General features: G+C 40.1%; 3 protein-coding genes and 2 long non-coding RNA genes across 6 annotated transcripts; all 5 read right to left on the bottom strand.

The window, feature by feature from the left end:
- Positions 1-1541: 1541 nt before the first annotated feature.
- LOC311297881 (uncharacterized protein) lies at positions 1542-10060 on the bottom strand (the record flags this gene model as incomplete). Its single annotated transcript, XM_084420356.1, has 5 exons — positions 1542-1654; positions 1858-1958; positions 2169-2233; positions 2598-2770; positions 9937-10060. 5 exons carry the CDS (start codon positions 10058-10060, stop codon positions 1542-1544), a joined length of 576 nt encoding a protein of 191 aa, XP_084276482.1.
- A 163-nt stretch (positions 10061-10223) lies between these two features.
- Positions 10224-10887, bottom strand: LOC311298706. Of its 2 annotated transcripts, none has more exons than XR_014628983.1 (4): positions 10828-10887; positions 10646-10733; positions 10422-10511; positions 10224-10305 (listed from the first exon to the last, which is right to left on the bottom strand). It is a non-coding gene; the product is annotated as an uncharacterized lncRNA (long non-coding RNA). The 2 variants fall into 2 exon arrangements; XR_014628984.1 differs by having other exon boundaries at positions 10646-10699; positions 10828-10882.
- Positions 10888-10890: 3 nt separating this feature from the next.
- LOC311298707 lies at positions 10891-11519 on the bottom strand. Its single transcript, XR_014628985.1, has 3 exons — positions 11432-11519; positions 11147-11326; positions 10891-10969 (listed from the first exon to the last, which is right to left on the bottom strand). It is a non-coding gene; the product is annotated as an uncharacterized lncRNA (long non-coding RNA).
- Positions 11518-27570, bottom strand: LOC311297880 (uncharacterized protein; the record flags this gene model as incomplete). The annotated part of the gene is made up of 14 exons (XM_084420355.1): positions 11518-11531; positions 11627-11810; positions 12034-12084; positions 12234-12328; positions 12506-12826; positions 13180-13347; positions 13539-13616; positions 15786-15887; positions 16818-16865; positions 23639-23972; positions 25267-25401; positions 25649-25716; positions 27127-27288; positions 27408-27570. The coding sequence occupies 14 exons, from the start codon at positions 27568-27570 to the stop codon at positions 11518-11520; spliced, it is 1923 nt and encodes a 640-aa protein (XP_084276481.1).
- A 4200-nt stretch (positions 27571-31770) lies between these two features.
- Positions 31771-40680, bottom strand: LOC311298703 (uncharacterized protein). The gene is made up of 9 exons (XM_084421840.1): positions 40632-40680; positions 40450-40503; positions 40226-40315; positions 40029-40109; positions 39742-39825; positions 32922-33094; positions 32523-32587; positions 32216-32309; positions 31771-32013 (listed from the first exon to the last, which is right to left on the bottom strand). Exons 3-9 carry the CDS (start codon positions 40302-40304, stop codon positions 32005-32007), a joined length of 585 nt encoding a protein of 194 aa, XP_084277966.1. The 5' UTR covers positions 40305-40315; positions 40450-40503; positions 40632-40680; the 3' UTR covers positions 31771-32004.
- Between the last annotated feature and the right edge of the window lie 20268 nt (positions 40681-60948).

Genomic DNA, 60948 nt, shown 5'->3' with positions numbered 1-60948 from the left:
ACCTACAGTTTATACAAACATTATGGTCATCGACCAGTGGTTGATGTCTCAAACATAATAATAGTGCGTTGAATAATACGATCGCACTATGATTCATTAAATAAATAGAACTGAATGGCAGGGCTTTACTGAGTCATATGTAAACATAGTATGAATATTGAAACCTGTAAATTCATCTGAAACTCATGCGTCATCTTTGTAGGGACACTTTGTTGAAACTAAATATAAAAAAGTGTATAAAAGTGAAACTCCTCCAATGCCAATCTGTGTGTGGGCACGAGTAGCCAGTTGTGTAACTCTTATTTTTATTAATATGATTCTTATTCTTGCTGTACCATGACTTGAATAACTGCACTAATGACTTGAAAGATAATAGTTAATTATGTGATATAATAGTGTTGTCCAGTTATGTCCTCTTCAGTGTCTGTTTAGCACCAAAAACACGAGAGTCCTTTCCTGATTTCTTCTCCTCTCTGTTCCATCATTACACCAGTAGATGGCGATGAGTGAGTGAGTGAGTGAGTGAGGATGGACAAATAAACCATCATAAATAGCGTTTAACAAATGTCACAATATACATAAATGTCAGACATGTAAACAGTGTGAAAGATGTGCCATTTTTCTGCCTGTGATATTGTTTTCATTTAATTTGTATCTATTTTGTCTATTATTGTTTGTTACTGTTTTGTATTTGTTATTGTTGCATAATAATAAATCCATATTAATAATAAAAAAATACATCCACATTAATAAAGGATCCCAAAACAAGTCCTAACGAAAAAGCCCATTTACGATTTTCTTTAACGTTTATTACAAATATACATGCAACATGTATTCAATTCAAGAGATACAAATGTTAAATAAAATATAAACACGTTAAACAAAATAAACACGTTCTTGCTCAGACGTGGACAGGCTCTGAGTTTCTGTCAGGTTGGTGTTGGACTTCTGGCTTCGGGTCAAGTCTCGAGCTCGGAGCTCTCAGCAAGTATGTTATTTCCTATCCAAAACAAAGAGTATATGAACAAGTCAACTCATGAATGTTTTTTTTAGAGCTAGAACAGAACTGAATTCTGTTTGGTTTACTGATTCTGTTATTTTCCTGTTTACTACAGCTTTAAAACAATCTGTATAGTATCAAGCGCTATATAAATGAAGGTGATTTGACTATAACAAGAACATTCCCAGCTAGCAAAAAGTCGTCTATTAGACGTTGAATAGACGTAAATCTTCGACGTCTAATTACGGTCCACTGAAGGTTGAAAATGAACATTTAAAAGACGTCAAATTTGTCGTAAAATAGACGTAAATCTTCAACGTTTACTCGATGCCTATTGACAATTGTCAATTCTCAAGTCCCAACACAACATGCCAAATAACATTTTAGATTAACATATGGATGAAACAAAGCTTTAAAGAGAGAATAGCTTTATTATACTTAAAACAGCACATTTTACATAAAATATAGTGCAATAAAACACAGATTTCACATTCCAAGAGTCAACACAAAACACAACTCAGAAAATGTACAGTACAAATGTTCACACTTTGGGACCTCCACCTCCAGCTCTCCCGGGAGCATGTTTAAGTGTCTCAGCCATAGCAGCCCTGATTTCAACTTCTGTGGCAGTTTTACTCCACTTCATTACTGCAGCTGCAAAAGAAAATATATTAGATGGTGCATGAATAAACCACGTCTTACATCATTAAGGCTCCCACTACACATTGTATTTACATTTAATCAATTAACAATTGCATGGATTTGCATACCTTCCCAAAAGAAATACAATTGGTAAGCTAAATTATATATATATATATATATATATATATATATATAAACATGAAAAATGCAGTTACCTTTTACCACAGAGTAAGAAATGGTATCCTGGAAGGCTTTTTTCTCACTGCTACCCCGGCCCTTCATGCTGAAAGAAGCCATTAGGCTGTTGGTGAAAAGCCTGAGAATACATGCACAAAATCATAGGGTGAGGTCCACGCCTACATTCTACAAATATTCCTTTATGCTTGCATTATTCCTAATGAATCATCTCTTTCCGCATTTTTGATTTTCTATGTGCTAAGAGGAGGGCAAACAGAGCAGGCAATGAGTAAAAATGTAACTGCATAATTACATTCTATATTCTGAGCATGTGACAGTTGTTTAATACCTGTCCATCACTTTATGGATGCAGTCTTTATCGTTCCTCCCGCCCACCTTTGAGAGCTGGGACACCTGTACATAACACATGAAAAGCCACTCAATACATTATGAATAAACCCATGGTGTCGGTAATATACTGATTGTTGCCAGATTGAGCTTAAATGGGAACTGGTCATGTTGACTCATCCATACATGTTGAGTCCATGCCAAATATTATGGGACAGTAGTACACCTCTAATACAAAGGCATGAAAATACGCCTTCAAAAAATCCGAGCACTGTGTGTCCCTCAATTACACATTCTATAAAGCTGTGCATGTTAACAGATGCACTAGAAAAGAATATTTTTGTACAATATAGATGATTTAGACTTTTTGGAGACTTGGGGGGTCTAGTCTAATTGCCATAGTTTAGTCCAATTTCTGTATAAATCTGACCCTTTGTTCCCAGAGGTTGCGGTCCTTGAGATGCGCCTCTTGTTGAGCAAACTCTTCTAAGGTTTCTAGCCTAGCAACATGGACGGCAGAATTCAGGGGCTCATAGTGCCTCCCGACTCTTTTTATCTCATCTGGAATTTCAACTAGCTTTCCAAGCACTGACTTCTGGTATTCTGTGGAAGAAAATACATTCATTTATTTTTGTCAAGTGTTACGGTCCCACAAAATATGAGTCTAGGATTCAGGGACACATAACATAAGAGATCAACAACGAAGTACGTAATCCAAAAATATATATTTATTATAACTCAAACAACTCACAAATTAACCAAAAAATGAGAGACGGGGAGCTCAGCAACAAAGGGAAAGGAAATACAACCCACAGCTGAAACTCCCCGCTCCTAACTCAAGTTCAAAACGGTAACCAATGGCGAAACGGCGTTGAACAGCTTCCTCTCCCAAGGCCACCTCCTTCCGTTTTATCTCCGGTCCTTCCCCAGCACCACCAATCAAAGCTAAGGAAAACGGAAACAAGACAACATTAACATAATTAACATAAACCTTAATAAGAGGACTCCAGGCCAGGCGTTCGCGATACACTCGTAACACCCCCACCCCCAGATGGTGAATGGTGGGAAAAAAACAAAACAACCCACCAATCACCATATAACACAAGTCTGCCAACACATTATTCTTCCCGGCTACATGTTTTATCTCCAAATTAAATGACTGGACAAACAAAGCCCACCTCATTAAACGCTGATTCGAGTTGCGCATTTTATTAATAAACACGAGAGGGTTGTGATCCGTGTAAACCGTAACCGGACATGAAGAAGAGCCGATATAAACCTCAAAATTATTAAGGGCCAGAATTAAGGCAAGCGCTTCTTTTTCAATTGTTGAATATGACTTTTGATGTTGTAATGAATATTTTTGATTTTCATTGATTGCAGTATGAATCTCCATTTGCAGTAAGACTTTGAAATAATATTATAGCTGACTTGTGTTTCTGAACTAATGTGAACACTGTGAGACAAAGGGGGAGACAGCTGAAAAGGGAACCTCTGACCCCTTGGGAACTTCTGAGTTTGTAGGAATAAACTCAGAAGAATTAGATCACTAGAAAACCTGTCCTTCTATAGATAAGAGCCGGCCTGTAAGAGACCTTGGAAAAGATATAAAGGCTCTGTTTCTTCCTCCCTCGTTGTCGCACTTGTTCCACAGACTGTACTTGTGACTAGAGCTGAAGATCTTTGCCCAAACCCGACGGGACCCGACGGGTTTGGTTGGGTTCGGTCTTAATTTCTATTATTTTACACGGGCTCGGGCTCGCGCTTCGGGTTGCGTGGTAAATGAGCGGTCAGGTGATGTGTTTAGATTAGCGTGAAAATGGATCTTGAGGAGGTGAAATAGAGGCTGGTCTCTGGAGGACTTATTTTATTTCTTTGTTCCAACTTCCAAGTGGCCTCTAGCCTCCGTTAGTCATGAATAAATGATGTTAAAAAATTTATAAATTACTCCTTTTTTTACGAAAGACAAAGGTGCTGTGTGCGTGCGGCGCAGTCTCGTTTTTTCTTTCTCTCCCTTTTCCACCGAGTGGTGCGTGTGCCGGCTCGCGGTGTGAAGCGCGTGTCCGCGCTATTCTCCGACACTCTTATCACTGCTGATAGACGGCCTTTTGGACAGTCAACGGGTTCGGGCTTTTAAAAAGCTGTCAATCAAAATGTACTTGTCGGGCTCGGGCCAAACTCTGTCGGGCTCGGGCCTTTTCGGGCCGAACTTTTAAGGCCCGATTACAGCTCTACTTGTGACTTCTGTGTGGCAACTGGGCCTTCTTGCAAGAAAAAAATACTTTTTAATGATCATTTGATTTCAGAGTGTCTCTTACGCAGTGATGATTGTTTAATGAGAATTTTTGCCACAACAATGTTTTTGATTTTTTTTTGAAAAGTAGCACACCGGATGTTCAATGCCATCAATCCCCTCCTGCAACAAAACAGCACCTGCTCCCGCATCACTGGCATCCACAGCCAGTTTAAATACACGATCGTACGCTGGAGCAGCGAGAACAGGTGCCTGCATCAGGAGAGTTTTAAGGGACTCAAAAGCATACTGACATTCCGGTGACCATTTAAAATTTATTTTTGGACTCAGCAAGTCAGTAAGTGGGGCAGCTACAGCAGAAAAGTTTTTACAAAAACTGCGGTAATACCCCGCCATTCCTAAAAACCGTTGTAGTTCACGACGAGTAGAAGGAACTGGAAATAATGTAATGGCCTCAGTTTTGGCATTTACCGGTTTTACCTTGCCACCACCCACAATTTTCCCTAGATAGGTTACGGTTGCTTTCGCAAATTCACATTTTTGTTAACCTTCCTAAAGTCTGTACAAAAACGGTCAGATCCATCAGACGTAATAGCGAGAATGCAGGGTGAACTCCATGAGCTGGCACTACGTTCTGCAATGCCATGCAACAGCATATAGTCAACCTGATTTTGTAAACGCCGACGTTTCTCAGGATTGACACGATACGGGTGCTGTTTAATCGGCATGTTGTCACCCACATCGATGTCATGCTGTAATATGTGTGTTTGGGACGGCACATCTGAAAAGAGTAAAAAATAACGATTAATTAGATTTACAACATCTGTACGCTGTGAACAGGGTAGATGCAAAAAACAGGAATCAAGGTTAGCAAGCATTTCAGAGTTGTTTAACCGGCCCTGAACTGTAGCCAGAAAAGGGCTCTCAATACCACAATCAACTTCAGAACCGGACAGCAACTCCCAGGCCTCAGGGACAGTTTCAGCTCCAGATGTTACCTCAGAGAAATCAGGTACCTGAAAAGCACTACAGACAGGAGAACACACAGTTTGAGGCTGTTCAGCATTGAACAAAGCCAGAACCGACTTTACCTCCCCCAAATTGGATTTGTCCAACTGCTCGCGATCATAATAAGGTTTGATCATATTGACATGGCACAGTCTGCTTCGACGGGCACGGTCAGGAGTAGCTACAATATAGTCCCTGTCACTAACCTTCTTCTCTATGACATAAGGGCCACTATAGCGTGCTTGAAGACTAGAACCAAGGATAGGTAAAAATACCAACATTTTATCCCCAGCCTTAAATTGTCTAATCTTGGCTTTTTTGTCAAACCGACCTTTCATTTTGGACTGAGTAGCAATCAGATTTTTGCTAGCCAACTCACAAGCCCTGTGTAACTTGTAATGAAAAGAGCTGACATAATCAAGCAAATTTTCTTGTTTGAACTCACTCAACCAATTCTCCTGCAGTAACTTTAAAGGGCCACGCACATTATGAGCAAACACTAAATCTGCTGGACTAAAACCCGTAGACTCTTGCACAACTTCTCGAACGGCAAACATCAAGAGATGTACCCCATCATCCCACTCCTTTTCAAATTCAAGACAATAAGCACGGGGCATTGATTTAAGGGTTTGATGAAACCTCTCCAGTGCACCTTGACTCTCCGGATGGAAAGCACTTGAGAAGCGGTTGGGTGATGTTCAGCTGATCGGCCACCTGTGCAAAAACACGAGACATAAAGTTTGCCCCCTGGTCAGTTTGAATTACCCTAGGGAGTCCAAACAATGAAAATAACTTAATTAGTGCCTTTACAACAGCGGGCGCAGTGATTTTACGCATAGGTATAGCTTCAGGAAAACGCATTGAGGCACACATAATGGTCAGTAAAAATTGGTTACCGGATTTAGTACGGGGCAATGGACCCACACAATCGACGACAACATGATCAAATGGCGCATCTACAGCTGGAATAGGATATAAAGGATATGGCGGTATGGGCGGATTTGACTTCCCAGAGATTTGACAAGTATGACATGTTTTACAGTGTAGCTTCACATCCCGTTTTAACCCTGGCCAAAAAAACTGTCTCAAGATACGGTCATACGTTTTATTAACCCCTAGATGACCAGCTAAGGGATTATCATGTGCCAAGCTAAGTATTTCACCACAAAACCGACTTGGTACAACAATCTGTGTGACAATGCTCCAATCATCCTGTGCAGAAGCGTACGATGGTGTCCATTTTCGCAGCAGGACATCATTTCTAATAAAATAACTCGCAGCCATATCTGCCAGCTTTTCCTCAGAAACAACCAATTCAAACAAAGAATTTAGTGACTGATCACATTTTTGTTCAGAAATCAGATGCTTTCGAGACATATGCTCACCCCAACTCCCCCCAATGGCTTCTGCAGCTCTAGTGAACTGTGCACACTTCCTTCATCTGACGCTGTGGAATCGACATCAATAAGTGTAGAACGTGCGATAGTGGTAGAGCTACTGTCAAATGACAACTCAGACTCTCTATCTAGATCTAACATAATGCCATCCTCTACATTTAAGACATCACACTCCTTAGTTTTAGCCATAGCACGTGTCACAGCACACACCGGAAACACGGTAGGGTATTTCTTCTGTAACTCATCCGGGCCTTCAGCAACCAGAGGAACAGCAGTGACCTCAGGGTTTACCAGAATTTTTCCGCCAGCCAAATAATTTCCTAAAAGGAAATCTACTCCCTTAATGGGAAAGGTGTCGCACGCAGCCACCGCGACTAGACCGGACACCAAATCCGACTCGAGCTTAAAGGGACACTTCACCCATTTGCATTAAGCTTTGTATTGTTAGAAACCCAGTCATATATTATAATAAACGTGGATTTTTCGTTCATTTTTCCCTGAGATGGGAGAAATAAGGATTTAAGTGTTTTACTTCCTGCTTATTATGACGTAAAAATCATCATTTTGCGTCATAATAAGCAGGAAGTCACATTTCATTGAAAAGTGTAGAGACTACAAACACTAGCTCCTCATTATTCCAGGGGGCGGGACCCGCTCACGCTACAGGCCTATTACAGATCAGTGGGTGGGACTTCACTTTCTGAAACTAAAAGCAATATCCTCCATCTTGTTTGGAAGCTAAGCTAACAGGCACTGTGGAGCAAGCTGTGAAGATATGACAATAGCGGAGGGTAACGTTACTCAATATGATGTAGAAGAAGAGGATTTCGGAAGTCTGATGCTCGAATCAGGTGTTTGTGGCTACCTTTACAAGCCGCATAGCGAAGAGCAGCCGAGGCAGAAGACCTGCCTGTCGCGGACGAGAAGCCCAGACTGGCTCGAGCTGGGGGCGGACTGGTGGCGCCGGTGATCTCACTATGCAACTACGAACCGCTACGAACACAGAGATAGAGTCCGTCTGCTGCAAAGAATTTAAACGATGACAATTTCTCCTGGACGAAATCTCTGAATCAGACGAGGACACGGACGTTTGTGTTGTGAACCATCCTAGTTTCGCACCGCATCTGACTGAACATCCCGGTAACGTAACCATGCAATAATTCACCACTTCGAAAGAAATACAAATGAGGAGTAATTCATTAATGAGTTCGCCAACTAACTAACGTTAGACATTTTGTGTGAAATGAATTTCAAGCTCCGGTGGTAGCTAGCCTTATGGACGGATGAGTGATTCATATGCTGTTCTGGATTAGTGGGAGTGGCTTGCGCAGCTGTGCAATGTGGTGCATTGTGGGAGTTGTTGTCTTTCATACAAATGCGTCCTGAAGTTACTTTCTTTCTTTCCTCGGTCAAGAAGGCACCAAATTCAAAATTTATTTTACATTTCGACTACATATATGACCCACTTTCAATAAAGATCAATGTTCCCATGGGTGAAATGCTCCTTTAACCGAGTGCATGGGCAAATGAACAAACTTCATTCCAAAGCCCTGCACTAACTCACTACAGTTTAATGAAGTTTCATTTGAAAGAGGCAACACACTTTGAAGAATAATAGACCTAGAAGCCGCTGTATCACGTAAAATAGTTACTGGAACTTTTACGCCGCTATTAGTCAATGAAACGACACCCTTCATAATAAAAGGAGAATAAATGTCCAAATCTGCACATTCGGACTGAAAAGGGCGTGACCCTGAAGGGGTTTCGATCAACATGACAGGTTTGGGTTTCCTTTTATTCAGCAAAAAACAATTGTTGATCAAATGCCCACGCTTTTCACAATAAGCGCACACAGGCGTCTCACCTTAGCTGCAGTATCTTTAAAATTGTCCTGCTCGCTAGAGTACACTTGCGTGACAGGACCACGCTGTGATGGAGAGAAAAAAGATTTCTCAAAACTTTCTCTGTGCGCCAGAACATATTCATCTGCTAATATAGCAGCAGCAGACACCTTAGTCACTTTTTGTTCATTCAAGTATGTTGCAATTTTGTCCGGTAGATAATTTTTTAATTCCTCCATAAGAACCAAATCGCGAAGCTGATCAAAATTTGTCACGTCTTGTGCAGAACACCAACGATCAAAAAGTGCAATTTTCTCACGACCAAACTCAACATCACTCTGGCCCTCAATTTTCTTATAGCTACGGAATTTCTGCCTATAAGCCTCAGGAACCAGCTCATAAGACCTTAAAACTGCAACTTTCACCTGATCATAATTTAAACTTACTTCAGGTGAAAGAGAAGCATACGCCTCCTGGGCTTTACCCGTAAACACACACTGCAGCAGGAGAGGCCAAATTTCTTTTGGCCACTTTAAGGTCGTCGCTACTCTCTCAAATAACACAAAGTATTTATCAACATCTCTCTCAGAAAAGGGCGGAATTAAACGAATGCATTTATTAACATCATAATCCATCTCCGCCATGCCAACTTCACCGCCCACTGGTCTAGCTCCTCTGAGACGGACCGACTCACGTCTTCCTGTCTCCTCTATTTCCAATTTACGCAGCTCAAAATCATGCTTAAGCTCTTTTTCCCTGAGCTCTAAACGCCGCATTTCTACATGTAGCTCTAATTTACGCAGCTCAGGATCTGGATGCGCAACCGCACGGGAAAAGACAGAGCTCACGGGAGGGAGCAGTTCTTTTTCAGCTAATTCAGTGTGCACTTGAGATTTGATATTTTGTTTCTTTTCTTGTTTTGAGATAGGTATTTTAAAATGAGTAGCAATAGAGAGCAAATTATTCTTAGTACATTGTTCAAATTTTGAGTAAATCAAAATCCATAATGAGACCGAAAAACACACAGTCAAAAAAAAAAAAAAAAAAAAAACGCCTCAAGCCGCTCAAGCCGCCTCTCTCGGACTGTGATGGCCTTCGAACTCCACGCTGAGGTGTGAGAGAACACCTAGATCCTGAAGAAAAATAACAAAAAAAACAGCGTTGAAGCTCATTGAAATAGTTGTTAATTCTCCTACCTCACTTATTGACATTATTGCAGGAGCAGCTGTCTTTAAAAACTATGAAGAATGCAACTGATCATGGACTCACTGGATGAGGATGCCCGACCTTTTCTGCTCCCGGACTGTGATGGCCTTCGAACTCCACGCTGAGGTGTGCGGGAACACCTAGATCCTGAAAAAAAAATAACAGCGTTGAAGCTCATTGAAATCATTTTTCAAGACCGCTGCTCCTGCAATAATGTCAATAAGTGAGGTTGGAGAATTGACAACTATGGAGAATGCAACTGATCATGGACATGAAAAAATGTACTAGCCAATGGCGATTCTATTGCCAAGGTGTATGTAGAGGGTTGTAAAAAAATGTTTACTGACTTACTGGCTGACTCTGGACTGAATGCTTCTGATGATTCAGAGCTTGTGGGTGAACGGTGAAGCGTTGGACGAGAACATCCAGAAACTGAAAAAGGAACAGGAAGGTTGAAAGACTTTGTTTTGAGCCCAGACTTAAAAATACTTTATATTCCATTTGCATTGTGAGCAAGTAAAGTAGAATAAATAAAAACATGAAATTACTGTCTGAAGATGCAGGACTCTCTGGTTGTCTAATGGCGGTGTTAGCCAGTTCTGGGGGTGCAGGTAACTGGAGCAGCATTGCATTTTGTCCTGTGGTTGTTAAAAGAAATTCCAAAACCAGAAGCATCAGCAACTTAAATGACAGAAAAACTCATATTGCCAACCATTCCCTGAAGTTTGATGACTGAATTATACCACTGGACCAGCCCAGCCATTTTACTCACCCCTATGTGAGAGCTTAATCTTTGGCGGAGGAACCGGAAGCAACACTGTATCCTCTTGACAAGAACATGCACAAGATAACGATGAATACTAATGAACACAAATTTGAAAATCTCAATACAAATAATCCAGAATTGAAGACAAAAGATTATAATCCTCCTCTGCCTGTTAAACGTCCTCACACCTGAAACTGATCGAGTGAATCTCCTCAACTTCTCCAATCTAGTGAAGATCACGATGAAACCACTGATGTTGTAACATCTGCTCTAAGCTGGGGCGTTTAGTTGGATCCCGGGCTAGACACTGTCTAATCAGATCCATGCAGTCTGTACACATTTTAATAAGGAGAGAGCTGGTTAGTCATGACCATGTGACCTGGCATTTTCGCTATACGTTGCTGAGCTATATATAAAAATTCTGACACACTTCAACCTTTAAACTTTCTGTACAAATCGTTTGCTTTATGTGTGTGTTTATCAATGCTACCATAATTATTCACTCACATTTGGATAAGTTGCGGTTCTGAAATATAACTTTGGCTTGTGTGATTTCCGTTCTATTAAGAAAAGGGAGACATGCGTTCGACAACTCGTACAGCAACACTCCTAGAGCCCAGACATTTGCTGGGACGGCGTGGAATCGAGGTTCTGTAAAGACTTCAGGTGGGCAGTAATCCGGAACTCCTGTAAGAAAGACATTTGCACAATGTTGAGCTTTTTTTTTTTAAAGCATCATCAAATAATTAGTAAGTCACTACCTTCAGGTTTCCACACTCCCAAAATGCTCACCCCTGTATATGTTGCTCTCGTAGCCTTCACTACTAAACAGCTGACCGCAGCCAAAGTCTATCAGCTTGAGGTCTGTCGTGTCTTTCTTAAACAGGAAATTCTGCGCATGAATGTCATTATGGAAAACACCACGATGGATGCAGTGTTGCACTGCCCGCACAGCCTGTATCATGACGACCCGTGAGAACAAGTCACTCCAAGGTTGACGAATGATTGAGTCCAGCAAGCTCTCGCAGGGTTCGGGATACTCCATAACCAGAGTGAATCCTCTAGGATCTTCAAACCACTCGTACAGTTGTATGACGAAGGGGCTTATGGATTCTCGCCTCATCAGCAGCAGCAGCGCCACTTCTGTAACGAGAGGTTCGGGATGCCCAGGCTAGAGAGAAGATGCAGACAGAAGGTTTGCTGGGTAAAAATCTGAAGAAAACATCATTTTGAAATGTACTATTCTTGGATCTTTTTAGATGCGTTCAAAAGAGCCTGTTCAGCTTTAAGTTATTTGTTGATCACATTTATACCTAATGCTTCCTACGGGTGTATTAACTACAGTAATCTGCACTTAAACAACTCCATACACATTCAGGTTTTGGCCAACTTACAATATTAAGATAGCGATCGTTGTTAATCTTGCGCATCCGCTTGATGGCAACCTGCACACAAAAAAACCCAGTTTCAATGACAGTAACAGTATTCAAGCACCTGACCTTGTAGTAAGTATTAAACCATCTGTAAATTGTTTTAAATGTGTTTTTTTTATGCATGCAAGAGCAAAATGTTTGTACAATTCAGTAAGATTTACCTTTTTGCCATCAAATTTGCGTGTTCCCAGGAACACTTTGCCAAATCCTCCGGATCCAATCATCTTTTCCACGTCATAGAGAGACTCAAAGGACTCTGAAAAACAAACAGAAAAATATGAGACAATTATTAGCTTGCTAGATCCATTGTTTTATTTAAAAAATATCAGTGCTGGTGGAAATCGGACATGTTAAAAACTTGACTCAGTTATGCATGAAATAGCAAAATCTCTCTCTGTAGACTTTACACTGCCCAGCCTTATTTCAGTCTCACCTGTTGAGCTCTTGTTCACTGGAGAAGCCTCCACGGTACCCTGAGCAGTTCGGCCAGTTGATGTCTCTGTTGGCTCGACAGGAACTTGACCCGGCAGCGGAGGACACAGAATCCTTTCGAGGCTGTCGGACCCCTGTGGGTTTGGGCTCTCCGATCCATCGCCACTCCACCTCCACTCGGCGCAGTACGAGCCTCGGCTGCTCAGACTCAACGGCTCTCTACATCTCCTCTCGACATGGGCCTCAGGGCTAGACCAAGGTGAGGATGACGCGATGCCCGGAGAAGAATCTCTGGAAGCAGTTCTCCAGGATCTGGAGCGGCCTGAGGATGGAACATTTCACACATCAAAAACTGTTTTTGTTTTTTGTTTTGTTTTTTATAATATTAATTATCAATGTCACATCAAATTGTTACTTTGGTTTCACTTTATTTTGGTCCCTTTAAGACATTCTATAAGTCTATAAGTAACATTGCACCTACATGTCTACTATCTCTCATTAGTAGAGTATTAGTAGACTCTACTAGAGTATTAGTAGACAGTAGACTTTCCCCCATTATAATAAATAATATTATAATGGGGGAAATAATTTTAATATTCTGTAAAAACAAGCCTTATTTTGAGTGGAAAACAAGGTAATACTGTATAAAATAATGTTGGAGAAATAATGATTTACCATTAATTGGCTTGACGCCGGAGTGATCTGGAGCAGGTGATGATGGTTCAGGAATAAAAGGCTCCACAACATTCACAGCACTACTGGAACAGCAGCAGAAAACAGCCTTCAAAGCCTTACAGATCCTGAGGAAACAACCAGGTATCTTCCTACGTTCTGGAGATATTTCTGAAATGAAGAAGAAACAAATGAAAACAACTATTAGACCCATCTGTAGTTGAAAAGGTACTTATAGTCGACAGAATGTTCAAAAGGGACCATCAAAATAAAGTGTTACCGTTACTTTAGTTGACAAATCAGCCATTGAAAATAGAAATAGAAACTAAGCTATTACTTCTTTATTAAAAGCCTATTCTGACCTCTGCGAGAGTGTTTAGACGAAGTGGACGGACGTCCATCATCTGGGTTCTGCTTCGCCCTCGTCCCGTGAGCCTGACCTGTGGACACAGAAACAGAAAACTCAGAAGACAGAGATGTTAAATATCCAGGACGATCCTGGCTCTGGGTCTGGGTCGGGTCTGGCAGCGGCAGAGGTGGACAGTAACAAAGTACATTTATTTGAGCAGGGACGGACTGACAATCTGTGCGTTCTGGAAAAGTCCAGAACGGCCGTCCAACCGAGGGCCGTCGGCACAACAAAAAAGTCTAATAAAGCGATATGAACAGCCAACAGCAGGGACACTAATACGATCACTTATATGCTACGTGTAAAAAAAAGATTCGGCCTACTAGCCACTGACTTAATAGTTTTATAAGGCTTACCTAGCTATTGCACTTTTAAATTTGCTTACATTATTATTTGAATAGTTATAAGTTATAGTAGGCTATATAGCAGTTGCGTCTGATAAACATCAAATGGGAAACGCTCAAAAAGCGGAACGAAACTTGTTTGATCTGTGCGCGGCCAAAGCAAGCAGGGCTGATCTCGATAACGCCAACATTATTACACAGAGCTGCGCGATCCACTGAGAAGCATTTCAATTCAGCGCAGAATTCTCTATCTCTATTATAAACCCACAGATGACTATGTGATTTAAGTTAGTTAAAAGACAGATGAACAGGCGAAACATTGTTCCAAGAACAAACCAGTTAGAAAACATTTCACTCCACAACTTTACTGTAGTAAAACAAACTTTTTTTGGCAGAAATGTGCCTATATATTCATATTAAAAATGCTTTTATATATAGTCATGTTATTAAAGTTATTAAGTTGTTATTAAACGTAATGTTATTAAATGTAATGCAGTAATGTTTTTGTTTAGAAGTTATGGCAGTTTATTTATTTTGCATTTATATTAATACTAAATATTTGTTTTTGATAACACACATATAGGTTTATAGAGAAAAAGAAAATCAATATATATTATCATCATTTTTCAGGAATTGTTTAAAACTGTCTGAACCAGAACCAGATCTCAAGATATTTTATTATTTCACATATTATGGTGAAAAGTAAAAAACAAAGTTAAAGGTAAAGTTAAAAAGCACCATGTTATATGTATAATAAATATTTTTGAGTATAACAAACAAGTAGCCCTTCTAGATTATTGTATCCCTTGAGGTAGCCCACAAAAAGGTTGGAGACCACTGGTAAATAGTAACTATATGTTTTATAATTACAAGTTTGTGTAATTTGGGGTTTCTGTGGTCAGTGACATTTCATTATTTGTATTTTATTTTCAGTGCAGATGTAATGGCATTGTACACATTTTTTGTTTTTATTTGAAGGCTGAGGCTTCATTAATAAACACAAGCCCAATTATCATGATTGGTTTTGAGATGTTACTTGCTTGTCTGATAGGCTACAGTATGTGGCATAGTATCAGGACATCCTGGCTAGTGTCTGTAGCGCACGGCAAGGGGCGAATGGCCGGATGATGGGCCTATTTGGGAGAAAGTCCAGGGCTGTTTTTTAGCCCCAGTCTGTCCCTGTATTTGAGTACTGTACTTAAGTACACTTTTTGAGCATCTGTACTTTACCTGAGTATTATTTTTTCTGGAAACATTTTACTTTAACTTCACTAACGTACATTTGAAAGACAAGCATCGTACTTTTTACTCCACCACATTTCTGTCAAGGTCCTTGAGTAGAAAGTAGTTGGATTCTGACATCAATCTGATTTTCATTTTCAACGTTGGGTTTGGTCTTCTTAATGCACATTTTGTCATTGTTTTGGAGCACACTAGCTTATAACAGTGGCTGACATATTCATACTAAAAGCCCAAAAACTTTAAATAGGGCACTATTTGAGGGAACAGGGTGTCCGAAACTATTGTGGACGTTATTGAGAGCACTTATTCAATCTCACATTCAATCCCACTACAGGAACTGTGTTTTAGAAATACATTTCATATTGATATGAGGGTAGGCAGGCATAGATTCAGAGGCATAAGGTACTGTAAGTATCACAAACAACAATAATAAAACAATGCATTGACATTAATTTACTTTTGATACTTAAGTACTTTTAAAAACAAGTACTTCTGTACTTTTACTTAAGAAAAAATCAGTCTTTTCAACTTTTACTTGTAACTGAGTAGCCTAATATTTGACCAGTAGTATCTGTAACTTACTTTCATTCAAGTAAGGAAATTGTGTAACTTACTTTGTCCATCTCTGGGCAGCGGATCCTGATCACGGTCATCACCGGGTCTCCAAACCTCCTGACCAGCCGTCTGAGAGAAATAAGCAGCTCTCCTGCAGTGATCTTAGGATGGAATATTTCACATATCACATCGTTAGTAATATTATAATAATCAATAATCAATGTCTATGGTCAATTACAAATTTTTACTTAAATGTTACTCAAATTCAAAACTTTATTTCGCATGCAAGGAATCAAATAAATGTGATGTGGGTTCTTCAAATTAATGTAGTCAGGCCCCGTCCACACTACTGCGTTTTCGTTTAGAAACGGAGAATTAAACCGAATACGATCTCCGTCCACACCAGCGTTTTAGCTGCGTATTAGAATTGATCTCCGTCCACATTAAAACGACTGAAAACGCGGATCACGTGACCATTCACCAACACTGGGCATGCGCGAGCCGGTGTAAACACAACTTCATTGATAAAATTATCCCACCATGCGCTGGTTCTTCCCGGGTTAACCCAAAACCGACGCTCCATGTACACGGTCGATACCGGGAATTGTCAAACGTAAACTATTTTATCGGGAATTGTCAGTTGCACACGGGAATTGTCACATTGTCACTGTTTTACCGGGAATTGTCACAGATCGCTCGAATAATAGCTTGCCTCCGGCGCGTGTAGGCAGTTAACATTGTAAAATGCAGAATTTACTTGCACAACAGCTGCTAGAAAAGATATAGCCTACGCCATGACTGATGACACCCAATCATAGATCCGAGCGTGAGCCTCTACTACGTCATCGTTTCTAAAGTCCTCCGTTTTGACCCGTCCACACTAAAACGCCCTCTGGAGATTCAAAACGAAAAACGTGTCGGCAGCGTTTCTAAACTTCTCCGTTTTGGGTCTCCGTTTTTGCCGTTTTTGGACGGGACGGGAGGTGCAAACGTAGCAAAAGGTCTAACGAAAACGCAGTAGTGTGGACGGGGCCTCAGTCATTGTACAACATCATTACCATAAACCATAAAAGAAAAATTAAAGCACTCACCTCCTCTTTCGCCCATCATAAGATTGTGAGCCGACACCCTCCTCCAAACTGCAATAAAATCAATACAAAACACAACACAACACAACACAATACAATACAATACAATAGAAATCTCCTCAGAAATACTCCCCTGAAAAAATCAAACAAACAAATAAAAGTAACAAGTTATTCTCAGAAATTATATGACGCTTTAAAAATGTAAAGGATATATTCTCCGATGTCTTTGTAGAATAAAAGTATAAAGAGCTTCAAAGTCTCAAATTTCGAAAAAGCCTCAGCAAAAGTCTGTTAATTCGCCTCGTCTCTCAACCAACAGACAGCGGTCGAGCGTGAAGTGTGCATACATGCAGATTTCAGAATTCAAAAAACGCGTCGCTATAGCAACTAAAATTCGAATCACTGCATGCACGCCCAGATTCAAGTGTAAATATAGGCAGAATTCATAACACGCTACATCGGTTCGAGTGTAAATATATATGCAGTCAGAATTCATAACCTTCATAGCAACTAAAATTCGATTTCACGCATGCACGCGCACATCGACTCTGATTTATTAAATAGTTACACATTTAATGTTGACGTTTTCTTTAATATGATATTCACTCTTTCAGACCAGTTTTATTATTAAAACCCGTGGAAAATGCGCGCAAAAAGGCACTAGGGAGAATAAATCGGACATCATATAAATTAATTAAATTGGCCCTTTTCTGCATAATATAACCATCAAGGCCAATCAGCTTTCAGTATCACTAGTGCGTCATCCAACCGGTTAGTAGTAGTGGTGAAGAAATCTAAATTATTGTTGCATTTTCTATTAAAATTGTTCACAGTTGCTACCCAGTTAACTATAAACTTGCTAAATTTGCCCCCATTAAATATCAAACTAAAACGACAGATTGCATTGTGGGTTTAACCTGATGCAGCAAAAGATTTGTTAATTACAGTGAAACTTTTTTTTTCTTTGCTTACAAAAAAGAGTTATTTTTATTAAATAATAATAGTAATAATTATTAAAGCATTGCAGTATTTCTTGACCAAAGTGCTTCTGCAATATTTAGTGTATCTATAGAGTATTCCTGGAAATGGACCCTTCAACCTTTCCATTATTATCTCACCAGTTGAACTATAATGAATCAGTGGTGGTCAAAATTGATGGCACCCCTGATAAATATGATACAAAATGGCTGTAAAAAATTAATCTGCATTGTTTATCCTTTTGATCTTTCATTAAAAAAATTCACAAAAATCTAACCTTTCATTGAAGTAAAAGAATTGAAAGTGGGGGGTAAATCACATTATAAAATAAATGTTTTTCTCCAAAACACGCTGGCCATAATTGTTGGCACCCTGTTATTAAATACTTTTTGCATCCTCCTTTTGCCAAGATAACTGCTCTGAGTTTTCTTCTATAATGCCTGATGAGTTTGGAGAACACCTGACAAGAGATCAGAGATCATTCCTCCATACAGAATCTCTCCAGATCCTTCAGATTCACAAGTTCATGTTGGTGCTTCTTCTCTTCAGTTCACTCCACTCATCAGGTCAGGGAACTGGGACGGTCATGGCAGAAGCTTCATTTTGTGCTCAGTTACCCATTTTTGTATTGATTTTGATGTTTGTTTTGGACCGTTGTCCTGATGGAAGATCCAACCACGGCCCATTATAAGATTTCTAGCAGAGGCCGTCAGGTTTTGATTTTTTATCTGTTTGTATTTGCTAGAATCCATAATACCATGTATCTGAACAAGATGTCCAGGACCTCCAGCAGATAAATAGGCCAAAAATGTATTAAATTTAGGGTTTGCTGCCAAAAAGCCCTTTTTTTTGTTTCATCTGACCATAGAATCCGGTCCGTTTTGAAGATCCAGTCGTGTCTGACAACTGAATATGCTGGAGTTTATTTTTGGAGGAGCGAGGAGGATTTTTCTTGAAACCCACCCAAACAACATGTGGGGATGTAGGGGTTGTTTGATTTTTTTTTTTAGGCTTTCTGACCCCCAAGACTCAACTAATCTCTGCAATTCTCCATCTGTGATCCTTGAAGAGTCTTTGGCCACTCAAACTCTCCTCCTCACCGTCCATTAAGACAATATAGACACACGTCCTCTTCCTGGCAGATTCGTAACATCTTTAGTTGATTATAACTTCTTAATTATTGCCCTGATGGTCAAAATGGGGATTTTCAATTCTTTAGATATTTTCTTACAGCCACCTTCTATTTTGTGAAGCTCAACAATCTTTTGCTACGCATCAGAACTATATTCTTTGGTTTTACTCATTGTGATGGATGATTCAGGGAATTTGGCCTTTGTGTTTCCTCATATTTAAACTCCTGTGAAACAAGAAGTCATAGCTGGACAATTTCATGTTCCTATAGTCACCCTGGTGTGCTAAAAAAGGTAAATATTAATGGGAATATACTTCAGAGATATTTTTCTCATAAAAAATTCTAGGGGTGCCAACAATTATGGCCAGCGTGTTTTGGAGAAAAACATTTATTTCATAATGTGATTTACCCCCCAATTTCAATTCTTTTACTTCAATGAAAGGTGAGATTTTTGCACATTTTTTGAAGGAAAGATCAAAAGGATAAACAATGCAGATTTATTTTTTATCATATTTATCAGGGGTGCCATCAATTTTGACCACCACTATATATATATATATATATATATATATATATATATATATATATATATATAAAATGAACATATATGAAAACTACAATAACATACAATGTTATAAGACTGCAAATAATATTTTTACAAAACTTTTTATTTCCTCCCACAAATTTCTCTCATCTTAACTATACATTATAACTTTTTGTCACCCAACTGAATTTGATCAGAAGGGATGTGTAAGCACTATTATTTGAAAAACTTCTCTGTTTTGAATTATTAAAAGCATTGTTTGACTATACAAGGGTAAATTCTACTATGATAATTCTACTATGGTATTTACCAAATGTTCTTATGCATTAATGCAGCAGTGGTACTTCACTTTCTCTAGACTCAACTCACTGGGCCCATTTGGAGCAATCTGTGTCTATGTGCTAATATAATATACCTTGTACATCTAGCCTCTAGAGAGAATATGGTTGTTCATATCCATATATTTACTGAATAGACAAGTATATATTATACTGTACACATACAATGGGCTTACATTCAAAAATGACTATGAGCAAGACTACAAATGACTTCATATTTCCTGATTGATAGTTTCCCCAGTGTTGCTGTGGGTTTCACCAGTGTCCTCCGCACATGCAGGTATAGTTAATCAGGAACTAGAGGCTATATTGTGTGTGTCATCTCTGTGACAGACTGGTCACCTGTTCAGGGTGATCTACCTTTGGCCTGTGGTAGCTGGGATTAGCTCCAGCTCCTGGATATTTCAGGCATAAAAATGTGGTGTTTTTTTAAAGGTCAAAAGATGTAAATGGACATAGTGAAAACACAAACCTTTATTTGTCCACTATAACAGAAACTGTGGTTCAAAAACAAACAAACAAACAAACAAAAACTGTCTTCATGTACCGGTAATGTACTTAACATTGAGTGAGAGTAATTTGAACATGATCTTCAGGCTGCCCGGTGTGTGGCCATGTCTTCTTACTGGAAAAAGTAAAAACAACAATCAATAAATGACAAATGTACAGAGGTGAATTAAGTTGCCATGTAGGTTTACTTATTCTTACCAGGATGGACAAGGCAACCAATGCACCAACACCTCTTTACGTCCCTGTGAATTAGGTAAAAATAAAGAGCCAATTACAAACCAAATCATCATTATATTTCAATCTTTACATATCATTACATCACTTACTACATTTTTAAAGCATTTAACGTAACTAATCAAAAACTTTTAACAAAGCACCACGGAAAGCCACCATCCTCATGTGTCATTACTGTGGTACAGCAACACCACCAGCACAGAGACAGAGACAGGGGTAGCTGCAGGTCGAGGGATGTACGTAACGAAAGGTGGCGTGCTGAAAGGTGAATGCTACTACAACAGAAACTAACCCCTAACCTTAACAGACAGCTTTCACGACCACTTAAGACCTTTCTCCACAAGCAAAGCTCCAACATACCCACACTACAGCAGGTTTTGTCATCAAAGCATGAAATCTGAAATTTGAATTCCAATTCATTATTTAGGATTCTTATCATCTTACCAAAACTGACCCATAAATGCCACTCAGACTGAAGAGCAACTTCAACAACTGCTGTTAACATTCAGAAGCAATGGAAATATACACCTGAACTTTACATGTTATAGTTAGATTATATGTTATATTCATACTACACTGTAGAAGCCAACACTGTAGAACTGTACAGAATATTTGATATTTGTGTATTGGTTCTGTGATCTTCTAACCGTATGCTCTTTTGCACTGCATGTACTCCTACTGTAATCAGTAAGCAATATGAATTCCATTCCAGATGTTTATTTTTTGCAATAAAGTCCCCTATACATTAGCATACACTGAATGTGGAGTTCTTAACATTACAACAGAGCTAAATATTTTGGGATACTGTAAGAATTGAGTAATTAGAAAATGCCGGACAGTCTGGTTGAAGACAGGACCTTGCTGGAAATTACCATTTTAACTCACTTCAGAATACATCTCTTTCCCTCTTCCCCCCACCCTCTCTCTCTTATGCTAACATCACCTGAGATTTACACACAAACTATATGGTTTCAATGTTAACAATTATCATCCAGTTTTATAAATGTTTGGTATCATTTGAAATGTCTCAGTGCGACTGGTACAAAGGTCTCATTTCCAAATAGGTAAATCAAAAGGTAATAAGGTTTTTAAGAGTTTAGGGATAGCTTGCACACAAAGGAAGATGGTCTCTAGACAAATGGTCTCATACCCCCAAAAAGTGTCAACTCTGAATGTAAATTCCCATTGTTAGCAGATGTTTCCTTGTGAAAGAACTTTCTGTCTATATAAAGAAATGCAACGAGAAGATCGGGGCCTTTCTGTATTTCAGATTAGCCCGTGAGGCTGAGAGTAAGAAATCTCACTCTCCTCCAAGTACGCTTACACCGTTGAATAAAAGCCTGTACGGATGGCACGGAAGTCTCAGACTCCTGGGATTTAAAAGTGGAGGTTGGTAACCGAGGCAGCTTTCAAATGGGGATAACCCAGTGGCGGACGAGGGTAGTGAATTATGGGCGTATTCGGCCCAGGATAACTGGTCCCCCCAAGATGCTGGGCTCTGTGAAGTCAAGCTGCGCAACATGCGTCCGAGAATCTGACTGGTCCGTTCGGCTTGCCCATTGGTCTGAGGATGGATTCCTGACGACAGACTGGGGGATGCCCCAATCAGTCGGCAGAATTCCCTCCAGAACTGAGAAGCGAATTGGGGCCCTCTGTCTGACACAATGTCCGAAGGAAGACCATGAATTTTAAATACGTGATCTACCATTACCTGGGCGGTCTCTCGGGTGGACGGTAGTTTAGGAAGCGGAATAAAATGAGCTGCTTTAGAAAAACGGTCGACCACAGTAAGAATAACCGTGTTCCCGGCGGATGACAGAAGACCGGTAACGAAATCTAAAGCAATGTGCAACCACGGGCGTGACGGAATAGGAAGTGGTCTGAGAAGACCCGCAGGCGGGGTATTGCTTGACTTGGGCGCAGACAGGACAAGATGCTACGAACAGACGTATGTCACGTTCTCTAGTGGGCCACCAAAATCTCTGGCGAATAGCGGCCAAGGTACCCCTAACTCCGGGATGAGCGACTAACTTAGAGGCGTGACCCCACTGGAGAACGGATGAGCGAGCGGTCTCGGGAACAAACAACGTTCCTTTCGGGGCACGAGGAGGTCTGACAACGAGTGAAAGAGCTCTTTTTACGGTCTGTTCAACTCCCCAGACGGCAGCTCCGACCACGCAGTGCTGGGGTACAATAACCTCCTTGGTCGAAGCCTCCTCTGTGGAACCGAACTGCCACGAGAGATCATCAGGCTTAAGGTTCTTGGAACCTGGCCTAAATGAGATCGAAAAGTCAAAACGACCAAAAAATAATGCCCAGCGGGCCTGTCGAGCGTTAAGTCTCTTAGAGGTGCGGATGTATTCAAGGTTCCGGTGATCAGTCCAAACAATAAATGGGACACTGGCTCCCTCAGGATCCGGGGTGACTAAAATGGGCGCGGAGATGAACAACCTCTGAGTCGATCGAATGCATCTTGCGCCATCTCTGACCAAACAAATTGAAACTTGGTCGAGGTGAGGGCAAACAGAGGAGTGGCAACCTGGCTGAAATTACGAATGAATCATCTGTAAAAGTTGGCGAAACCTAAAAACCGCTGGAGAGCAACTCGGAACTCCGGAACCGGCCAATCGAGGACCGCCCGCACCTTCTCGGGATCCATGCTGATACCCTCAGCAGAGACCACCGAACCAAGGAACGTAACCGATCGAGAATGAAATACACATTTAACGAAAAGGCGGTTCTCGAGTAACCGTTGTAAGACCTGGCGAACGTGTTGGACATGTACTTCGAGTGAGGGTGAGAAAATGAGGATGTCGTCTATATAAATGAATACAAAGACATTTAACATGTCACGCAAGACATCATTGACCAACGTCTGGAATACTACGGGGGCGTTGACCAGCCCGAAAGGAAGAACGCGATATTCAAAATGACCGATAGCGGTGTTAAACGCAGTCTTCCATTCGTCCCCCTGCTTAATACGAACGAGATGGTATGCGTTACGCAAGTCCAACTTTGTGAAGACCTTTGCGCCCTGCAAGATTTCGAAAGCCGACGACATAAGGGGCCAGGGGTAGCGATTCTTGACCGTTATGTCGTTCAACCCTCGATAATCGATAATCGATGCAGGGATGCAACGAGCCATCCTTCTTCTTCACAAAGAAGAACCCCGCACCAGCAGGAGAGGAGGACGGGACAATAATCCCAGCATCAAGAGGCTCGGAGAGGTATTTCTCTAAAGCCTCCCGTTTGGGCGCAGAGAGAGAATAAAATCTACCGCGGGGTGGCGTGGTGCCAGGATGGAGATCAATGCAACAATCGTAGGGACGGTGAGGCGGTAGAGAAACGGCCCGGGAACGACTGAAAACCGCCCGCAAATCGTGGTACTCCTCCGGGACTCCGGACAGATCTCCAGGCTCCTCCTGAAAAACAGAAACAGAAGAGACCACAGGAATCGCAGAAACGAAACAATTAACATGACACAAAAGACTCCAAGACAATATGGTACTCTTGACCCAGTCAATATGAGGGTTATGTTGGATTAGCCAGGGATGTCCTAACACAATGGGGGTATAGGGAGATTGCAAAATGAGAAAAGAAATAGTCTCTTGATGGTTCCCTGAGATAGTGAGACTCACCGGACTGGTAACACGGTGAACCTTAGACAGCATTCTACCATCCAGAGCAAAGACGGTGGTGCTACCATTCAAGTCCACCAGGGGGATGTTATGTTCCCGAGCCCATCTCTCATCAATGAAGTTCCCTTCAGCCCCCGAGTCGATTAGTGCAGGACACGAAACGGTAGAACCAGCCCAACGAAGAACCTCGGGCAGAGTGGTGCGGGATTTGGATGGAGAGGACGTCACAGCAGCGCTCGCCAGTACTCCTGTCTACTGACGAGCTCTGGCTTTTAACGGACATGAAGCGGCAAAGTGGCCAGCCGCGCCGCAATAAAGACACAGTCTGTTGGAGATGCGACGTTGTCTCTCATCCGGCTAGAGGCGAATGCTACCCAACTGCATGGGGTCAGGATCTGGTCTAGAAGTAGCAGAAGAAGAAGGCTCGCAAAGTGTAGCGGTAGCTGCACGAGCACGTGGCCGTTGCTCAAAGTATCTGTCAAGACGAATCGCTAGCTCTATCAGTTGGTCGAGCTGGGCCGGTGAACCACGAGCATAAATCTCCTCCTTCAAATCCACATTCAGACCCTCCAGGAAACGAGTGACCAAGGCAGGCTCATTCCATTCGCATGTGGTGGAAAGGGTGCGAAATTCAATGGCGAAATCGGCTACTGTTCTCTTCCCCTGACGAATCGTGGTCCCTGCCTCCCAAGCAGAGGTTCCCCACTCACGAGCACGCCCAGTCAGTGGGGATTTCTTTAAGACTGCAAGGGAAGCTTGGCTTCCCCTATAATGTCAAAAAATCAATGTCAAATATGTACTATTGTGTAAACATTTTATTGACTAAAAATGTGTTAGAAAACGTTCATCTCAAAGATGAGTTCGAAATCACATAGGCGATGCGGGCGCGATCCGCCGCATAAGTCTGTGGTTGCAGGGAAAAAGCCACCTCACACTGAGTCAAAAAGGCTCTACACTCAGTCGGCTCACCTGCATAGCATGGGGGATTGTTCACACGAGGTTCTGGAAGAGAAGGATGACTCTGAACTACTGGTGACTCTTGGTGTGCACGAAGAAGGCGAGCAGATAGATCATTCACCTGTGCAGCCAAACTCTCCACCGCATGTCTGGCAGCAGATAATTCCTCTTCATGTCGACCCAGCATGACTCCTTGAATCGCTACAGCAGAAAAAAACGATTCCTCCTTCGCTGGATCCATAGTGTTCAGATTATTCTGTCAGAGTGCAACAAAAAGATCCAAAAGCAAAGGTAACTCAATTCAAAGTCTTTAATGTTCAACAAAAATGCGGCTTGTAGTAAATAGCTCAGAACTGGAACTCAAAAGAAGCTCTCCAGGAAGACAGCTACACAGTGGATACTTTGTCAGGAGAGATAACGTTGAACAGAAAAATTCTCTCTCTCAGTAGGAACTTGTCCTTGTGGAAAGCAGCTCGAGCAGAGTAAACTTAGTTGAGACTCACCACAGCAGGTGACTGGAAACAGGGCACACTAAGGCGAATGCTGCTACACAAGACAAGGTAAGAGTTTGCTGACAAGATGAGAGAGCGTAACTCACACAATAATCCAACACAGAACAGAGAGAACAAACACCAGAAGTAGACCAAGTAATCAGACAAGACAAGAAACAGGTGTCACCACAAAGCAGCGAGCGCTGATTGTGATGATCAACAGGTGATGACAGAGTGCAAACATGAAAGTGTGTGTGTGCGCTGATGTGTGAGTGAGATGAGTGTGTCAATGAGTGTGTGTGGTAGTGTGAGAGTGAGAGAGAACAGAGAAGCAACCCAGATCCTGACAGAGAACTTTCCAAATGGATGACTCAATGTGTAATAGACTAGCAATGCAAAGAGCTAACTGTATTGTATAACATTTTATACCTGTGTCTTTCTCTTTGCTGCCATGTTGACAGCTGACTTGCTGTGAAGTAAAACAAAACATTTTTTTAGCCTTAATTCAAGTTCACATTGTTCCTTGCTCATTGTACTGGCTTTAGCCAAAGTCATTTCACTCAGCGGCCATCTTTGAAATGCCTCTTGGGCATCCAAGTGCAGCTCCTATCTCTCTGAATGGGGAAACGTCAAATTCTCCAAAACTGTTAAATTATTACATTTAAGATTAAATTTCAGATTTGAAATCACCAATAAAATCTGACAACAACAGTCTCATATACTGTATATATATATATATATTTTTTTTTTTTTCTATGTTCCTAAAGTATTAAGAAAAACAAAAAACTTTTCAGACTGGAGCAGCCAATGGGCATGAGCAGTCATACACGCGAATCTCAGAATACTGTCTATTTCTAGAGCAACCGGAGCTTCTAACGGCTGTTGGGATGACGTGTTAACTTTTCTAATCAACACTTTGCTCTTTTATTTAGAAGGTTGGATTCATTTGCCATGTTGGCCATTATTAATGAGTAATAGGAGTGTAACGTTTTCATATATCTAGAGTCTTTGCTTCAGCCCATCTTCTTCTACTCACCATTCTGGTTTTAATACGACCAATCTCTCTTCTCTCTTCCATTTCATTCATCTTAAGTGCACTGATCATTCTTTTATTTACCTGTTTCTTCATCTCCTCTGCCTGTTTAGTCTTTTCTTTCACCTTTATGTCTCCTTCCTCAACAGGTCTCTCTGGTTCTCCCCCTCCACTTTCTGTCAACTTCAATTTGCTGTTTATCCTCCGATCTTTCCTTCATCCTCACTTCTACATTTTTCTCTGATATAATGTCCTCTTCATCTTCTACAGCCTCTTTTAAGTCCTGACTCTAGGACTTTTAAGTCCTGACTCAAAGCGATTTGAGTACCTAGAAAAGCGCTATATAAATGTAACGAATTATTATTATTATTATTATTATTATTATTATCCTCTTGTTCTTTTTCTGGACTTTTGAATCTCTGTTCCTCAACAGGTCTCTCTGGTTCTTCCTCCCCACTTTCTATCTGTTGTTCTTCGATCTGCTCTTCATCCTCCGGTCTTTCCATTTCTACATTGTTTTCCAGTATAATGTCCTCTTCATCTTCTACAGTCTCTTTCAAGTCCTGCCTTTCTGCTTCATTACCTTCTGTGACCTCTTGTTCTTCTTCTGGACTCAAATCTTTTAAAAAAAAGTACCATTAAAGTCATATATAATTTTTTTTTAAATAAAGTTTAGTTTAACATAGAAACTTGTATAGCTACAGTATTTAGGTATCAGTGCTTGCAAATAAAATTTACCCTGTAAAATATGCTCAAAGAGGATGAGCATTTTGTCCATCACCATATGTCCCTCAGGTGGGAACTCAAAGGGACACTGGACCTCCGTTGTCCACTTATGGGCCTTCGAACATTTCCCTAGTAGAAGAAGAGGAACATATCCCAGAGCTTTCAGCTTCTCCATGTAAAATATAAGAACGTCAAACAGTACAGCTTTTAAAAATGGTTCATAATAATTCTGAAAGAAACTAAAAAATATGCTTAGCATCATGTGACTCCAAGCCAACATGTGTTTTTTCTTGCTTGAACACAAAAACAGGTTGTTTTTTTTTTTTTTTTTTTTTATGTCCAGGCTTATTATTTATATTATACCATACAAAAAATTCTGAAAGGCTATTCAGACTGTTTAATTAAAAAAAAAAAATCAAGGCTTCTGCTAAAGTTGAGTATGACAATAAATAATTACAAAAGCATATATATATATATATATACAAGTTATTTAGTTAATGTAGGCTAATATGTATTCCTTTATTTTATGGAATATTCTTTAATTTTAGAGTTGCACATATCTTTTCAAAATGTATACTTTTGCTCTTAATTTCACGTTATCCTCTCCATAATGTAAACTAAATCTAACCAAACATTCTTGCTTTCTCCAAAAAAACAAAACAAATGTTGCTTTAAAAGCTGTAATTCTCAGCATTCTAAATAAGCATAAGTCATCTTTCTTAAGTAGCTTAGGTCCTAAACCCAAAACTATATTTTGTATCTTTATTATATTTGGTTTCTTAAAAAATTCTTCCCTGAATAAGTATAAAATATATGAGTGTAATGAGCTATAAGTTCACTGCAACTTATCCAACATCCTAAAGATAAATTATTATAATTAGAAGATATTTCTGGTGTTATAAAATATCGCATAGCCTATTAATTTTCCAAGCAAAATGTATATATTGGTCAGAATTATTGCGCTCCTATTTGGCGCGCATGCGCGCAGCAGTTTAGCAGCAAAATGGAAATATTTTCACGACTTTTCTAAGATTTACAGATGGAGAATATTCCTGTGAAATGTAAGTTTTGCAAACACCATGTCTCAAACGCATAAAACAGCACAAAATATACGCTGTTTGATGGTGGATCGATTTGATCTATGATCGACCTCTAGGGCTGCTTAAGAAACACACACACACACACACACACACACACACACACACACACACACACACACACACACACACACACACACACACACACACACACACACACACACACTAACCCTAGCCAGAGAATGTCTAATATGGCAAGAAGTTTCACTCTCACTACACTTCCGGCTTCTGAACTGGTTGCAGTTCCACTCTGATTCCATATGAGGGCGCTCACAGGACGAGTGCAGAATGAATGGAGGTCAATGGCGGTATACCCCTCAAAATCCACTTTTCTCAGGATATAATTTTTTGTCTAGTAATTTGAATGTTGTATTCGAAAGAAGATGCAAAGAAATTACACATTGCTGGGTGTTAGATTTTTTAGAGTCACTTATTTTCTTTAAAAAGTCTTTCAAAATGTCAATGACGTCAGAATGCTGACGTCATTAGCAGAATGCTAGCGTGTTATGGGCAACAACAACTCAACCTGTAAGAAATCGAAACGACATAAGTACTCGTTCATTCAACTTTCGACCTAAAACCCATGTTGAACTTGCAAAATCTACAATCACATCTGAGATTTCTCAACGGCAATCGGGTGAAAGAGACTAATTTAGCCGTCTAGCCCCATTGACTCCCATTCATTTTGCACTCATGGCGATCGCCCCCAGTGGAACTCTGGTGGTACTACAACCAAAATTCGGTACAATAGGGCTTAATAGGGAGTGGGCAGGCTCTCCGTAGACGGGCTCTGCCCTAGCCCTAAACCAGAGCCCGTCTACGGAGAGCCTTGGCACTTCCTATTAGCCCCATTGTATCGATCTTGGTTGCAGTTCCATTAGAATTCCACTGGAGGTGATCGCGGGCGAGCGCAGACTGAATGGGAGTCTATGGGGCTAGACGGCTAAATGTATCTCTTTCACCCGATTGCCGTTGAGAAATCTCAGATTTGATTGTAGGTTTTGCAAGTTCAACATGGGTTATAGGTCGAAAGTTGAATGAACGAGTACTTATGTCCTTTCGATTTCTTACAGGTTGAGTTGTTGTTGCCCATAACACGCTAGCATTCTGCTAATGAACGCTGATTGGTCAGTGAAGGACTGATTACGACTAGAGATACCGCTTGATGGCATCGCGGCCATAGACATAATAAATATGTATTTATTATGTCTATGATCGCGGCATCCGAAGCGGGACCGGAAACAAACAAAACAAAAACTCTTCTAGCACGTGTATTTACCTGTGTCAGCTGTGTTGTCGATGCCTCGAGAGAAAAGAAAGTGCAGAGCGCGAAAGCACCAAAGTGACTGAAGGATTGCCGTAAATCAGTATATCTGGTCGTACGATGTGTATGACGTCATTGACACTTTAAAATACTTTTTAAAGCAAATAAGTGACTCTAAAAAATCTAACACCCAGCAATGTGTAATTTCTTTGCATCTCTTTTCGAATACAGCATTCAAATTACTAGACAAAAAATTATATCCTGAGAAAAGTGTATTTTGATGGGTATACTGCCATAGACCTCCATTCATTCTGCACTCGTCCTGTGAGCGCCCTCATATGGAATCAGAGAGGAACTGCAACCAGTTCAGAAGCCGGAAGTTTACTGAGAGTGGAAGTTCTCCCCTTATTAGACATTCTCTGCTATGCCTAAACCTACATATCACACACACACACACACACACACACACACACACACACACACACACACACACACACACACACGCACACACACAGCAGCTCATTTGCATTTAAAGGGACACATAAAAACGGCGCGTTTTTGCCATAGACTGTAAAAAATAGTTTTTGCTCACCCTCAAAAGTGACAACTTTAACCTGCTATATAAAAATATCTGTGGGGTATTTTGAGCTAAACGTCACATACACACTCTGGGGACATCAGAGACTTATTTTACATCTTGTGAAAAGGCCATTATACCACTCCTTTAAGCTGTTTTCCTAATGGGGACCAAAAAAGGGTTCTAGAGGGAAAAGGATTTCCGATACTGTCATCTTTGTAGGGACACTTTGTTGAAACTAAATATAAAAAAGTGTATAAAATATAAAAGTGAAACTCCTCCAATGCCAATCTGTGTGTGGGCACGAGTAGCCAGTTGTGTAACTCTTATTTTTATTAATATGATTCTTGCGGTACCATGACTTGAATAACTGCACTAATGACTTGAAAGATAATAGTTAATTATGTGATATAATAGTGTTGTCCAGTTATGTCCTCTTCAGTGTCTGTTTAGCACCAAAAACACTCATATTTCAGAGTCCTTTCCTGATTTCTTCTCCTCTCTGTTCCATCATTACACCAGTAGATGGCGATGAGTGAGTGAGTGAGTGAGTGAGGATGGACAAATAAACCATCAGAAATAGCGTTTAACAAATGTCACAATATACATAAATGTCAGACATGTAAACAGTGTGAAAGATGTGCCATTTTTCTGCCCGTGATATTGTTTTCATTTCATTTGTATCTATTTTGTCTATTATTGTTTGTCACTGTTTTGTATTTGTTATTGTTGCATAATAATAAATCCATATTAATAATAAAAAAATACATCCACATTAATAAAGGATCCCAAAACAAGTCCAAACGAAAAAGCCCATTTACGATTTTCTTTAACGTTTATTACAAATATACATGCAACATTTCAATTCAAGAGATACAAATATTAAATAAAATATAAACACGTTAAACAAAATAAACACGTTCTTGCTCAGACGTGGACAGGCTCTGAGTTTCTGTCAGGTTGGTGTTGGACTTCTGGCTTCGGGTCAAGTCTCGAGCTTGGAGCTCTCAGCAAGTATGTTATTTCCTATCCAAAACAAAGAGTATATGAACAAGTCAACTCATGAATGTTTTTTTTAGAGCTAGAACAGAATTGAATTCTGTTTGGTTTACTGATTCTGTTATTTTCCTGTTTACTACAGCTTTAAAACAATCTGTATAGTATCAAGCGCTATATAAATGAAGGTGATTTGACTATAACAAGAACATTCCCAGCAAGCAAAAAGTCGTCTATTAGACGTTGAATAGACGTAAATCTTCGACGTCTAATTACGGTCCACTGAAGGTTGAAAATGAACATTTAAAAGACGTCAAATTTGTCGTAAAATAGACGTAAATCTTCAACGTTTACTCGATGCCTATTGACAATTGTCAATTCTCAAGTCCCAACACAACATGCCAAATAACATTTTAGATTAACATATGAATGAAACAAAGCTTTAAAGAGAGAATAGCTTTATTATACTTAAAACAGCACATTTTACATAAAATATAGTGCAATAAAACACAGATTTCACATTCCAAGAGTCAACACAAAACACAACTCAGAAAATGTACAGTACAAATGTTCACACTTTGCGACCTCCACCTCCAGCTCTCCCGGGAGCATGTTTAAGTGTCTCAGCCATAGCAGCCCTGATTTCAACTTCTGTGGCAGTTTAACTCCACTTCATTACTGCAGCTGCAAAAGAAAATATATTAGATGGTGCATGAATAAACCACGTCTTACATCATTAAGGCTCCCACTACACATTGTATTTACATTTAATCAATTAACAATTGCATGGATTTGCATACCTTCCCAAAAGAAATACAATTGGTAAGCTAAATTATATATATATATATATATATATATAAACATGAAAAATGCAGTTACCTTTTACCACAGAGTAAGAAATGGTATCCTGGAAGGCTTTTTTCTCACTGCCACCCCGGCCCTTCATGCTGAAAGAAGCCATTAGGCTGTTGGTGAAAAGCCTGAGAATACATGCACAAAATCATAGGGTGAGGTCCACGCCTACATTCTACAAATATTCCTTTATGCTTGCATTATTCCTAATGAATCATCTCTTTCCGCAGTTTTGATTTTCTATGTGCTAAGAGGAGGGCAAACAGAGCAGGCAATGAGTAAAAATTTAACTGCATAATAATTACATTCTATATTCTGAGCATGTGACAGTTGTTTAATACCTGTCCATCACTTTATGGACGCAGTCTTTATCGTTCCTCCCTCCCACCTTTGAGAGCTGGGACACCTGAACATAACACATGAAAAGCCACTCAATACATTATGAATAAACCCATGGTGTCGGTAATATACTGATTGTTGCCAGATTGAGCTTAAATGGGAACTGGTCATGTTGACTCATCCATACATGTTGAGTCCATGCAAAATATTATGGGACAGTAGTACACCTCTAATACAAAGGCATGAAAATCCCTCAATTACACATTCTATAAAGCTGTGCATGTTAACAGATGCACAAGAAAAGAATATTTTTGTACAATATAGATGATTTAGACTCTTTGGAGACTTGGGGAGTCTAGTCTAATTGACATAGTTTAGTCCAATTTCTGTATAAATCTGACCCTTTGTTCCCAGAGGTTGCGGTCCTTGAGATGCGCCTCTTGTTGAGCAAACTCTTCTAAGGTTTCTAGCCTAGCAACATGGACGGCAGAATTCAGGGGCTCATAGTGCCTCCCGACTCTTTTTATCTCATCTGGAATTTCAACTAGCTTTCCAAGCACTGACTTCTGGTATTCTGTGGAAGAAAATACATTCATTTATTTTTGTCAAGTGTTACGGTCCCACAAAATATGAGTCTAGGATTCAGGGACACATAACATAAGAGATCAACAACGAAGTACGTAATCCAAAAATATATATTTATTATAACTCAAACAACTCACAAATTAACCAAAAAATGAGAGACGGGGAGCTCAGCAACAAAGGGAAAGGAAATACAACCCACAGCTGAAACTCCCCGCTCCTAACTCAAGTTCAAAACGGTAAACAATGGCGAAACGGCGTTGAACAGCTTCCTCTCCCAAGGCCACCTCCTTCCGTTTTATCTCCGGTCCTTCCCCAGCACCACCAATCAAAACTAAGGAAAACGGAAACAAGACAACATTAACATAATTAACATAAACCTTAATAAGAGGACTCCAGGCCAGGCGTTCGCGATACACTCGTAACACCCCCACCCCCAGATGGTGAATGGTGGGAAAAAAACAAAACAACCCACCAATCACCATATAACACAAGTCTGCCAACACATTATTCTTCCCGGCTACATGTTTTATCTCCAAATTAAATGACTGGACAAACAAAGCCCACCTCATTAAACGCTGATTTGAGTTGCGCATTTGATTAATAAACACGAGAGGGTTGTGATCCGTGTAAACCGTAACCGGACATGAAGAAGAGCCGATATAAACCTCAAAATTATTAAGGGCCAGAATTAAGGCAAGCGCTTCTTTTTCAATTGTTGAATATGACTTTTGATGTTGTAATGAATATTTTTGATTTTCATTGATTGCAGTATGAATCTCCATTTGCAGTAAGACTTTGAAATAATATTATAGCTGACTTGTGTTTCTGAACTAATGTGAACACTGTGAGACAAAGGGGGAGACAGCTGAAAAGGGAACCTCTGACCCCTTGGGAACTTCTGAGTTTGTAGGAATAAACTCAGAAGAATTAGATCACTAGAAAACCTGTCCTTCTATAGATAAGAGCCGGCCTGTAAGAGACCTTGGAAAAGATATAAAGGCTCTGTTTCTTCCTCCCTCGTTGTCGCACTTGTTCCACAGACTGTACTTGTGACTAGAGCTGAAGATCTTTGCCCAAACCCGATGGGACCCGACGGGTTTGGTTGGGTTCGGTCTTAATTTCTATTATTTTACACGGGCTCGGGCTCGCGCTTCGGGTTGCGTGGTAAATGAGCGGTCAGGTGATGTGTTTAGATTAGCGTGAAAATGGATCTTGAGGAGGTGAAATAGAGGCTGGTCTCTGGAGGACTTATTTTATTTCTTTGTTCCAACTTCCAAGTGGCCTCTAGCCTCCGTTAGTCATGAATAAATGATGTTAAAAAATTTATAAATTACTCCTTTTTTTACGAAAGACAAAGGTGCTGTGTGCGTGCGGCGCAGTCTCTTTTTTTCTTTCTCTCCCTTTTCCACCGAGTGGTGCGTGTGCCGGCTCGCGGTGTGAAGCGCGTGTCCGCGCTATTCTCCGACACTCTTATCACTGCTGATAGACGGCCTTTTGGACAGTCAACGGGTTCGGGCTTTTAAAAAGCTGTCAATCAAAATGTACTTGTCGGGCTCGGGCCAAACTCTGTCGGGCTCGGGCCTTTTCGGGCCGAACTTTTAAGGCCCGATTACAGCTCTACTTGTGACTTCTGTGTGGCAACTGGGCCTTCTTGCAAGAAAAAAATACTTTTTAATGATCATTTGATTTCAGAGTGTCTCTTACGCAGTGATGATTGTTTAATGAGAATTTTTGCCACAACAATGTTTTTGATTTTTTTTTGAAAAGTAGCACACCGGATGTTCAATGCCATCAATCCCCTCCTGCAACAAAACAGCACCTGCTCCCGCATCACTGGCATCCACAGCCAGTTTAAATACACGATCGTACGCTGGAGCAGCGAGAACAGGTGCCTGCATCAGGAGAGTTTTAAGGGACTCAAAAGCATACTGACATTCCGGTGACCATTTAAAATTTATTTTTGGACTCAGCAAGTCAGTAAGTGGGGCAGCTACAGCAGAAAAGTTTTTACAAAAACTGCGGTAATACCCCGCCATTCCTAAAAACCGTTGTAGTTCACGACGAGTGGAAGGAACTGGAAATAATGTAATGGCCTCAATTTTGGCATTTACCGGTTTTACCTTGCCACCACCCACAATTTTCCCTAGATAGGTTACGGTTGCTTTCGCAAATTCACATTTTTGTTAACCTTCCTAAAGTCTGTACAAAAACGGTCAGATCCATCAGACTTAATAGCGAGAATGCAGGGTGAACTCCATGAGCTGGCACTACGTTCTGCAATGCCATGCAACAGCATATAGTCAACCTGATTTGGTAAACGCCGACATTTCTCAGGATTGACACGATACGGGTGCTGTTTAATCGGCATGTTGTCACCCACATCGATGTCATGCTGTAATATGTGTGTTTGGGACGGCACATCTGAAAAGAGTAAAAAATAACGATTAATTAGATTTACAACATCTGTACGCTGTGAACAGGGTAGATGCAAAAAACAGGAATCAAGGTTAGCAAGCATTTCAGAGTTGTTTAACCGGCCCTGAACTGTAGCCAGAAAAGGGCTCTCAATACCACAATCAACTTCAGAACCGGACAGCAACTCCCAGGCCTCAGGGACAGTTTCAGCTCCAGATGTTACCTCAGAGAAATCAGGTACCTGAAAAGCACTACAGACAGGAGAACACACAGTTTGAGGCTGTTCAGCATTGAACAAAGCCAGAACCGACTTTACCTCCCCCAAATTGGATTTGTCCAACTGCTCGCGATCATAATAAGGTTTGATCATATTGACATGGCACAGTCTGCTTCGACGGGCACGGTCAGGAGTAGCTACAATATAGTCCCGGTCACTAACCTTCTTCTCTATGACATAAGGGCCACTATAGCGTGCTTGAAGACTAGAACCAAGGATAGGTAAAAATACCAACATTTTATCCCCAGCCTTAAATTGTCTAATCTTGGCTTTTTGTCAAACCGACCTTTCATTTTGGACTGAGTAGCAATCAGATTTTTGCTAGCCAACTCACAAGCCCTGTGTAACTTGTAATGAAAAGAGCTGACATAATCAAGCAAATTTTCTTGTTTGAACTCACTCAACCAATTCTCCTGCAGTAACTTTAAAGGGCCACGCACGTTATGAGCAAACACTAAATCTGCTGGACTAAAACCCGTAGACTCTTGCACAACTTCTCGAACGGCAAACATCAAGAGATGTACCCCATCATCCCACTCCTTTTCAAATTCAAGACAATAAGCACGGAGCATTGATTTAAGGGTTTGATGAAACCTCTCCAGTGCACCTTGACTCTCCGGATGGAAAGCGCTTGAGAAGCGGTTGGGTGATGTTCAGCTGATCGGCCACCTGTGCAAAAACACGAGACATAAAGTTTGTCCCCTGGTCAGTTTGAATTACCCTAGGGAGTCCAAACAATGAAAAGAACTTAATTAGTGCCTTTACAACAGCGGGCGCAGTGATTTTAAGCATAGGTATAGCTTCAGGAAAACGCGTTGAGGCACACATAATGGTCAGTAAAAATTGGTTACCGGATTTAGTACGGGGAAATGAAGTTTCATTTGAAAGAGGCAACACACTTTGAAGAATAATAGACCTAGAAGCCGCTGTATCACGTAAAAAAGTTACTGGAACTTGTACGCCGCTATTAGTCAATGAAACGACACCCTTCATAATAAAAGGAGAATAAATGTCCAAATCTGCACATTCGGACTGAAAAGGCCGTGACCCTGAAGGGGTTTCGATCAACATGACAGGTTTGGGTTTCCTTTTATTCAGCAAAAAACAATTGTTGATCAAATGCCCACGCTTTTCACAATAAGCGCACACAGGCGTCTCACCTTAGCTGCAGTATCTTTAAAATTGACCTGCTCGCTAGAGTACACTTGCGTGACAGGACCACGCTGTGATGGAGAGAAAAAAGATTTCTCAAAACTTTCTCTGTGCGTCAGAACCATAGACTGTAAAAAAATATGGACGTAGTGTCCGTGACGTCACCCGTAGGTTTTTTGAAGCCTAAAGTGGGCGGAGCCGGCCGTCGCCATCTTGGCCTTGCGTCACTCCCGGATAACAGAAAATAGGCAAACAGGGTGAGTGGAGCTGAGGACTGAGAAGCCTGGCTATCTGAAATCACCTAGCTCGACGTGATCGAGTTAGCTGATGATGTAAAGCCAAGTAAACGTTCCTATTTTTGCCCTTCGAAATATTATAATAGTTAAAAGACATGGCTACAAGTGAGACTGTGTATTACTTCGAGAGTGTTTGTGTGTGACAGTGATTTATGTGCATACATGTCCGTCACTCTTTCATGGTCCGTCAGCGCGGCATCGCTCAAGTTCGTAGAGAGCTTATTCAGTCCATTTTAAATTCTGATTTTGGCCGTCTCTCAAATGGGTTAAACCATAGATATATTGCATTTGAAGTGCAAGTAAATGCGCTAGAAAATCTGCGCTCATTCATGTGCATTTATTGCACGGACGGAGAAAGCGCCGAAGCCCGCATGATTTCATCTGACGGTACATAAGCATATTATAATCCATATGTTCCGTGAGAGCAGAACGAACGAGCATTTATTGACGTTTTAAATTTGAAAACCCCAAAAAGCAACGAAATTGTCAGACATCCATTAGTGCATGTTCACAGAGGAAAACAACTGAAATACAGCGCTGGTTGTTCTCTCGAACGATAACGAAGGAATCCAAAGACGTGGGCTTTGTACCCAAGTATTAAATTGTATGAAATAATCCCGGAAAAAAGCACAAACACTGCAGAGATGGCGAGTTCAGCAGCTAACATTTACTGAGGTGAAGTAAGTGACAGCTAACAGCAGACAAACGGCTAGCACTGACAGACAGCGGCAATCCATCTGTCACTCAAGTGGCCACGCCACACCCTTAAATTTAAATATTAATCAACTAAACGAACGAGTTATAAAATAATTCACCCCCCTCACAGTTGTTATGAAGGGCAAAATTAGCTGTATAGACCAAAGCCACATAGAGAACCAGGCTGTAAACATATTTTTTTCTGCTGTAAAGTTGGTAATTTTAACATGGGGGAGATACAGATTTGACTCACTTGTGCAGCCAGCCTCAAGCTGGCAGTCAATGAATTGCAGTTTAACTCACTTCCGTGTTGGTTTCAAGAGAGAGACGGGGAGGTTGCCGCTTGGTCAGAACATATTCATCTGCTAATATAGCAGCAGCAGACACCTTAGTCACTTTTTGTTCATTCAAGTATGTTGCAATTTTGTCCAGTAGATCATTTTTAAATTCCTCCATAAGAACCAAATCGCGAAGCTGATCAAAATTTGTCACGTCTTGTGCAGAACACCAACGATCAAAAAGTGCAATTTTCTCACGACCAAACTCAACATAACTCTGGCCCTCAATTTTCTTACAGCTACGGAATTTCTGCCTATAAGCCTCAGGAACCAGCTCATAAGACCTTAAAACTGCAACTTTCACCTGATCATAATTTAAACTTACTTCAGGTGAAAGAGAAGCATACGCCTCCTGGGCTTTACCCGTAAACACACACTGCAGCAGGAGAGGCCAAATTTCTTTTGGCCACTTTAAGGTCGTCGCTACTCTCTCAAATAACACAAAGTATTTATCAACATCTCTCTCAGAAAAGGGCGGAATTAAACGAATGCATTTATTAACATCATAATCCATCTCCGCCATGCCAACTTCACCGCCCACCGGTCTAGCTCCTCTGAGACGGACCGACTCACGTCTTCCTGTCTCCTCTATTTCCAATTTACGCAGCTCAAAATCATGCTTAAGCTCTTTTTCCCTGAGCTCTAAACGCCGCATTTCTACATGTAGCTCTAATTTACGCAGCTCAGGATCTGGATGCGCAACCGCACGGGAAAAGACAGAGCTCACGGGAGGGAGCAGATCTTTTTCAGCTAATTCAGTGTGCACTTGAGATTTGATATTTTGTTTCTTTTCTTGTTTTGAGATAGGTATTTTAAAATGAGTAGCAATAGAGAGCAAATTATTCTTAGTACATTGTTCAAATTTTGAGTAAATCAAAATCCATAATGAGACCGAAAAACACGCAGTCGAAACGAGAGAGAAAAAAAAAAAAAAACGCGTCAAGCCTCAAGCCGCCAACAACAAAATACAAAGTAATCGCAAAAATGCAAATGCACTGTAGAGTGAAGTGATTACTCAAAATAGACCGTGTACAATATAAACCAAGAATCAGCCCTTGCTTCTCCCTAGCTATTCTCTCACCTCTCTAACTTAACCCTTACTCTTCACACAGTTCTGCAGCGGGATTTTATGCACCATAAACCAGTAAGTTTGTGAGGCAATCTGCAATAGACAACATCAAGTATTTTATAAATCTTACTTTATGATTATTAAAGAATGATACAATAATAAATATTGACCATTGACGTACTAGCTTGAGACATGGGGAATAAGCCTCTCTCGGACTGTGATGGCCTTCGAACTCCACGCTGAGGTGTGAGAGAACACCTAGATCCTGAAGAAAAATAACAAAAAAAAACAGCGTTGAAGCTCTTTGAAATAGTTGTTAATTCTCCTACCTCACTTATTGCAGGAGCAGCTGTCTTTAAAAACTATGAAGAATGCAACTGATCATGGACTCACTGGATGAGGATGCCCGACCTTTTCTGCTCCCGGACTGTGATGGCCTTCGAACTCCACGCTGAGGTGTGCGGGAACGCCTAGATCCTGAAAAAAAAAAAAAGCGTTGAAGCTCATTGAAATCATTTTTCAAGACCGCTGCTCCTGCAATAATGTCAATAAGTGAGGTTGGAGAATTGACAACTATGGAGAATGCAACTGATCATGGACATGAAAAAATGTACTAGCCAATGGCGATTCTATTGCCAAGGTGTATGTAGAGGGTTGTAAAAAAATGTTTACTGACTTACTGGCTGACTCTGGACTGAATGCTTCTGATGATTCAGAGCTTGTGGGTGAACGGTGAAGCGTTGGACGAGAACATCCAGAAACTGAAAAAGGAACAGGAAGGTTGAAAGACTTTGTTTTGAGCCCAGACTTAAAAATACTTTATATTCCATTTGCATTGTGAGCAAGTAAAGTAGAATAAATAAAAACATGAAATTACTGTCTGAAGATGCAGGACTCTCTGGTTGTCTAATGGCGGTGTTAGCCAGTTCTGGGGGTGCAGGTAACTGGAGCAGCATTGCATTTTGTCCTGTGGTTGTTAAAAGAAATTCCAAAACCAGAAGCATCAGCAACTTAAATGACAGAAAAACTCATATTGCCAACCATTCCCTGAAGTTTGATGACTGAATTATACCACTGGACCAGCCCAGCCATTTTACTCACCCCTATGTGAGAGCTTAATCTTTGGCGGAGGAACCGGAAGCAACACTGTATCCTCTTGACAAGAACATGCACAAGATAACGATGAATACTAATGAACACAAATTTGAAAATCTCAATACAAATAATCCAGAATTGAAGACAAAAGATTATAATCCTCCTCTGCCTGTTAAACGTCCTCACACCTGAAACTGATCGAGTGAATCTCCTCAACTTCTCCAATCTAGTGAAGATCACGATGAAACCACTGATGTTGTAACATCTGCTCTAAGCTGGGGCGTTTAGTTGGATCCCGGGCTAGACACTGTCTAATCAGATCCATGCAGTCTGTACACATTTTAATAAGGAGAGAGCTGGTTAGTCATGACCATGTGACCTGGCATTTTCGCTATACGTTGCTGAGCTATATATAAAAATTCTGACACACTTCAACCTTTAAACTTTCTGTACAAATCGTTTGCTTTATGTGTGTTTATCAATGCTATCATTATTCACTCACATTTGGATAAGTTGCGGTTCTGAAATATAACTTTGGCTTGTGTGATTTCCGTTCTATTAAGAAAAGGGAGACATGCGTTCGACAACTCGTACAGCAACACTCCTAGAGACCAGACATTTGCTGGGACGGCGTGGAATCGAGGTTCTGTAAAGACTTCAGGTGGGCAGTAATCCGGAACTCCTGTAAGAAAGACATTTGCACATTGTTGAGCTTTTTTTTTTTAAAGCATCATCAAATAATTAGTAAGTCACTACCTTCAGGTTTCCACACTCCCAAAATGCTCACCCCTGTATATGTTGCTCTCGTAGCCTTCACTACTAAACAGCTGACCGCAGCCAAAGTCTATCAGCTTGAGGTCTGTCGTGTCTTTCTTCAACAGGAAATTCTGCGCATGAATGTCATTATGGAAAACACCACGATGGATGCAGTGTTGCACTGCCCGCACAGCCTGTATCATGACGACCCGTGAGAACCAGTCACTCCAAGGTTGACGAATGATTGAGTCCAGCAAGCTCTCGCAGGGTTCGGGATACTCCATAACCAGAGTGAATCCTCTAGGATCTTCAAACCACTCGTACAGTTGTATGACGAAGGGGCTTATGGATTCTCGCCTCATCAGCAGCAGCAGCGCTACTTCTGTAACGAGAGGTTCGGGATGCCCAGGCTAGAGAGAAGATGCAGACAGAAGGTTTGCTGGGTAAAAATCTGAAGAAAACATCATTTTGAAATGTACTATTCTTGGATCTTTTTAGATGCGTTCAAAAGAGCCTGTTCAGCTTTAAGTTATTTGTTGATCACATTTATACCTAATGCTTCCTACGGGTGTATTAACTACAGTAATCTGCACTTAAACAACTCCATACACATTCAGGTTTTGGCCAACTTACAATATTAAGATAGCGATCGTTGTTAATCTTGCGCATCCGCTTGATGGCAACCTGCACACAAAAAAACCCAGTTTCAATGACAGTAACAGTATTCAAGCACCTGACCTTGTAGTAAGTATTAAACCATCTGTAAATTGTTTTAAATGTGTTTTTTTACGCATGCAAGAGCAAAATGTTTGTACAATTCAGTAAGATTTACCTTTTTGCCATCAAATTTGCGTGTTCCCAGGAACACTTTGCCAAATCCTCCGGATCCAATCATCTTTTCCACGTCATAGAGAGACTCAAAGGACTCTGAAAAACAAACAGAAAAATATGAGACAATTATTAGCTTGCTAGATCCATTGTTTTATTTAAAAAATATCAGTGCTGGTGGAAATCGGACATGTTAAAAACTTGACTCAGTTATGCATGAAATAGCAAAATCTCTCTCTGTAGACTTTACACTGCCCAGCCTTATTTCAGTCTCACCTGTTGAGCTCTTGTTCACTGGAGAAGCCTCCACGGCACCCTGAGCAGTTCGGCCAGTTGATGTCTCTGTTGGCTCGACAGGAACTTGACCCGGCAGCGGAGGACACAGAATCCTTTCGAGGCTGTCGGACCCCTGTGGGTTTGGGCTCTCCGATCCATCGCCACTCCAGCTCCACTCAGCGCAGTACGAGCCTCGGCTGCTCAGACTCAACGGCTCTCTACATATCCTCTCGACATGGGCCTCAGGGCTAGACCAAGGTGAGGATGACGCGATGCCCGGAGAAGAATCTCTGGAAGCAGTTCTCCAGGATCTGGAGCGGCCTGAGGATGGAACATTTCACACATCAAAAACTGTTTTTTTATTTTTTTATTTTTTATAATATTAATTATCAATGTCACATCAAATTGTTACTTTGGTTTCACTTTATTTTGGTCCCTTTAAGACATTCTATAAGTCTATAAGTAACATTGCACCTACATGTCCACTAACTCTCATTAGTAGACTCTACTAGAGTATTAGTAGACAGTAGACTTTCCCCCATAATAAATAATATTATAATGGGGGAAATAATTTTAATATTCTGTAAAAACAAGCCTTATTTTGAGTGGAAAACAAGGTAATACTGTATAAAATAATGTTGGAGAAATAATGATTTACCATTAATTGGCTTGACGCCGGAGTGATCTGGAGCAGGTGATGATGGTTCAGGAATAAAAGGCTCCACAACATTCACAGCACTACTGGAACAGCAGCAGAAAACAGCCTTCAAAGCCTTACAGATCCTGAGGAAACAACCAGGTATCTTCCTACGTTCTGGAGATATTTCTGAAATGAAGAAGAAACAAATGAAAACAACTATTAGACCCATCTGTAGTTGAAAAGGTACTTATAGTCGACAGAATGTTCAAAAGGGACCATCAAAATAAAGTGTTACCGTTACTTTAGTTGACAAATCAGCCATTGAAAATAGAAATAGAAACTAAGCCATTACTTCTTTATTAAAAGCCTATTCTGACCTCTGCGAGAGTGTTTAGACGCAGTGGACGGACGTCCATCATCTGGGTTCTGCTTCGCCCTCGTCCCGTGAGCCTGACCTGTGGACACAGAAACAGAAAACTCATAAGACAGAGATGTTAAATATCCAGGACGATCCTGGCTCTGGGTCTGGGTCGGGTCTGGCAGCGGCAGAGGTGGACAGTAACAAAGTACATTTATTTGAGCAGGGACGGACTGACAATCTGTGCGTTCTGGAAAAGTCCAGAACGGCCGTCCAACCGAGGGCCGTCGGCACAACAAAAAAGTCTAATAAAGCAATATGAACAGCCAACAGCAGGGACACTAATACGATCACTTATATGCTACGTGTAAAAAAAAGATTCGGCCTACTAGCCACTGACTTAATAGTTTTATAAGGCTTACCTAGCTATTGCACTTTTAAATTTGCTTACATTATTATTTGAATAGTTATAAGTTATAGTAGGCTATATAGCAGTTGCGTCTGATAAACATCAAATGGGAAACGCTCAAAAAGCGGAACGAAACTTGTTTGATCTGTGCGCGGCCAAAGCAAGCAGGGCTGATCTCGATAACGCCAACATTATTACACAGAGCTGCGCGATCCACTGAGAAGCATTTCAATTCAGCGCAGAATTCTCTATCTCTATTATAAACCCACAGATGACTATGTGATTTAAGTTAGTTAAAAGACAGATGAACAGGCGAAACATTGTTCCAAGAACAAACCAGTTAGAAAACATTTCACTCCACAACTTTACTGTAGTAAAACAAACTTTTTTTGGTATATATTCATATTAAAAATGCTTTTATATATAGTCATGTTATTAAAGTTATTAAGTTGTTATTAAACGTAATGTTATTAAATGTAATGCAGAAATGTTTTTGTTTAGAAGTTATGGCAGTTTATTTATTTTGCATTTATATTAATACTAAATATTTGTTTTTGATAACACATATATAGGTTTATAGAGAAAAAGAAAATCAATATATATTATCATCATTTTTCAGGAATTGTTTAAAACTGTCTGAACCAGAACCAGATCTCAAGATATTTTATTATTTCACATATTATGGTGAAAAGTAAAAAACAAAGTTAAAGGTAAAGTTAAAAAGCACCATGTTATATGTATAATAAATATTTTTGAGTATAACAAACAAGTAGCCCTTCTAGATTATTGTATCCCTTGAGGTAGCCCACAAAACGCTTGGAGACCACTGGTAAATAGTAACTATATGTTTTATAATTACAAGTTTGTGTAATTTGGGGTTTCTGTGGTCAGTGACATTTCATTATTTGTATTTTATTTTCAGTGCAGATGTAATGGCATTGTACACATTTTTTGTTTTTATTTGAAGGCTGAGGCTTCATTAATAAACACAAGCCCAATTATCATGATTGGTTTTGAGATGTTACTTGCTTGTCTGATAGGCTACAGTATGTGGCATAGTATCAGGACATCCTGGCTAGTGTCTGTAGCGCACGGCAAGGGGCGAATGGCCGGATGATGGGCCTATTTGGGAGAAAGTCCAGGGCTGTTTTTTAGCCCCAGTCTGTCCCTGTATTTGAGTACTGTACTTAAGTACACTTTTTGAGCATCTGTACTTTACTTGAGTATTATTTTTTCTGGAAACATTTTACTTTAACTTCACTAACGTACATTTGAAAGACAAGCATCATACTTTTTACTCCACCACATTTCTGTCAAGATCCTTGAGTAGAAAGTAGTTGGATTCTGACATCAATCTGATTTTCATTTTCAACGTTGGGTTTGGTCTTCTGAATGCACATTTTGTCATTGTTTTGGCGCACACTAGCTTATAACAGTGGCTGACATAGTCATACTAAAAGCCGAAACTATTGTGGACGTTATTGAGAGCACTTATTCAATCTCACATTCAATCCCACTACAGGAACTGTGTTTTAGAAATACATTTCATATTGATATGAGGGTAGGCAGGCATAGATTCAGAGGCATAAGGTACTGTAAGTATCACAAACAACAATAATAAAACAATGCATTGACATTAATTTACTTTTGATACTTAAGTACTTTTAAAAACAAGTACTTCTGTACTTTTACTTAAGAAAAAATCAGTCTTTTCAACTTTTACTTGTAACTGAGTAGCCTAATATTTGACCAGTAGTATCTGTAACTTACTTTCATTCAAGTAAGGAAATTGTGTAACTTACTTTGTCCATCTCTGGGCAGCGGATCCTGATCACGGTCATCACCGGGTCTCCAAACCTCCTGACCAGCCGTCTGAGAGAAATAAGCAGCTCTCCTGCAGTGATCTTAGGATGGAATATTTCACATATCACATCGTTAGTAATATTATAATAATCAATAATCAATGTCTATGGTCAATTACAAATTTTTACTTAAATGTTACTCAAATTCAAAACTTTATTTCGCATGCAAGGAATCAAATAAATGTGATCTGGGTTCTTCAAATTAATGTAGTCAGGCCCCGTCCACACTACTGCGTTTTCGTTTAGAAACGGAGAATTAAACCGAATACGATCTCCGTCCACACCAGCGTTTTAGCTGCGTATTAGAATTGATCTCCGTCCACATTAAAACGACTGAAAACGCGGATCACGTGACCATTCACCAACACTGGGCATGCGCGAGCCGGTGTAAACACATCTTCATTGATAAAATTATCCCACCATGCGCTGGTTCTTCCCGGGTTAACCCAAAACCGACGCTCCATGTACACGGTCGATACCGGGAATTGTCAAACGTAAACTATTTTATCGGGAATTGTCAGTTGCACACGGGAATTGTCACATTGTCACTGTTTTACCGGGAATTGTCACAGATCGCTCGAATAATAGCTTGCCTCCGGCGCATGTAGGCAGTTAGCATTGTAAAATGCAGAATTTACTTGCACAACAGCTGCTAGAAAAGATATAGCCTACGCCATGACTGATGACACCCAATCATAGATCCGAGCGTGAGCCTCTACTACGTCATCGTTTCTAAAGTCCTCCGTTTTGACCCGTCCACACTAAAACGCCCTCCGGAGATTCAAAACGAAAAACGGGTCGGCAGCGTTTCTAAACTTCTCCGTTTTGGGTCTCCGTTTTTGCCGTTTTAGTGTGGACGGGAGGTGCAAACGTAGCAAAAGGTCTAACGAAAACGCAGTAGTGTGGACGGGGCCTCAGTCATTGTACAACATCATTACCATAAACCATAAAAGAAAAATTAAAGCACTCACCTCCTCTTTCGCCCATCATAAGATTGTGAGCCGACACCCTCCTCCAAACTACAATAAAATCAATACAACACAACACAACACAACACAATACAATACAATACAATAGAAATCTCCTCAGAAATACTCCCCTGAAAAAATCAAACAAACAAATAAAAGTAACAAGATATTCTCAGAAATTATATGACGCTTTAAAAATGTAAAGGATATATTCTCCGATGTCTTTGTAGAATAAAAGTATAAAGAGCTTCAAAGTCTCAAATTTCGAAAAAGCCTCAGCAAAAGTCTGTTAATTCGCCTCGCCTCTCAACCAACAGACAGCGGTCGAGCGTGAAGTGTGCATACATGCAGATTTCAGAATTCAAAAAACGCATCGCTATAGCAACTAAAATTCGAATCACTGCATGCACGCCCAGATTCAAGTGTAAATATAGGCAGAATTCATAACACGCGTTATCGGTTCGAGTGTAAATATAAATGCAGTCAGAATTCATAACCTTCATAGCAACTAAAATTCGATTTCACGCATGCACGCGCACATCGACTCTGATTTATTAAATAGTTACACATTTAATGTTGACGTTTTCTTTAATATGATATTCATTCTTTCAGACCAGTTTTATTATTAAAACCCGTGGAAAATGCGCGCAAAAAGGCACTAGGGAGAATAAATCGGACATCATATAAATTAATTAAATTGGCCCTTTTCCGCATATAACCATCAAGGCCAATCAGCTTTCAGTATCACTAGTGCGTCATCCAACCGGTTAGTAGTAGTGGTGAAGAAATCTAAATTATTGTTGAATTTTCTATTAAAATTGTTCACAATTGCTACCCAGTTAACTATAAACTTGCTAAATTTGCCCCCATTAAATATCAAACTAAAACGACAGATTGCATTGTGGGTTTAACCTGATGCAGCAAAAGATTTGTTGATTACAGTGAAACTTTTTTCTTTTCTTTGCTTACAAAAAATAGTTATTTTTATTAAATAATAATAGTAATAATTATTAAAGCATTGCAGTATTTCTTGACCAAAGTGCTTCTGCAATATTTAGTGTATCTATAGTGTATTCCTGGAAATGGACCCTTCAACCTTTCCATTATTATCTCACCAGTTGAACTATAATGAACATATATATACAGTGGTGGTCAAAATTGATGGCACCCCTGATAAATATGATAAAAAATGGCTGTAAAAAAATTAATCTGCATTGTTTATCCTTTTGATCTTTCATTCAAAAAAATCACAAAAATCTAACCTTTCATTGAAGTAAAAGAATTGAAAGTGGGGGGTAAATCACATTATAAAATAAATGTTTTTCTCCAAAACACGCTGGCCATAATTGTTGGCACCCTGTTATTAAATACTTTTTGCAACCTCCTTTTGCCAAGATAACTGCTCTGAGTTTTCTTCTATAATGCCTGATGAGTTTGGAGAACACCTGACAAGAGATCAGAGATCATTCCTCCATACAGAATCTCTCCAGATCCTTCAGATTCACAAGTTCATGTTGGTGCTTCTTCTCTTCAGTTCACTCCACTCATCAGGTCAGGGAACTGGGACGGTCATGGCAGAAGCTTCATTTTGTGCTCAGTTACCCATTTTTGTGTTGATTTTGATGTTTGTTTTGGACCGTTGTCCTGATGGAAGATCCAACCACGGCCCATTATAAGATTTCTAGCAGAGGCCGTCAGGTTTAGATTTTTTTATCTGTTTGTATTTGCTAGAATCCATAATACCATGTATCTGAACAAGATGTCCAGGACCTCCAGCAAATAAATAGGCCAAAAATGTATTAAATTTAGGGTTTGCTGCCAAAAAGCCCTTTTTTTTGTTTCATCTTGACCATAGAATCCGGTCCGTTTTGAAGATCCAGTCGTGTCTGACAACTGAATATGCTGGAGTTTATTTTTGGAGGAGCGAGGAGGATTTTTCTTGAAACCCACCCAAACAACATGTGGGGATGTAGGGGTTGTTTGATTTTTTTTTTTAGGCTTTCTGACCCCCAAGACTCAACTAATCTCTGCAATTCTCCATCTGTGATCCTTGAAGAGTCTTTGGCCACTCAAACTCTCCTCCTCACCGTCCATTAAGACAATATAGACACACGTCCTCTTCCTGGCAGATTCGTAACATCTTTAGTTGATTATAACTTCTTAATTATTGCCCTGATGGTCAAAATGGGGATTTTCAATTCTTTAGATATTTTCTTACAGCCACCTTCTATTTTGTGAAGCTCAACAATCTTTTGCTACGCATCAGAACTATATTCTTTGGTTTTACTCATTGTGATGGATGATTCAGGGAATTTGGCCTTTGTGTTTCCTCATATTTAAACTCCTGTGAAACAAGAAGTCATAGCTGGACAATTTCATGTTCCTATAGTCACCCTGGTGTGCTAAAAAAGGTAAATATTAATGGGAATATACTTCAGAGATATTTTTCTCATAAAAAATTCTAGGGGTGCCAACAATTATGGCCAGCGTGTTTTGGAGAAAAACATTTATTTCATAATGTGATTTACCCCCCAATTTCAATTCTTTTACTTCAATGAAAGGTGAGATTTTTGCAAATTTTTTGAAGGAAAGATCAAAAGGATAAACAATGCAGATTTATTTTTTATCATATTTATCAGGGGTGCCATCAATTTTGACCACCACTATATATATATATATATAAAATGAACATATATGAAAACTATAATAACATACAATGTTATAAGACTGCAAATAATATTTTTACAAAACAGTTATTTCCTCCCACAAATTTCTCTCATCTTAACTATACATTATAACTTTTTGTCACCCAACTGAATTTGATCAGAAGGGATGTGTAAGCACTATTATTTGAAAAACTTCTGTTTTGAATTATTAAAAGCATTGTTTGACTATACAAGGGTAAATTCTACTATGATAATTCTACTATGGTATTTACCAAATGTTCTTATGCATTAATGCAGCAGTGGTACTTCACTTTCTCTAGACTCAACTCACTGGGCCCATTTGGAGCAATCTGTGTCTATGTGCTAATATAATATACCTTGTACATCTAGCCTCTAGAGAGAATATGGTTGTTCATATCCATATATTTACTGAATAGACAAGTATATATTATACTGTACACATACAATGGGCTTACATTCAAAAATGACTATGAGCAAGACTACAAATGACTTCATATTTCCTGATTGATAGTTTCCCCAGTGTTGCTGTGGGTTTCACCAGTGTCCTCCGCACATGCAGGTATAGTTAATCAGGAACTAGAGGCTATATTGTGTGTGTCATCTCTGTGACAGACTGGTCACCTGTTCAGGGTGATCTACCTTTGGCCTGTGGTAGCTGGGATTAGCTCCAGCTCCTGGATATTTCAGGCATAAAAATGTGGTGTTTTTTTAAAGGTCAAAAGATGTAAATGGACATAGTGAAAACACAAACCTTTATTTGTCCACTATAACAGAAACTGTGGTTCAAAAACAAACAAACAAACAAACAAACAAACAAACAAAAAAACTGTCTTCATGTACTGGTAATGTACTTAACATTGAGTGAGAGTAATTTGAACATGATCTTCAGGCTGCCCGGTGTGTGGCCATGTCTTCTTACTGGAAAAAGTAAAAACAACAATCAATAAATGAGAAATGTACAGAGGTGAATTAAGTTGCCATGTAGGTTTACTTATTCTTACCAGGATGGACCAGGCAACCAATGCACCAACACCTCTTTACGTCCCTGTGAATTAGGTAAAAATAAAGAGCCAATTACAAAACAAATCATCATTACATTTCAATCTTTACATATCATTACATCACTTACTACATTTTTAAAGCATTTAACGTAACTCATCAAAAACTTTTAACAAAGCACCACGGAAAGCCACCATCCTCATGTGCCATTACTGTGGTACAGCAACACCACCAGCACAGAGACAGAGACAGGGGTAGCTGCAGGTCGAGGGATGTACGTAACGAAAGGTGGCGTGCTGAAAGGTGAATGCTACTACAACAGAAACTAAGCCCTAACCTTAACAGACAGCTTTCACGACCACTTAAGACCTTTCTCCACAAGCAAAGCTCCAACATACCCACACTACAGCAGGTTTTGTCATCAAAGCATGAAATCTATAATTTTAATTCCAATTTATTATTTAGGATTCTTATCATCTTACCAAAACTGACCCATAAATGCCACTCAGACTGAAGAGCAACTTCAACAACTGCTGTTAACATTCAGAAGCAATGGAAATATACACCTGAACTTTACATGTTATAGTTAGATTATATGTTATATTCATACTACACTGTAGAAGCCAACACTGTAGTACTGTACAGAATATTTGATATTTGTGTATTGGTTCTGTGATCTTCTAACCGTATGCTCTTTTGCACTGCATGTACTCCTACTGTAATCAGTAAGCAAATATGAATTCCATTCCAGATGTTTATTTTTTGCAATAAAGTCCCCTATACATTAGCATACACTGAATGTGGAGTTCTTAACATTACAACAGAGCTAAATATTTTGGGATACTGTAAGAATTGAGTAATTAGAAAATGCCGGACAGTCTGGTTGAAGACAGGACCTTGCTGGAAATTACCATTTTAACTCACTTCAGAATACATCTCTTTCCCTCTTCCCCCCACCCTCTCTCTCTTATGCTAACATCACCTGAGATTTACACACAAACTATATGGTTTAAATGTTAACAATTATCATCCAGTTTTATAAATGTTTGGTATCATTTGAAATGTCTCAGTGCGACTGGTACAAAGGTCTCATTTCCAAATAGGTAAATCAAAAGGTAATAAGGTTTTTAAGAGTTTAGGAATAGCTTCCACACAAAGGAAGATGGTCTCTAGACAAATGGTCTCATACCCCCAAAAGGTGTCAACTCTGAATGTAAATTCCCATTGTTAGCAGATGTTTCCTTGTGAAAGAACTTTCTGTCTATAAAAGGAAATGCAACGAGAAGATCGGGGCCTTTCTGTATTTCAGATTAGCCCGTGAGGCTGAGAGTAAGAAATCTCACTCTCCTCCAAGTACGCTTACACCGTTGAATAAAAGCCTGTACGGATGGCACGGAAGTCTCAGACTCCTGGGATGTAAAAGTGGAGGTTGGTAACCGAGGCAGCTTTCAAATGGGGATAACCCAGTGGCGGACGAGGGTAGTGAATTATGGGCGTATTCGGCCCAGGATAACTGGTCCCCCCAAGATGCTGGGCTCTGTGAAGTCAAGCTGCGCAACATGCGTCCGAGAATCTGATTGGTCCGTTCGGCTTGCCCATTGGTCTGAGGATGGATTCCTGACGACAGACTGGGGGATGCCCCAATCAGTCGGCAGAATTCCCTCCAGAACTGAGAAGCGAATTGGGGCCCTCTGTCTGACACAATGTCCGAAGGAAGACCATGAATTTTAAATACGTGATCTACCATTATCTGGGCGGTCTCTCGGGCGGACGGTAGTTTAGGAAGCGGAATAAAATGAGCTGCTTTAGAAAAACGGTCGACCACACTAAGAATAACCGTGTTCCCGGCGGATGACAGAAGACCGGTAACGAAATCTAAAGCAATGTGCAACCACGGGCGTGACGGAATAGGAAGTGGTCTGAGAAGACCCGCAGGCGGGGTATTGCTTGACTTGGGCGCAGACAGGACAAGATGTTGCCTCTCAGGATCCGGGGTGACTAAAATGGGCGCGGAGATGAACAACCTCTGAGTCGATCGAATGCATCTTGCGCCATCTCTGACCAAACGAATTGAAACTTGGTCGAGGTGAGGGCAAACAGAGGAGTGGCAACCTGGCTAAAATTACGAATGAATCATCTGTAAAAGTTAGCGAAACCTAAAAACCGCTGGAGAGCAACTCGGAACTCCGGAACGGGCCAATCGAGGACCGCCCGCACCTTCTCGGGATCCATGCTGATACCCTCAGCAGAGACCACCGAACCAAGGAACGTAACCGATCGAGAATGAAATACACATTTAACGAAAAGGCGGTTCTCGAGTAACCGTTGTAAGACCCGGCGAACGTGTTGGACATGTACTTCGAGTGAGGGTGAGAAAATGAGGATGTCGTCCAGATAAATGAATACAAAGACATTTAACATGTCACGCAAGACATCATTGACCAACGTCTGGAATACTACGGGGGCGTTGACCAGCCCGAAAGGAAGAACGCGATATTCAAAATGACCGATAGGGGTGTTAAACGCAATCTTCCATTCGTCCCCCTGCTTAATACGAACGAGATGGTATGCGTTACGCATCCAACTTTGTGAAGATCTTTGCGCCCTGCAAGATTTCGAAAGCCGACGACATAAGGGGCCTGGGGTAGCGATTCTTGACCGTTATGTCGTTCAACCCTCGATAATCGATGCAGGGATGTAATGAGCCATCCTTCTTCTTCACAAAGAAGAACCCCGCACCAGCAGGAGAGGAGGACGGGACAATAATCCCAGCATCAAGAGGCTCGGAGAGGTATTTCTCTAAAGCCTCCCGTTTGGGCGCAGAGAGAGAATATAATCTACCGCGGGGTGGCGTGGTGCCAGGATGGAGATCAATGCAACAATCGTAGGGACGGTGAGGCGGTAGAGAAACGGCCCGGGAACGACTGAAAACCGCCCGCAAATCGTGGTACTCCTCCGGGACTCCGGACAGATCTCCAGGCTCCTCCTGAAAAACAGAAACAGAAGAGACCACAGGAGTCACAGAAACGAAACAATTAACATGACACGAAAGACTCCAAGACAATATGGTACTCTTGACCCAGTCAATATGAGGGTTATGTTGGATTAGCCAGGGATGTCCTAACACAATGGGGGTATAAGGGAGACTGCAAAATGAGAAAAGAAATAGTCTCTTGATGGTTCCCTGAGATAGTGAGACTCACCGGACTGGTAACACGGTGAACCTTAGACAGCGTTCTACCATCCAGAGCAAAGACGGTGGTGCTACCATTCAAGTCCACCAGGGGGATGTTATGTTCCCGAGCCCATCTCTCATCAATGAAGTTCCCTTCAGCCCACGAGTTGATTAGTGCAGGACACGAAACGGTAGAACCAGCCCAACGAAGAACCTCAGGCAGAGTGGTGCGGGATTTGGATGGAGAGGACGTCACAGCAGCGCTCGCCAGTACTCCTGTCTACTGGCGAGCTCTGGCTTTTAACGGACATGAAGCGGCAAAGTGGCCAGCCGCGCCGCAATAAAGACACAGTCTGTTGGAGATGCGACGTTGTCTCTCATCCGGCTGGAGGCGAATGCTACCCAACTGCATGGGGTCAGGATCTGGTCTAGAAGTAGCAGAAGAAGAAGGCTCGCAAAGTGTAGCGGTAGCTGCACGAGCACGTCGCCGTTGCTCAAAGTATCTGTCAAGACAAATCGCTAGCTCTATCAGTTGGTCGAGCTGGGCCGGTGAACCACGAGCATAAATCTCCTCCTTCAAATCCACATTCAGACCCTCCAGGAAACGAGTGACCAAGGCAGGCTCATTCCATTCGCATGTGGTGGAAAGGGTGCGAAATTCAATGGCGAAATCGGCTACTGTTCTCTTCCCCTGACGAATCGTGGTCCCTGCCTCCCAAGCAGAGGTTCCCCACTCACGAGCACGCCCAGTCAGTGGGGATTTGTTTAAGACTGCAAGGGAAGCTTGGCTTCCCCTATAATGTCAAAAAATCAATGTCAAATATGTACTATTGTGTAAACATTTTATTGACTAAAAATGTGTTAGAAAACGTTCATCTCAAAGATGAGTTCGAAATCACATAGGCGATGCGGGCGCGATCCGCCGCATAAGTCTGTGGTTGCAGGGAAAAAGCCACCTCACACTGAGTCAAAAAGGCTCTACACTCAGTCGGCTCACCTGCATAGCATGGGGGATTGTTCACACGAGGTTCTGGAAGAGAAGGATGACTCTGAACTACTGGTGACTCTTGGTGTGCACGAAGAAGGCGAGCAGATAGATCATTCACCTGTGCAGCCAAACTCTCCAGCGCATGTCTGGCAGCAGATAATTCCTCTTCATGTCGACCCAGCATGACTCCTTGAATCGCTACAGCAGAAAAAAACTATTCCTCCTTCGCTGGATCCATAGTGTTCGGATTATTCTGTCAGAGTGCAACAAAAAGATCCAAAAGCAAAGGTAACTCAATTCAAAGTCTTTAATGTTCAACAAAAATGCGGCTTGTAGTAGATAGCTCAGAACTGGAACTCAAAAGAAGCTCTCCAGGAAGACAGCTACACAGTGGATACTTTGTCAGGAGAGATAACGTTGAACAGAAAAATTCTCTCTCTCAGTAGGAACTTGTCCTTGTGGAAAGCAGCTCGAGCAGAGTAAACTTAGTTGAGACTCACCACAGCAGGTGACTGGAAACAGGGCACACTAAGGCGAATGCTGCTACACAAGACAAGGTAAGAGTTTGCTGACAAGATGAGAGAGCGTAACTCACACAATAATCCAACACAGAACAGAGAGAATAAACACCAGAAGTAGACCAAGTAATCAGACAAGACAAGAAACAGGTGTCACCACAAAGCAGCGAGCGCTGATTGTGATGATCAACAGGTGATGACAGAGTGCAAACATGAAAGTGTGTGTGTGCGCTGATGTGTGAGTGAGATGAGTGTGTCAATGAGTGTGTGTGGTAGTGTGAGAGTGAGAGAGAACAGAGAAGCAACCCAGATCCTGACAGAGAACTTTCCAAATGGATGACTCAATGTGTAATAGACTAGCAATGCAAAGAGCTAACTGTATTGTATAACATTTTATACCTGTGTCTTTCTCTTTGCTGCCATGTTGACAGCTGACTTGCTGTGAAGTAAAACAAAACATTTTTTTAGCCTTAATTCAAGTTCACATTGTTCCTTGCTCATTGTACTGGCTTTAGCCAAAGTCATTTCACTCAGCGGCCATCTTTGAAATGCCTCTTGGGCATCCAAGTGCAGCTCCTATCTCTCTGAATGGGGAAACGTCAAATTCTCCAAAACTGTTAAATTATTACATTTAAGATTAAATTTCAGATTTGAAATCACCAATAAAATCTGACAACAACAGTCTCATATACTGTATATATATATATTTTTTTTTTTTTTCTATGTTCCTAAAGTATTAAGAAAAACAAAAAACTTTTCAGACTGGAGCAGCCAATGGGCATGAGCAGTCATACACGCGAATCTCAGAATACTGTCTATTTCTAGAGCAACCGGAGCTTCTAACGGCAGTTGGGATGACGTGTTAACTTTTCTAATCAACACTTTGCTCTTTTATTTAGAAGGTCGGATTCATTTGCCATGTTGGCCATTATTAATGAGTAATAGGAGTGTAACGTTTTCATATATCTAGAGTCTTTGCTTCAGCCCATCTTCTTCTACTCACCATTCTGGTTTTAATACGACCAATCTCTCTTCTCTCTTCCATTTCATTCATCTTAAGTGCACTGATCATTCTTTTCTTTACCTGTTTCTTCATTTCCTCTGCCTGTTTAGTCTTTTCTTTCACCTTTATGTCTCCTTCCTCAACAGGTCTCTCTGGTTCTCCCCCTCCACTTTCTGTCAACTTCAATTTGCTGTTTATCCTCCGATCTTTCCTTCATCCTCACTTCTACATTTTTCTCTGATATAATGTCCTCTTCATCTTCTACAGCCTCTTTTAAGTCCTGACTCTAGGACTTTTAAATCCTGACTCAAAGCGATTTGAGTACCTAGAAAAGCGCTATATAAATGTAATGAATTATTATTATTATTATTATTATTATTATCCTCTTGTTCTTTTTCTAGACTTTTGAATCTCTGTTCCTCAACAGGTCTCTCTGGTTCTTCCTCCCCACTTTCTATCTGTTGTTCTTCGATCTGCTCTTCATCCTCCAGTCTTTCCATTTCTACATTGTTTTCCTGTATAATGTCCCCTTCATCTTCTACAGTCTCTTTCAAGTCCTGCCTTTCTGCTTCATTACCTTCTGTGACCTCTTGTTCTTCTTCTGGACTCAAATCTTTAAAAAAAAAGTACCATTAAAGTCATATATAATTTTTTTTTTAAATAAAGTGTAGTTTAACATAGAAACTTGTATAGCTACAGTATTTAGGTATCAGTGCTTGCATAATCCAATTTACCCTGTAAAATATGCTCAAAGAGGATGAGCATTTTGTCCATCACCATATGTCCCTCAGGTGGGAACTCAAAGGGACACTGGACCTCCGTTGTCCACTTATGGGCCTTCGAACATTTCCCTAGTAGAAGAAGAGGAACATATTCCAGAGCTTTCAGCTTCTCCATCTAAAATATAAGAACGTCAAACAGTACAGCTTTTAAAAATGGTTCATAATAATTCTGAAAGAAACTAAAAAATATGCTTAGCATCATGTGACTCCAAGCCAACATGTGTTTTTTCTTGCTTGAACACAAAAACAGAGTTTTTTTTAATTTATTTTTATGTCCAGGCTTATTATTTATATTATACCATACAAAAAATTCTGAAAGGCTATTCAGACTGTTTAATTTAAAAAATCAAGGCTTCTGCTAAAGTTGAGTATGACAAGCTTTCTGCTTTCAATGAACATCAGTTCACTTGGTAGCCATAGTTGCAAAGCCTCCAGGCAACTTTTTTTATGTTATGCAAGGCTAACTGCTATTTACTTGAATGGGGAACTCCTGAAATCTCAAACTATATTGTAAAATTAGCAATAAAATCTGACACGAACTGTATCATAAGATACAGAGTTAAAACTGTAAATTTTGTTTAGATTTAGTCATTGTGCATGTGCAGTAGTTCTCCTTTTTCTGGGAACCAGAGCTTCTAATGGCAGCTGCAGTGATGTGTGACTTTACCAACTGCCTATTAGCTCTTTTATTTACAAGAGTTCTGCCCATTAGTGGCACATCAGTGGACATAATATTAATTACTTTTTATTTGAACTGTCAGTTTACAGGAATTACAATTTATTCATGATCATGTAATGTATTATGTTTATGTACTTGTATGTAAAACATCTTTATATTGTATAGCCTCCTATATAAATGTTTAGTTTTGCTTACCATGATGGTTAATTGTCAAGGACTTTGGATTGATTGCGTGACGCAGCTGTTGTTTTAGCCCACTGTTGGGCTTTGGCACGAAACTTTGCCAACCGCGCTGATTGCTTAAATTTAAAATCAAGCAATTTTCCACACTACGAAAAGAGAAACAAATACATTGAGTATTAAAATAAATGCAATGCCACATAAAGAAACAGTGTTAGTTATGCACAATCACCTTAAAACAGGACCGGTGTCGGCAGTTCATCTTACTCTGGCAGTGGGGACACTGGCGTACGGTTGAACCTGGCGTACGGTTGGACTATACAAAAACAAAACAAAATGACTAAATTTGACATAGCATAAAAGACAAAACTTCAATTACAGATTCATTTATCTTTGATAAGTATATAGTTTTTTCACACACACACACACACACACACACACACACACACACACACACACACACACACACACACACACACACATACATATATACACACACATATATATATATGGTACCTCTCAAAAACTACATATTTATTAAAGACTAATAATAACTTATTTATTCTCATTATCATCAAATGTTTTCAGGATTGGCCAAGATAAACAGTATGTGATGATTGTGCTGGGCTGTGAAAAATCCACATCTGTGATCTACACGTAATGCCTGGTATGGACATAAAGTAGTGTGATCTCATGATCATAACATAACCAAAAAACATATGAAGCATCAATAAAAAATCATCGTTGCGCACAGAAAACTCTTACACTACATTTTATCCTAAAATATTTAATAATATTATTTTAAACAGACATTAGTCGCCTGACAACTGTAGGGCTACATATGCTCACACAAAGAATAACGTTTGATGCTGACAGCATTGGCACGCATTAGACATCGGAAGCTATTAGCACTTGCATTTACAATAATTTGGGTTAACAAGAACTGAAATGTTTTATTCTTTTGCTAAATACTTACTTGTGTATTATTGTGATGATTGAATGGACGAGGCGAACTTGAGCACTGTATTGAGGGGCGGGAAAGTGATGAAAATGTTTAAACATTTGATTGGTTTCCAAGCGGTACTGGGTGTTTCCTAGAGCAGCGAAGGAATAAAACTCAGGGCAATGTAGCTTTTTAATTTATTCATTTATTATTATTATTATTAGTTAAAACATGAGTCAGATTACAGGGGGGGTTAAAATGGCTTTAGAACTGCATCATTATTTTACTTTTACACGATACTTAGGTCTATTAGCTAAATCGGTTGACTTTAGCCATCTTTGTTTCATTATAGCTATGCTAACGGTGACATTTTAAAAATGGGGAAAAGCACTACTTTTGTGGGGGTTTTTTGCCCAAAGTTTGCATGCCTGCAACTCATATTAAAAATGTCTTATTATTATTAGTTAATACGTTTACCATTCCAAATACAATCACAAAGAAACAAAAATGCATGTATACATGAGCCAAAAAGACAAAAGCAGAGAGCAGAATAAATAAAGCAGACAGATATATAACTACTATAACTAGCATAAATTATTCACATTGAATTATTGAAAATTCTGCAAACATTTTGTTTCCCGGAAATGGATTGTTTAGAATTAATCGGTATAAACAATCCCCCGACTATTAATGAGCAAGCGTGTAATATTGGATGTAACAACATTCGCCCCCATTAGAGATAATATAAATATGACGTTACTCACACTGATCTATTCTAGAATGTCATTGTGACGCCATAGAGCGTGACGTCACAGTCGCGCACAGGTCAATTAAAGCACACTTTCGCCCATTTTCTTCATTACTTTGCTGACAGTTTTCTACTTGCATTTCTCGCAGCGTCGTTATTTAGCATTTTAATGGGTTCAATCTTTTGTTGTGTTAAAAGTGTAGATGTATGTGACAGTGGGAAGAATTTACACAAAAAAGAGAAAGACAAGACCATCTCAAGACAAGGTAAGAAAGAGGACCAGACATGTCAATGTTATTGGAATATGTATTTTTAAAGTCTAATAAATAATAATAATGCTCAACCATGAATTGAAAAACTACTAGATAATTCAGTAACATAACATACTTAACATGTATTGATGAAAGATGCGTAAATGCTTTTAAACAGACATTAAAATGCATTAACTTACCTAAGATTTTTATTGAAGTTTTTGTGCTGTCTTTACAAGTCTTAACAAGGTGAAATTGCTCAATTAATTATGCCGCGTGACCAAATTCGAGTCTGAAAATGAAGATGTTGTGCTAATCAGATGTAACGTTAGGGTTGCCAACTTATGGAAAGGAAAATAAGGGACAATCATGGTTCTTTACAGGAAAATAAGGGACAGAATAAGGGACACTCAAACTGTACCACACAGTGCATATCATTCAGCATCTGCAGTTAAATATGTGTACAAAAGATGCACAAAAGGCTCTCAGACAAACACATTTGGGTCATTTCGTGGAAAAATCAACCAAATTTCAGAAACTTTCCTGGCTCAAATTTTTGATTTTGTTAAAAAATATACAGGGGGGTTAAAATGGCTTTAGAACTGCATCATTATTTTACTTTTACACAGAGATTGTTAGGTCTATTAGCTAAATCGGTTGACTTTAGCCATCTTTGTTTCATTATAGCTATGCTAACGGTGACATTTTAAAAATGGGGAAAAGCATTTAAAAATATCTTAATATCCTTTTAGATTCTAATTCTTAAACTTCTCTTTTGGTTTCTTAATTTTGAAGGCAGAATATGGTTAAATATAGTCCCAATACATAGGGATGTTAATGTGGCTCCATGAGTAAATTAGCCCACACATTTTCAATGGTCGCACATTTTCTGAAGAACAAATAATGTTGAAACTAGATATGTATCGTTTTTTTCTTTTTTTTTCTATCAAAACAATTGAACATTACTGAGATAAAGAGAACTTAGATGATAGTATCCATGGGCTGATTTTGGTGCTTGAGATTTTATTGGTTATTTTGTGTTTCAATAACGAGGTCCAACCAAGTAGCCTACGGTAAGTTACTTTAATGTAAAATGTTTCTCTCTATTTAACTTACAATAGTGAAAGATTCTGCTGGGTCTTAAAGCCTTCCTCTAATGGCTAGGCTTATGTTCGCAAATCAAACAAAGATTTGTCTCAAAGAAATGATTAATTCTCAATTTAGAGCGTATGCCTGCGCCCCGTATGGATTTCATACGGGACGCTTCATTGATGCCTTAAATACGGGACGATTCCGTACTATACGGAACGGTTGGCAACCCTATGGCAAATGAATGAATTCTACATTTGAACATGTGTGGTTACTAAAGAATTACCAGGCAACATCTGGATTGCCCCATTAACATTCACACACACAACTAAATGAAACTTAATGAATGTAAACTTAACTTAATGA

Source organism: Rutilus rutilus (assembly GCF_951802725.1).
Source record: "Rutilus rutilus genome assembly, chromosome: 10".
Taxonomy (NCBI): Eukaryota; Metazoa; Chordata; class Actinopteri; order Cypriniformes; family Leuciscidae; genus Rutilus; species Rutilus rutilus.
This window is presented reverse-complemented; position numbering and strand designations above follow the sequence as displayed.

Coding starts and splice junctions, on each gene's coding strand:
- LOC311298703 (XM_084421840.1), bottom strand. CDS start 40,304: ATGCTGCTCCAGTTACCTGCACCCCCAGAACTGGCTAACACCGCCATT. Junction 39,826..40,028: donor ATTCAGTCCAGAGTCAGCCA/GTAAGTCAGTAA, acceptor TTTTTTTTTCAG/GATCTAGGCGTTCCCGCACA. Junction 32,588..32,921: donor GCAACCTCTGGGAACAAAGG/GTCAGATTTATA, acceptor TGTTATGTTCAG/GTGTCCCAGCTCTCAAAGGT.